At 54.8% G+C, this 71,061-nt stretch overlaps 1 protein-coding gene across 2 annotated transcripts; it reads right to left on the bottom strand.

Moving 5' to 3' along the window:
* Nucleotides 1-1,644: 1,644 nt before the first annotated feature.
* Nucleotides 1,645-42,467, bottom strand: LRFN5 (leucine rich repeat and fibronectin type III domain containing 5). Of its 2 annotated transcripts, XM_059474416.1 has the most exons (4): nucleotides 42,262-42,467; nucleotides 9,817-11,224; nucleotides 8,137-8,840; nucleotides 1,645-1,945 (listed from the first exon to the last, which is right to left on the bottom strand). In XM_059474416.1, exons 2-4 carry the CDS (start codon nucleotides 11,202-11,204, stop codon nucleotides 1,836-1,838), a joined length of 2,202 nt encoding a protein of 733 aa, XP_059330399.1. In that variant the 5' UTR covers nucleotides 11,205-11,224; nucleotides 42,262-42,467; the 3' UTR covers nucleotides 1,645-1,835. The 2 variants fall into 2 exon arrangements, with proteins under 2 accessions (XP_059330399.1, XP_059330398.1); XM_059474415.1 differs by lacking the exon at nucleotides 1,645-1,945 and having other exon boundaries at nucleotides 7,471-8,840.
* Between the last annotated feature and the right edge of the window lie 28,594 nt (nucleotides 42,468-71,061).

Raw genomic sequence — 71,061 nt, forward strand, 5'->3', positions numbered from 1 at the left:
CCAGGAGAGCCCATCTGGGCAGCCCATCCTGGTGACAGGACACACACACCAGAGCTGGGATCTGAAGTCAGGTCAAGGCTGGGTGATTCACTGTTCTGAGAAAGCTCTAATTATATCTGTGAGCCAGATGGAAGGCTGACAAGGGAGAAAAGGGAAAAAAATCCCAAAAACCCCTTTGGTCTTGTCAGAGAAGCAAGGCAAGGCTGTGTGGATGGAGGGACTGGGGCAGTGTGAGAGTGCCAGGCCAGTTCCCAGCTGTCCCCCCAGCCCAGGCTGTCCTGTTAGGGCTGACAGTGCCCCAGAGCCCCTGGCACAGGGCTAGAGCAGCCTGCAGTGCCCCTGGCACCCTGTGCTGTGTGCTCTGCCTGCCCCATAGCACCATGGGATCCCTGTGGGCACAAACCCCGGGCACCATGGGGTGCCTGTGTGGGCACAGACCCCAGGCACCATGGGGTGCCTGTGTGGGCACAGACCCCGGGCACTATGGGGTCCATGTGTGGGCACAGACCCCGGGCACCATGGGGTGCCTGTGTGGGCACAGACCCCGGGCACCATGGGATCCCTGTGGGCACAAACCCCGGGCACCATGGGGTCCATGTGTGGGCACAGACCCCGGGCACCATGGGGTGCCTGTGTGGGCACAGATCCCGGGCACCATGGGGTGCCTGTGTGGGCACAGACCCCGGGCACCATGGGGTCCCTCCATGGGCACAGACCCCGGGCACCATGGGGTCCCTGTGTGGGCACAAACCCCGGGCACCATGGGGTGCCTGTGGGCACAGACCCCGGGCACCATGGTGTCCATGTGTGGGCACAGACCCCGGGCACCATGGGGTCCCTCCATGGGTACAGACCCTGGGCACCATGAGGTGCCTGTGTGGGCACAGACCCCGGGCACCATGGGGTCCATGTGTGGGTACCGACCCCAGGCACCATGGAGTGCCTGTATGGGCACAGACCCTGGGCACCATGGGGTGCCTGTGTGGGCACAGACCCTGGGCACCATGAGGTGCCTGTGTGGGCACAGACCCTGGGCACCATGGGGTTCCTGTGGGTACAGACCCCGGGCACCATGGGGTTCCTGTGGGTACAGACCCCGGGCACCATGGGGTCCATGTGTGCGCACCGACCCCGGGCACCATGGGGTGCCTGTGGGCACAGACCCCGGGCACCATGGGGTCCATGTGTGGGCACAGACCCCGGGCACCATGGGGTTCCTATATAGGCACAGACCCCGGGCACCATGGGGTCCCTCCGTGGGCACAGACCCCAGGCACCATGGGGTCCATGTGTGGGCACAAACCCCGGGCACCATGGGGTCCATGTGTGGGCACAAACCCCGGGCACCATGGGGTGCCTGTGTGGGCACAGACCCCGGGCACCATGGGGTCCATGTGTGGGCACAGACCCCAGGCACCATGGGGTCCCTCCATGGGCACAGACTCCGGGCACCATGGGGTTCCTATATAGGCACAGACCCCAGCACCATGGGGTCCGTCTGGATCACCCATCCTGCCAGGCACAACCCCTGGATCAAGCACCATGCCCATGCCGTCGTAGTAAAACATTTATTTGTTCAGGTGATTGAAGCTACCATGTTTACAGCTCGTGAGCTCACCACTGGTGACATGGAACATGACTGGGACCAGCTGCTGCCACCAGATTCTTCGTCGTCATTTTCAGTTATAAAAAACCTGGACACCAGAAAAAACAGGAATTTCAGACTTGGAGTGGCAGATGGGAATCCTGTGAGGGGAAGACAGTTCCTCGAGGCAGCCGGCCTGGGGGGCCTGGGCTGCAGCTTCAAGTAGAGGTTCCGCAGGGAGAGCCAGAGGTCAGTCCTGGGAGAGGCTGAACCGGAGCGACTTCTGCCGAGGAGCAGCATCTGTGGCAGTGTGTTCAGGGAGGGCACTGGGGCTGGTGTCCTGCAGAGGGGCCCCGGCTTCTGCACAGAGAGAACACACACAGTGAGGGCACGGCGAGCAGCAGCACCCGGCACGGTGCCCTGGCCTCTGCACAGAGAGAACACACACAGTGAGGGCACGGCGAGCAGCAGCACCCGGCACGGTGCCCTGGCCTCTGCACAGAGAGAACACACACAGTGAGGGCACGGCGAGCAGCAGCACCCGGCACGGTGCCCTGGCCTCTGCACAGAGAGAACACACACAGTGAGGGCACGGCGAGCAGCAGCACCCGGCACGGTGCCCTGGCCTCTGCACAGAGACACAACACACAGTGAGGGCACAGCGAGCAGCACCTGCCCTGCCATGGCCCAGGTGACACTGATGTGGGACCTCAGCAGGAGCTGCCCTGGGGCCAGCATGGGCACTGCACCCACCAGGAGCTGCCCTGGGGCCAGCATGGGCAGGAAGCAGCAGCAAACCCTGCCCTCAGCCCTGGCACCCCCTGACTTGGTGCCATGTGCCCCGCAGGGGCTGGGCAGCACAGCATGGCAGGGGACAGGGGACTGGGCTAACAGGGGACTGGGTTGAGACTGGGATAACAGGAGGCTGGGATAAGAGGAGACAGGGCTAACAGGAGACAGGGATAATGTCCCAATGTCCCCACCCACACCTCTGCCACAAGTTGTGTCACCATCAGGGAGTGCAGCACAGCACTGCTGCTGCTTCTGCTTCAGGGAAAATCCCACAAGACAACACCCAGAACGCCCAGCAGAACCAGCAAAGCTCATTGTTCCAGAACCAGAGAGTTCTCCACTTTCTAGATTTGCTGCTGCCCTTGCACAGGCCAAGCCTTTGCCCAGGGCAGGGTCCCCAGCTCTGCACACTGCCAGGGGGTCACACAGAGCTGGGGACACCAGGGCAGAGCAAAGGGGGACACAGACACAGCACCCACCTTCCTGAGGTCACTGCAACCAGGGTGTGCCACGTGCCACTGTGCTGCCCAGAGCACATGGACAGCCCATGGGACAGCTGTGCCACCTCCTGGCACCCAGCACAGTCCCACTTACCTGGGGGATGGCAGGTGTGCCACTGCCATGTGCCAACACCAACCAGGCACCACCCAAACTCCTCTGTGGGTGTTGTGGGTCACAGCCCCTGTAGGGGACACAGTATGGGTAATGCAGAAAGTGATCTTATCTCCTCTGTGGGTGCTGTGGGTCACAGCCCCTGTAGGGGACACAGTATTGGGTAAATGAAGGTAATGTAGAATGCAATCTTATCCCCCAACGAGCTGCAGCTGGACCCTATTACTAAGTATTGGGAGCAGGCTGGATGATAACAAGCAGCACCTGTAGCCAATAAGAACAGTATTATAAAAGACTGGATTGGTGGGATCTGGAGTCAGAGGGTTGCTGCAAGGACCAGGAACAGTCAGTGCTCAGAGTTTGCCTGTAACAAACATTGAGGAGGTATGAGACTCTGAGGATATGGAACCCTTGCACTACAATGATAATAGAACTCTTGATGTATAAGACACCATATAATGATGATAGAACTGTTGTGATGCATAAGACAACAAGCCCCCACAGCACAGACTGGCCCCAGGCCAGGCGGGGTCCCTGTGTGCCCATGAGGGGCTGGGCTCCAGCCTGGCTGGATTTCCTCATTCCCAGGGCAATTTCCCTGCAGAGGAGGTGGCACAGCTTGCACACAGCACCAGAGCAGCAGCCTGGCACTGCAGGAGCAAAACCAGCCTGCACCAAGGCAGGCACAGCAGCCTGGGCTCAGCCCTCACCTTCCTGACCCAGACCCTGCTGAAGTGCAGCTCTGCAGCCACCTGGGGTGACACAGCAATCCAGCACAGCGGGGTCGGGCAGCCCAGGCTGTGCCCCAGGCCCGGCACACAGCCAGGACACATTTGCAAAGTGCAAACAGCAGAACCACGTTATTGGTGAGCAGGATCCTAAGGACTGGCCAGTTTGGTGCTGTTAAACCAGAACTCTGACCAACATTAGCATCACTGCCAGGAGAAGGCACTGTGCAACTGGGGTCGGCTGCTGGTGCAGCTTTTTGGCAGTGATGGTGCCCCTGAGGGGCAGCAGCAGCTTTTTGGCAGTGATGGTGCCCCTGAGGGGCAGCAGCACCAGGAGCAGGGAGGTGAACATTCCTCAGTGACCACAGGGCTGACAGACAGCTGTGCCCACGTGTGAGTGGCACTGCTCAGGCTCCAGTGCCCCAAAGCCCCAGCGTGGCTCAGGCTCTGCCCTTATGGCTGATGGGCAGAGAGGTGACCGTGGTGCCGGTGCAGCCTTTATTCCTGGTTTGAAGCCACTCCCAAGGCAGCAGCGTGCCCCTCTCTGTGCTGGTGCCCACCGTGGCTTCGGGCACGCTCTGCCATGGCACAAGGGCCCTCCTGCCCTTCTTGGAGGGCACACACAGCTGCTCAGGCCTGCCCACGGACCACAGCTCCGTGCCACTCTGCTGGTCTGCGGCACTCCCAGAGCAATGCCAGCAGGGCTGTCATGGTCCCAGCAGGCAGGAGCACCCTGTGCTGGTCTGGGGCACTCCCAGAGCCCAGCCCAGCACAGCCCCAGCAGGGCCATTCTGCAGAGAGGGCCTGGGCACACGCTGTGCTCCAGCCACTGCAGACAGAGCTCAGAACTTCCTGCAGCAGTTCCTCCTCCACCAGGGCCTGTGAACAGAGACCCTGTCATGGCTAAAATCCCGATAATCCATGGCTGAGCAGCAGCACACAGAGCCCAGCCGGGCAGGCCATGGCCCAGGGCAGGGAGGCTCCCTGGGCTCAGCCCCTGCACAGCCCTCCATGGCTGAGGTGATGCTGGGCCACAGCACATCACCCATCCCATCACCTGTGCTGAGCAGTTATTGCAGCCTGGGGGAAATAACCTGGAGTTATTCTGACCCAGGGGCATCTCAGCACTTTCTGTCTCACAGTTGGCAACATATGGTTTTTGCAGAACAGAAAGGACAGAGAATTCCCTCCTCCATGGGGCTTCCCACACTTCGAATTGAGCCTGAATAAACCCAGCGTCCTACTGCACAGTTATTCCAGTGGGAACAGCTGATTCCATGCCCAGGGCACTCCCAAGGGATGAATGTCCTGTCAGCCAGGAGAGAAGCTGGCATGGGAGGAGCCCCTGGCTGCCCAGATCCCCTTTCCTGCATGCCAGCAGAAAGGAACCAAACACAGGGCCATGAGGTCCCTGCACACAGAGGCACCGTGGACAGAACATCAGCTGCAGTGCTTAGAAAACTATTCCTCTGAGTGAAAAATTACAAATATATAAAAATAAACCTCCTTAAACCACAAGACACCATTAGTATTTTAGCACTTTGACAAAACATCACACAGATTTAGGTCCAGTTTTAGACAACATAGAAAAGCATTTTCATTGGGTGTTTTTAAAATGCATGATCAAACCCAGCCACTCCACAGCAAACCTGTGACACCCTCCTGTACCCCAGAATGAGGATAAGGTGCCTCTGCCAGCACAGCCCCTCACTGGGGCTCAGACCTTCATGTTTGACCCACACTGGGCAAAGCCCTTGGCATCAGAGTGCCAGGCCCTGGACAGGCACCCCTGTCACCCACAGCATGTTATTTAATAGCTCCCTTCTGTTCATGCACTGCTGATGGGCTGCCAGCGCAACCCAAAGAGGGATTTATTGCATTTTTTTAAACTTTTCCAGCAGGAAGCAGGGTTTCTCATTTTGAGGCTTTGTTTCCTATTTGGTCTCTACATTTCCTGAGGGAAGCAAAAAGGGTTCCTAAAAAAGAAGCAGCCTCTTCCTTTTAGGTCCTTTACACCACCCTCATTGACTTTGTCCTTCCGTGACAGGCAATAGAATCACCCAGAGCAGCCCACTGCAGAGCCCCAGGGACACAGACGGGTGCCAGGGGCTGTGCCCCACTGTGACACGTGCTCGCAAAGTGCCCTGGGGCTGGCTGCAGCCAGGCTGGCCTCAGGCACCTGCCTGAGTTACTGTGCCCCAAGAACAAGCACAGGGTATTAAATTTAATTGTTCTCTCTCTTTTATGGCCACAAAGCCCATCATGAACCTGTTATTTGGCATCTGAGAATGCACAGTACTCAGATATTCAGAGTTAAGCTGTCTCTAATTTGAATATGATGACCATGTGAGTTTAATTAATATTAACTGCATGCTTCCCTTTACAGTGAGCAGAGCAGCTGCCATCCATACAACGAAATCTGCACCTGCTGTCCCCTGCTGCTGTGGGTTCTGTCCCTGCAGAGTGGCCCAGAAGCACTCCATGCCACAGGCACAGCAATTAGGAACAGCTCAAAGGTGAGACCACCATCTTTGCGGCCTCAATGCACTCAGGGACTGAGGAGAACCGGACCAAACCATAAAGTTCTGAGGAAATATGGCTCAGGAGTCTAGGACAGCAGGAGATGGCCATCATCACCCAACCAGCTGAGGTGCTGAATGGCCACAACCCTGCTGGCTGCAGCCCTGCCTGCCCACTGCCTGCCCACCTGCCTAGACACCTGCCTGCTCATCTGATTGCCTACCTGCCAACATGCCTGCCCACCTGCCGGATACCTGCCCACCTGCCTGCCCACCTGCCTGCCCACCTGCCTGCCCAGCTGCCCACCTGATTGTCCACCTGCCGGCCCACCTGATTGCCCATCTGCCCGCCTGCCTGCCCACCCGCCTGCCCACTTGCCTGCCCACCTGCCTGCCCACCTGATTGTCCACCTGCCTGCCCACCTGATTGCCCATCTGCCTGCCTGCATGCCCACCTGCCTGCCCACCTGCTAGCCCTGCCCACCTGCCTGACCACCTGTTTGCCCATCTGCCCACCTGCCTGCCCACCTGCCTGCCCACCTGCTCACCTGATTGACCACCTACCTGGTGACCTGCCTGCCCACCTGTCTGCCCACTGCTTGCCCACCTGCCTGCCCACCTGATTGCCCACCTGCCCACTGCCTGCTCACCTGCCTGCACACCTGCCTGCCCACCTGCCTGCTCACCTGCCCACCTGTCTGCCCACCTGCTCACCTGCCTTCCCACCTTCCCACCTGCCCACCTCTCTACCCACCTGCTTGCCCACCTGCCTGCCCGCCTGCTGTCCCTGCTCACAGCCCTGCTCAGCTGTGCCAGCACCCCGAGGTGCCCCAGCCCCGCTCCCTGCCCAGGGCTGCAGGACAGGGCACTGCCTGCACCAGGTCTGGGTGCGGGATCCCAGCTCGGGCTGTGGGATCCCAGCTCAGGCACCTCTCGGGGAGAGCCACTGCAGGCTCCCAGTGCTCCCCAGCCCAGCCCCAGCCAGCCAGAGCCAGCACAGGGGAATGGCCCCGTGCCCTGGTGCCTCCTGGTGCTCCTGGTGCCCCGTGGCAGGAGCTCTGCAGCAGCACCGAGGCCCAGCCCGGCAGGGCAGTAACCCGAGGCTGGCTGGCGTACCGAGTGAATATTTTATTTTACACAACATAACAACACAGCGTTGTTGCTCCTGTACAGCATCTGCCTAAAAACAAAGGCAACACCATTGTCACGGAAAAGAAATGTACAGTCTGACCGGTTTAAAAAATATCATTTTACTGATTGATCCAGAAGTGGTTATTTGTTAGCTTGGAGGAAATTGCATTTCCTTTATAAAAGGCTTTTTCTGTGAAAACTCTCTCTTTTGTTTTCTGCTACCGCAGAACCAGGAAGCCAGTCCTAGAGCAGGGAAGGCACTGGTGCTGTTTCGTGCTTTTTTTCGCCCCTTAATCTTTTTTTCCTTTTTTTTTTTTTTTTAATCTCTGAATGTTGCCTTCGGTTTTGATATTAAATAAAACCAAACGAAAACTAAATAAACCCCCGTGTGCACTGGGTGGCTTATACAGAACCCCGCATGAACAAGCCATTAATCAGCGAGACAGCAGTGGACATCCAAATCCAATTCCCTGGGAAAGGGAGTTTCACACAACGTTTGGTGGTTTTAGTTAAAACAAAACTTAAAAAAAAAAAAAAAAAGAAAAAAGAAAAAAAAAAGCAGGTCACACAGTGCTTTCCAATATCCACTCAGAACTGGAGAAAGGTGCCGTTCCGCCCTGGGCGCAGTCTGCCTGCAGCAGCATCCCGTTCATGGACATGCTGCGCTTGGAGCGCAGGCCGGCGGGGCCGCGGGGCTCCAGCAGCTCTCCGCCCAGCGAGCGCCGCCGCTTGGCGCGGCTGGCCTCGGCCGGCAGCGTCAGGAACTTACTTGGCTTGGATTGTGCTCTTTTGTACGTGGGGGCCGCCTCGGGGCCGCGCCCGGCCAGCGCCAGGGCCGTGGAGTTGTTCCTGTTGGAGTTCTGGGGCTCGGCGCCGCCGCCCGCCTCGCCCTGCGCCTCGCTGCCGGCCTTGGGCCCCGACTTGCGCTTCTGCTTCTGCGGCAGGGGAGAGCTGGAAGTCCAGGCGGGAGGCAAAGCCGAGGTAGTGGTGGCCGAGTCCTGGCCGGAGCCGGCGTCCGGCGACTGCGCGGCGCCGTCGGCCGCGGCTTTGCAGCACTGGACGCCCTCCTCGTGCCCGAGAGCCTGCTTGGACATGGACTGCGACAGCGCTCCGCCGCAGCCCTGGATCTGAGCCCCGTTGGTCTGCGAGTACACGTTGCTGACCTTGGTGGCCTTCTGCTGCCCGTTGTTGTTACACACCTTGTAGCGGATCATGAGGATGATGATGAACACGAGCACAGACGCCACAATGATCCCACCGATGATGATGATCATGGTCCCGCCCAGGAACTGGGACTGCATGAAGTGGCAGCGCACGTAATCCTGCTCGGTGGTGAACTGCGTGCAGCCCACCACCCTGGTGGCCGTCAGCGAGGTGATCCCGTCGTCGTAGATGGCCAGCACACACAGGTCGTACATCGTCCCCGCGGCCAGGTTGTTCACCAGAAAGGTTTTGCTCGTGGGAGGTATCATTCTGGGGGATAAGGAAACCAGTGTGAATGAACCTGCGGACAGAGCGGTGTCTTCCCACACTGCGGGGCAGCCCAGGCCGTGCTGGGCACCACCACGGCTTGTCCACTGTCCCCGTGGGGCTCATCTCCATCCCCAGCAGCTCCTGCCCGGCCTTCCATGTAGCAGCAGTCACTGCCAAGGCCCCTGGCACGGCTCAGCATGGCACAGCCCCCCATTAGAACCACCACACCAAAAACATGGAATCCCAGGATCACAGAATGGCCTGGGTTGGAAGCAACATGTAAAGACCATCTAGTTCACCCTCCTGTCATGGGCAGGAACACCTTCCACCAGACAAGGCAGCTCCAAGCCCTGTCCAGCCTGGCCTTGGACACTTCCGTGGATGAGGTACCCATAACTTCTCTGAAGCTGTGCCAGGATCTCACTGTCCTCATAGGGAAGAATTTTTTTCAGTTACCTGATCTACATCTACCCTCTTTCCGTTTAAAGCCAGCACCCCTTGTCCTAGTAATGGATAAAGAAATGCACAGAAGAAATGACCGAGCAAAGCCAGTGCTGAAGGGTGCAACAGCTATACCTGGCAGCACAGAGCCCCCCTGCACTTCCCCAGCACGGGCATCACCAGAAAGTGCTGTGAGGAACATGCTCACACTGTCTTTCCTGTGCTTCCACAAAGCTGAGCACATTAGGCACCATTTAATCCATCTACCTTCACAACCTTTCTCAGATCAGTTCAGAGGATTAGAAGTCCACTTGGATTACCTAAAAATAACACTGTTCTAGGTAATTTTCCCGTTTGTGAGTAGAAATGGCATGAGTCCTCCCTGAGGCTCCCACCACGAGCTGCTGGGGCTGGGCTGTGCTCAGCTGGCACGGCATGGCGCAGGAACTGCGGCACAGGGGTGCCCGGGTCAGGGCCACACGGCAGCACCACACACCCAGCACGGTCCCACCCAGGCAGGCTGGGGCTGCCTTACCTGTAAACAAGGGAGTCATCGTAAGTACCATTGTACTGGATTTGGAACATACGGATCCCAGGTATATTCCTCTGGAAATTGAATTTCAGCAGAGCCGTGGAGGACGTCGCTTCCGCGACAACCACCTTCTTATCCTGGCTGACTTTAGTATCCCCGTTGCTACTGCTGGCGTTGGAGCCCGACTTGGTGGATGTGGAGATATCCGAGGAGCCCGGGTCAGGCTCGTGGATGTGGTTTGTGCTGTTGAGCAGGTGGGGCAGTTTGATGATGTGCAGGTCCACGGTCTGCGTGGCCTCCCCCGCGGGGTTGGAGGCGATGCAGGTGAAGGAGCCCGTGTCCTTCACCGTGGTGATGAGGATGTCGAGCGTGCCGTTGTCGTACACCGTGGACCTGGTGGCGTTGGAGATCAGCTTGCCCTCGGGCGAGATCCAGTGGATGGCCGGCTCGGGGTCGCCGCGGGCCTTGCAGCGCAGGGCCGCGCGCTGCCCCTCCAGCACGCGCAGCTCGTGCGTGTGCCGCGTGATGAGCGGCGGCTCGCACAGGAACTCCTCCTCGGGGATGGACCAGAAGTACCGGCCCGACAGCAGCGTAGGGGAGGCACAGGTCTCCAGGTCGTCCTCCCTGGAAAGGCGCCTCAGCCACAAGAGCTCACAGTTGCAATGCAAGGGGTTCCCACCAAAGCTCAGCGCGAACGTCGAGGGGCTGATAATTCCTGAGGTTGCCAGCACCTGAGCGCGCTGGAAGAGCGGGTCAGGCGGCAGCTTCTGCAGTTTGTTGGACGTGACGTCCAGCCTGGTCATCTTGTGCAGGTGGGAGAAGGTCCCCTTAGGAATATGGTCAATCATGTTGTGGTCAAGACTGAGAGTGTGCAAACTGACCATTTTCTCCACGGCATCCCAAGGGATGGTTTCCAGATTGTTGTAAGACAAATCCAATTCCTCGAGAGCTAAAACATCGTCAAAAGCTGTGGAAGAAATTAAAGTCAGCTGGTTGTTGTTCAGTATCAAGTGGTGGAGATTGGAGAGCCCACTGAACATGTCGTTAGTGATCTTAGTCAATCGGTTGCTGTTCAAATGCAGAGCCCGCAAATTGCGCAGGTCGGCAAACGCGTGAGGTGTGATAAAACTGATTGTATTCCGGGATAGCGTCAGGTCCACCAGGCTGGTCATGTTGGCAAAGTCTTTCCTTTTAATGTTTGTAACAAAGTTGTCTGCCAGCCGCAGCTCCACGGTCCTCCTGTCAATGTTGGGAGGAACAAACAAGAGCCCTTTCTTGGCACACAGGGTGGCGAGGTTGGGAGACAAGATCTGACAGACGCAGCGCTTGGGGCAGATCTGAGCTCGCACCGCTATGCCAATGAACAGCAGAAACAAAAGCAGTTTTTCCATTGTAGAACAGATTCAAGAGCCTGCAAGGGAGAGCACACAGCAGTTAGTCTCTGTGAGTTAAGACAGGCATAACAAAAGAGCCAAGACAGACAGTCTGAGGTTGAACCATGGAACTGAAGTTCAGGTGGCAACGAGCTACCCTCCCTGTGTTACCTGGTCCTTCTCCATCCCCCCATCCCGACACAGGAGTGCCTGCCAGGAGTGCAGCTGAGAGTCAGGGATGTTTGCAGCTCCATGGGTACACACTGACACTCATACAAATGACAAAGCCACTGGGAAGCTGCCCCTCAAGCCCCTCCTGCTCGAGCCCATCCTGCTGCCCAGCACAGCTCCACATCCCAGCAGAGCCCCTGCCCTCCCAGGCTGCTGGCCATAGTGACAAATGTCCAGGTACACAAAATGAGGAGTGGCTCATGTGTGCTTCCCTTGCCAAGCTGAAACTCTCAGCGGCCTTGAAATCGCAGCAGCTCAATGGGTTTACAGCCATCTCCACTGAACATTTAAGCTCTTAATGCTATTTTCAGAATAAACTCAGAAGGAGCTGATTTTATGTCATTCAAACCCCAAAAATGCAAATAAAACAAAATGAAACAAAAAAACCCACCCAAAAAACAAAACAAAACAAAACAAAAAACCAAGAAAAGCCCCCACAACAGAGATCTAAATAAAAACGGATCTTGGGCTAATTTTAGCTGATCACAGCTTTCCGGCTCCCCCTGGAAAGCCCAGCGGTTCAATCAGCTTTATTGCTCACACTGCCAGCCCTGCTCCTCGTGGTGAGTGGGAGCAGGGCTGCCAGCAGCAGTGCCCAGGCAGCCCAGCGAGGTCACCCAGCAGAGACTGTGCCAAGGGCTCCCAGCGTGGGCGGGAGGCTGGGGATGGGAGGCTAGGGCAGGTGAACAGGTGGGAGGCTCAGGGTGCCCCTCCCTGGGGCAGGTGGGAGGCTCAGGGTGCCCCTCCCTGGGGCAGGTGGGAGGCTCAGGGTGCCCCTCCCTGGAGCAGGAACAGGTGGGAGGCTCAGGGTGCCCCTCCCTGGCACAGGTGGGAGGCTCAGGGTGCTCCTCCCTGGCACAGGTGGGAGGCTCAGGGTGCCCCTCCCTGGCACAGGTGGGAGGCTCAGGGTGCCCCTCCCTGGCACAGGTGGGAGGCTCAGGGTGCTCCTCCCTGGGACAGGTGGGAGGCTCAGGGTGCTCCTCCCTGGAACAGCAGGAGCAGGGTCCCTGGAGAAGCACCCAGCACGTGTCTGAGGGAATTGTGCAATGGCTTCAGGCTCAGAGGGGCTCCACGCTGAGACTGAAGCACTCAGCTCCCTTTGGGACTGGCACAGTTATACGTGCTCAGATCAGATTACTCAGACCCATTACCACCCCAGAGATGCATTAATGAAGCTCAGCTGAAATGCAGTTTCACAGCTAGCCAGAACCAGAGCTCCTGCATCGTCATTGATATTTAAAGACATTTAACGTCAGAACAACAACAATTGCTCCTGTTATCCAGCCCATCCTTAAACCACACCAAATCTGTGGTGCCGTGCAAGCAGAGGCAACAAAATGATTAGTGAAAATGCCAGCCCTAAACCTGCTTTGCAGCACAATCAATGTACTTTTTCCTGATACTTCTGGGGACTGCAAGTATTCAGGACTACTCCAGCTTTTGAGTTCCCACTGGAGAAACCAAAGCCTGCTGCTGTGGGCCAAAGCAGGGTGTGCTGCCATGGGCAGTGCTTGGAGCTGCTCCCAAACCACCATAACCAGCACCATTCTCACTGCCATGACCTGCAGCAGAAAGCAAAGTGCCATGCAGCATTCTGTTATGCTCTGTGCACTCATTTCATGACAGCACTGCAAATCAGAGTGGCCCTGCAGGTGACAAGGACCTGGAGGAGAATGGCAATGCCAAGCAGTGAAGGACACTGCCTGCTGCAGCCCCCAGACCCACTGGTGTCACCCACCAGCCACCTCCCAGCCCAGCAGCTGCATTCATGGCCAGGGACTGTCACCTGTCCTTTCCAGGTGGCCTCTGCTCCTTTTATGCACATCTGGTAGGGACTGGATGGGAATGGGAACGGGCTCAGCAGCTCAGGGCACCTGCACACAGCCATGGGGTGCATGGACTGCCTTGCCTGGGGACCCCACACTCATTAAATTGGGTAACCTAAGGCTGCCAGTTTAGGTTCATGGCCATGAATAAACTCATGTGCCTGGATTCAGCCAAGTCCATTGCTACAGCCACCCAGGACTAACACAGGCCTGAACCCAAATCTGCAAGTTCATGAGTTTGGAAATACCATTGCAAGATGAAATGACTTAAACAGCAGCTGGGATGACAAGGTTCCCACAAAGTTACCTAGCAGCAGAGGTGGGTTTTTGGATGTTAAGAGTTTTGGATGTCGTCTGTGCCAATATCCTGAGGCTAAATAGCCAGGGCTGGATGCAAGGCCATCAGTGAACATCAGGCTCAAACGGCTGCAGTAAATGGGGCAAGAGCAGGCCCCTGGCAAGGCCAGTCCCCAGCACTGTGCCCCACGCCCTGGGCTTAGGGACAGTCCTGGCCTGTGACCCTCCCAGTGACCTGGGCAGGGAGGCGAGTGCACCCCACACACACCTGCAATGACACTGAACAGGAGGAGGGACTGAGCCCTCAGAGCCTGGGGTGCTGATGGAGAGGGGCTGGTGATCAGAGCTGAGCACCCCCAGCCCTGACTGACACGAGGACCAGTGAGGATTTGGCACCTGGATGCCCCAAGCGATGGAAACAGCAAAGGCACACCTGGATCTGCATGTGGCAGCTGGTGGCCCAGGCTGTGCAGGGATGGGGACAGCCCATCCTCCCCATGGGCATCATCCCTGGCTGCAGGGAAACATTTCACCTCCTTGCTGAGAAAACACAGAGCAATTCCTCCCAGAGTGCTCAGTGCCCCACCAGAGACATTCACCAAAATCCACAGCTGCTGAAAGTCAGCCTGCACAGGTGTCCCCTCCTCTCCCAGCACACCTTATCCCCCACACAGATAATTTTATAGAGATAGCAGTGCTGACATGGCTGAGAGGTCATTGCAGAAAACACCTTTTGGACTAATGAAAGCAATGTGTGATTCCCATTACTTGCTGGGAAGATAACAAAACAGAAAGGAAACTGCCTTCATACATAAAACAAATGCCAGCTTCCTGGGAAGGTGGGCACTGCTCAGGACAAGGGTAGCAAGCTCTTTATGTGACATTTGTGATTCACAAAAAAAGCCTCTCACACATACTGCTCTTTGCATCCATCCTGTTGCTACATTTGATCACTTTGAGTTATTCATGTCTGCAAAACCTAAGCTGGAGTTGCTGTGGGCTGCGTGGTCACACAGGGTGGGAACTGTGTCTCCAAATAGAGAAACCTGTGAGCCCCAGCACACTGTGGGAGCTGGGAGCCCCCCTGTTCTCCCATCAGCTGCAGGGGACAGACTGGAGTCCCCAGGCTCTGCTCCTGTCTCTGAGCAGAGGAAGATGAGGAAGACTTTTCCTCCCCCATTTCTCAGGTGTGGAGCAGGCCTGACAGTGTTGGGCAGGGCCAGGGCTCATGGAGGCAGGGACCCCTCCAGCCCTGCCACCCCTGCCCTCCTTCCCCTGGCCACTCTGAGGTGAGATGTCCCCTCACAGTGGGTGACACTCCCATGGTCCTTCCCCTGCCAGGTGTGTTCCACAGGTCTTCTGGCCTTCACATCACCCACAGCCCAGCCCTGGAACACAGAGCCCCATTCCAGCCCATCTATGGAACACAGACTTCCATTCCAGCCCAGATCTAGAACACAGACCCCCATTCCAGCCCAGCCCATCCGAGCTCTGGAACACACAGCTCCATTCCATTCCATTCCATTCCATTCCATTCCATTCCATTCCATTCCAGCCCATCCATGGAACACACACCTCCATTCCCGCCCAGCCCAGCTCTGGAGTACAGACCTCCATCCCATCCCATCCCATCCCATCCCATCCCATCCCATCCCATCCCATCCCATCCCATCCCATCCCATCCCATCCCATCCCAGCTCCCTCCCCAGGGATGCCAGGCTCATGCCAGCCCCAGCCCTGGCAGCTGCAGAACAGCCATCCCTGCACAGAGGAGGCTCCCTGAGCTGGCCTGGGACCGAGCCCACGCACGGGCAGGGTGCAGGGACAGCTGGGGCACTCTCCAGCTCCAGCGCCACACAGGGCTCTGTGACACCCACTAGAGGATCTCCAGCACTTCCAGAGGAGCCACCTGCTCCTGGTGACACCCCAACAGCCCCTGGTGCACCCTGGGCACACACAGACCCAGCGGCCAGCATTCCTCAGGGCAGACTGCCACCACAGAGCTGTGGCAGGTGCTGGGAATGGCAGAGTGAGCCCAGCCCGGTGGGCACAGCTGCTCTGAGCCCCCAGCAGCACTGCCAGGGCCAGCAGTGGGCACAGACTGGCACCCAGTCAGCTGCAGGCTGTGGGGACGGCTGCCCACCTGTTCCAGCAGCACACAGAGGCCAGGGAAAGTGCTAATGAACTCAAAATCCCTGCCTGGAATGGATCCAAGGAACCCAGGACTGAAATGCCACATAACGTGATGGCTCCTTGTGCCCAGCATGCTGCATGCTGGGGCTTTGCCTCCTCCTCTTTGGGACACAAAGTGCAGCATCTGCCAGTGCTCCAAAGGGTCGTTTACACACCGTGGATCACACAACACATGGGAGCAGAGGAATCCCTAGAACAGCCATTAATTAACAAACAACATCCAGTTCCTGTTTGCATGGCCAGCATGGCAGGGATGCCCAGCGGGCACACCGGGGGCTGCTGGAGCAGCTGCCAGCTCAGGGCCTGCCTCAGACATCACCTGGCACTGCTGAGGCCATCACAGAGCTCCTGGCTGCCCTTCCAGGAGGATGGGTGGGAAGGAATCCACCCAGGGCTCTCAAAGTCTCTGCAAATTCAGTGTCGTGATGGAGGAAAAAATAGTCTGGGAGCTGATGATGTTCATCTGCTGGGGATGGAGGAAGGGAAATCTCAGCCCAGCCACCACAAGCACCCCACAGCCATGCCAGAATATGTGAAAGGAGATTCTGGGATCTGGGGCACTCCAGCTGCTGGGAACAGTGAAGTGGAGAACAAGGAGCTTCAGTTTCACCAAGGTCAGTGGTTTGCAAACAGGTCGGGGGTTTTGCTGAATTGAAAACAAAGTACCCGAGAAAAAACCATTTGAATCAAAGACACCCACCCGGAGGTTTGGTCTGGGGCTGTGCCAGCACCCCAGTGCTGAGCTGGCCAGGAGCACCAGGCAGGAGCACCAGGCAGGAGCACCAGGCAGCTCCACAATGCCACCACGTCTGACCCTTGCTATAGGACTGGAGAGGTGAATGCCCACGGGGAGCCACGAGACTGGGAAATCCTGAACCCTGGTCCCAGTTAGAGGGCTCCAAACAGCCACAAAGCCCCAGAGCCCAGGGGAGCGCAGAAGCAGGAGCAAGGGGCCCAAAGTGAGGGCCAGGGGCAGCGCTGCCAGCTCACACATCTCCTGACATCACGGATGCTCCTTCCTCAAAGGCTCCATTTCTGGGTTTGTGCTGGCTTTCCCCTGTCCTCTACACAACAAACAGCTCCAGCATTGCCCTTGCAACACAGCTTAAAAACATGCCCATAAAGTTCAGAAATCGAGGAGAAAAATAGAATATCCTTTTTAAAGCACTTTATTTTAGAATTGCTCCATATTGTCTGCAGCAGACAGCAGTAACAATGCCAAGTGCTCAGAAAGGTAAAAATCCCACAGGGCTCCTGCAGCAGGGCACATGTCCCAGCAGAGTGTTTCTGTGGGACATGGGCACATCCTGGGCATTGCCCTCACTGCTGCTGACACAGCAGAGTGTTTCTGTGGGACATGAACACATCCCGGGCATTGCCCCTCACTGCTGCTGACACAGCAGAGTGTTCCCAGCAGGGACATGGGCACATCCTGGGCATTGCCCTCACTGCTGCTGGCACAGCAGAGTGTTTCTGTGGGACATGGACACATCCTGGGCATTGCCCCTCACTGCTGCTGGCACAGCAGAGTGTTTCTGTGGGACATGGGCACATCCTGGGCATTGCCCCATTGCTGCTGGCACAGCAGAGTGTTTCTGTGGGACATGGGCACATCCCGGGCATTGCCCCATTGCTGCTGGCACAGCAGAGTGTTTCTGTGGGACATGAACACATCCCGGGCATTGCCCCTCACTGCTGCTGACACAGCAGAGTGTTCCCAGCAGGGACATGGGCACATCCTGGGCATTGCCCCATTGCTGCTGGCACAGCAGAGTGTTCCCAGCAGGGACATGAACACATCCTGGGCATTGCCCCTCACTGCTGCTGACACAGCAGAGTGCTTCCCTCTGCAGCAGCCCCACAGCCACATTGAGGGCTCCTGCCATGCCATGCCATGCCATGCCGTGCCATGCCCTGGGGCAAAGGCAGAGGGAGCAGAGCCCAGGGGCTCCCTCACTGCAGGGCTGCAGTGCAGGCAGCTCGCCAAGGCTCTGGTACCTCACACAGAGCCCAGAGTGATCCAGGGGATGAGTCAAGCAGCAGAGCAGAGCACGACTGCAGCTCGGTGAGGTATTAATAGATGTGCGTGCGGAAACAGCCGGGCTGGGGCACCTGCTGCTGCTCCAGGGATGGGGAGAGGGGCCTGAGCTCAGCACTGAGACAAGGACTGAGACAAGGACTGAGCCCAGCACTGAGCCCAGCATTGGAACAAGATGGACTTTAAGGGCCCCTTCCCAACCAAACCATTCTGGGATTCTATGAGTCTGTGAATAAAATTGTTCTTAGGGTTTCCTTTGCCTACAGATGCCACCATTTTAAAGCACCAACACTCTCATTCCCCAGTGGGAACTGGAGAGGGATGAGGGTGAAGGGGGAGCCAGACACTGGCCAGGGCACTGTGGGCAAAAGCAGCATGCCCACCAGACACACACAGTTTAACTGGGGGCAATCAGAAGCAGAGGAACCAGCACTGTGGGCAAACCCAGCATGCCCACCAGACACACACAGTTTAACTGGGGGCAATCAGAAACCAAGGAACCACAGGGCACTGTGGGCAAACCCAGCATGCCCACCAGACACACACGGTATAACTGGGGGCAATCAGAAACCAAGGAACCAAAGGGCACTGCGGGCAAACCCAGCATGCCCACCAGACACACACAGTTTAACTGGGGGCAATCAGAAACCAAGGAACCACAGGGCACTGTGGGCAAATCCAGCATGCCCACCAGACACACACAGTTTAACTGGGGGCAATCAGAAACCAAGGAACCACAGGGCACTGCGGGCAAACCCAGCATGCCCACCAGACACACACAGTTTAACTGGGGGCAATCAGAAGCAGAGGAACCAGCACTGTGGGCAAACCCAGCATGCCCACCAGACACACAGTTTAACTGGGGGCAATCAGAAACCAAGGAACCACAGGGCATCGTGGGCAAACCCAGCATGCCCACCAAACCCAGCATGCCAACCAGACACACAGGTTTAACTGGGGGAAATCAGAAGCAGAAGAACCAGCTCTGTGAAGGGTGACACTGCAGCACGACACAGCAGAGAAAACAGGGATTAACCATAAGCAGATTGCCAAGCCTCAACAGTCCGCAGGTTTTATCAAGCACTGTAAACATAACTTACTTCTTCCATGGCCTTGCTTCTGCACAGCCCACCAAATGAAATGAAAAGTAAACTAACAATGATTTACTGCAGATGGACATTTATTATCTGCATAATGATATCCTGCAATCGTCACAGCATTAACTGAGCCAATTCTGTTCTTAGTCACCGTACCCTTACATAAACATATAGTAAATTAAACACTATCTAAAACCAGGCATTTATTAGGGTTGTCTCTACACTTGCCTGAACATCACTTGAGGATGTGAGTCATAAAACAAGCTGGATTTTGAGTTCCAAAGTTTAATTTAATGTCAAGGAGTACTGGGTACAAACTGTAGATCGCTCTCATGGAAGAACACCTATTTAGTATTTAGGTCTGCCTTGTTAACTGGTAAATCAAACAGATGTGGCCAAATTAGCTGCTGAGATGATCTAAGATGTGCCATGTCTGCAGCAGCCCTGCCACTTCAAAGGCAGACCCCGGGAATCTCAAGGAGATAAAAGACTTCCATCACAATAACGGGTGACACGCGCCGGCAGGATACATGTAATAGAGGAAGGACAACAAGAGATGAAATGGAAATTTGTTTTGCAGAAGCCAAGAATAGAACATGATTTATATGCACTTATTTTAATTTATTTCAGGCTGAATGCAATTTATCTAAAGTCATCAAAAATTAATAGGCCATACAGAAAGTAGTAGTAATAAATCCAAACTCGGGGCACACAGCAAGCACATCTCTTTTCAATTGCTATTAGCACTTCACTATCTAATTAATCCACCGAGTTATCTCGTCTGGAAAGCCAGGCAATGCAGCCTGGCAGGACAGGCACTGGCTGCTGTGGGTGGCCCCTGGCGTGCTGTGGAACATTTAAAATACCGAGGCTAAAGCTGAGACCAGCCCAGAGAGGGAGCCCAGCAGAACCCACTGCCCTGCCCTGGGACTGGGCACCCCAAAGCTGAGACCAGCCCAGAGAGGGAGCCCAGCAGAACCCAGGCACCCCAAAGCTGCTGCTGCTGCAGCCCCCAGGGTCCCACAGCACGGTGCCACAGCCAGAGCACCCTGTGCCCCAGCAGGGAGCTCCCCAAGGGTGACCAGAGCACCCCAAGGGTGACCAGAGCACCCCAAGGGTGACCAGAGCACCGTGCCCCAGCAGGGAGCTCCCCAGGGAGTGACATGAGGTGACACTGCCTCACAGGTGAGCCCCTCCAGAGGCTCTTCCCCGACCCAGAGAACATTCCAAGCCCTTCCACCAGCACCCACAGGCTGTGTCCAGCACCCACAGCACCAGGGTCAGGGCCAGGGCAGTGCCAGCCCATCCCCAGCCTGTCCCCACGGGCTGGCCACGCAGCAGGCAGGAGGAGCAGCACTGCCCTACCCAGGGCCCTGCTCTGTGGCACCCGGGGGACACTGGCGGTGAGGCAGGAGCAGGGGCTGCCTCCAGTCCCAACCAAAGAGGGGCAGAGCCCCCTCTCTCCCCCTGAACATTCTGCATGTCCGTGCTGAAGGGGCTCAGAGCCAGCACAGGCAGGGACAGGCTCTGGGCAGGGTGTGAGCCCAGCACAGGCAGGGACAGGCAGGGTGTGAGCCCAGCACAGGCAGGGACAGGCTCTGGGCAGGGTGTGAGCCCAGCACAGGCAGGGACAGGCAGGGTGTGAGCCCAGCACAGGCAGGGACAGGCTCTGGGCAGGGTGTGAGCCCAGCACAGGCAGGGACAGGCTCTGGGCAGGGTGTGAGCCCAGCACAGGCAGGGACAGGCTCTGGGCAGCCCCTCCACCTGCCCCAGCAGCTCAGGGCACAGTCTGAGCACAGAGCCAGCCTGGAACAGCTGCTCAGCACCTGCACAGATCTCTCTGACCACAGAGCTGCAGCAGGAACCCGACAGACCTCAGCCCCTATTTAGATCCAAAGGAAATCAATGGCCATACCAAAAGGAATATTTTCCTTTACCAAGAATGACAGTTTAAGTGAAATACTGGGACTCATATTTTTTAAAACTTCAGATACATCTGTCAGGGTTGGGCAATTTCGCCTAAAAGGGAAACTTTCAATGTGCCATAAGGGAGAAACTATTTTTGCAATCTTCCCTTTGGCTCAAAATCTGCTGCTGGGATTTTTCAGGAGGCAGCACTCCACACGCTCGAAAAAACTGACGGCTCTAAAATACATATTTATGGTTTCCTGATATAGGGAATAAGAACAGAGGAAAGTAATGGCAAGCTGCAGGAAACATTACAGAGCCTGGCAGCAGGACAGACAGCAAGCTGGGATCAGCAGCAGAGTCAGGGGAGGACAGGAGTAAAGGGAGGTGAAGTGGAGACCAGGCACTGCCCAGGGACCCTGGCCAAGGATGGCACAGGCTCAGGCACGGGCTGCTCAACCCCAGTCAGACACAGCTGGAGATGGAACCAGGCCTCCATGTTCAGGGAAACATGTGGGGAAAGCTGGGCTGGGTGGGATGGAGACGGGAGAACCTCAGAATCCTGTGAAAGGATTGCACAGCCCTGGGATGGGGCTGGTGAGTCAGGATCAGGAACACCCACCTGGCTCTGGTGCCTGTGACCGTGTTCACAGGGGTTCTTGGATGGGGGAACAGTGGGCATCTGACTCCATGGTTCAGAAGGCTGATTCATTATTTTATGTGATATGTTACATTAAAACTATGCTAAAAGAATAGAAGAAAAGATTCCATCAGAAGGCCAGCTGAGAATAGAATAGAAAAGAATGATCACAAAGGTTTGTGGCTCAGCTCTCTGTCCGAGCCAGCTGACTGTGATTGGCCATTAATTAGAAACAACCACACGAGACCAATCCCAGATGCACCTGTTGCATCCCACAGCAGCAGATAACCATTGTTTACATTTTGTCCCTGAGGCCTCGCAGCTTCTCAGGAGGACAAACCCTAAGGAAAGGATTTTCCATACAAGATGTCAGTGGCAGGTGTCCCCACGCTCAGGGACAGAACTGCTCAATTGCTGGTCAGCCCCCATCACGCAGTCACACCCCACAGCTGGCCAGCTGGCACTGCCAGGCTGGGCACACCCGGGGCTGTGGCACTGCCATGGAACCAGGCTCCAGCAGCAGCATTGCCGCACAGCCTCTGGTGGCATCAGCACCAAACGTGCCAGGACAGGCTGGAGAGAGGCTGGCACGGCTGTGCTGTGCCAGCAACACCCAACAGCAGCAGGCAGGACAGGAGACGTCGCTGCTTTATTGTCCAGGAATGCAGGAAGAGCCAGTGGCGCAAACAGTGAGGGAGGGGAGTGGCAGAGGGATCCAGCCCAGGAGGAGCAGATGGCACAATTCCCCCTAGACTAAATCATATTTAATTTTTCTATCAATTTTCATTAGCCTTTTCCCATGCCTCTGGTTCATCTTCAGCATTTCAGGATTTGTTAAAAATAAACCATTACTGTCTCAGGGAGCTCCTCGGCCAATTATTTTAATACTCCTGGGTACCAGTTATACAGCTCTGCCACTTTTAAACTGCCTTACTTAAACTTTTTAACCTTTTTCTTAGCTCCTGCAGCAGTAGAAAACAGCTGCCATGAGTCTGCACTTTGCTACTCCTTTGCAAATGGGAAACAGAAATAATCATAGAAAACTTTTGTATCACCCCAAAGTATTTCCTGCTTTGCTTTGTGAGGTGCAGCCCTTAACAGGCTTGTGTTTGTATCGCGGGTGTAGTTCTCCTCCTGCTCCTGGTACCTGACCTGAGGATGCTGAATGTGTTCATAACAAAACTCCCACCAATCTCAGAATACAGATATTTAGGCACAAAAAAGGCCCTCAGTGTGCAGATGCATTTCTGGGCAGTGGGGCAAAGAATTAAACCCTTGGGCATAGGAGGAATTTCTTCATGGAAAGGGTTGTCAGCCACTGACGGGGGGCCCAGGGAGGCAGGGAGTGCCCATCCCTGGAGGAGTCCCAGGCATTCCTGGAGGTGGCACTCAGGGCTCTGGGCTGGGACACGACTCGAGGCTCTTGGGAAGCTCCTGCAGCCCCGCTGGTTCTGTAATTCAGTGTCTGGCAGGATGTGGGCATGAGAGGGTGGTCAAAGGGCAGCTGCAGCAGAAACTCGGCCCCTGAAACCCCCCTGCAGCCCCCCTGCAGCCCCCTTGCAGACCCCTGCAGCCCCCCAGCCCAGTGCTGCTGGCTCCCAGCAGGTGCTCCCCACCCACAGCTTTGAACAAGGTGCCAGCAGGACACTAACAAGCACGTGCCTCATTATTTCACCTGTTAATTGGCCACTTCTCCACCCCTGTCACCTCACATTGCTAAGGCCTGCAGTCAGGGCCTCTGGGGCAATGCTGGCACTGGTGTTTGCAGTTGTTGGGATGGAAGCTCTGGCCAGAGAGCACTGCTCAGAGCTGAGCTACTCCCATCAATGAACCACAGATCCCAGACTTGCATGGATTAGTGGGGCACAGCATCACTGCCACCAGGAGAAGCTGGACCAGGACTGTCTGTGACCTCACCTACATCAGAATGACAGCTGTGAAAAGCCTGTGAACAGCGGGGCAATGATGGTGTGAACTGCTCAGGCCAGGGCTGACACAGTGCCACTGTGTCCTCTCCTCTGCTCCCAACACCTTGTGGAACAGAAAAAGTGACATAAGCAAATAAAACAGGTTTCCCTTCAGCTGGACGAGATCAAACCACTTTACACAGATTTCTGGAAAAAGAAAAGACAGCCACTTCCAAAACTTCTAGCCCTGAGAAATTATTCTGAAAGGTAATTTTCCTCCTCTACATCTCAGTGCATGAAGCAGACACCATCAGATCTGCCACATGCGATCCCATCAGTTTGCAGGATTTATCTCCTTTGTCTGTGCCAGAAAATTTAATGGGTCTCTTGGTCCTAATGTTCTTCACTCAGCAAAGAGTCTGAGCGTTTCAGATAAGAGACATACTTAAGGCTTTGGCAAAGAAATTTAGATTTTAATTGCTGCTTCAAAATGTGATCAATCGTGCTGCTATGGCAAGAATTACACAGAGCTCAAGAAACGGGTGCCAACAGATGGCCACCCACAGCCCAAACAATCCAGCTGCACAGCTGGGGCTGGTCCTGCAGCGATGCCTCACAAGGGCTGCAGGTGTGCTGTTCACACCCAATCCAGCTGTGGCCAGCTGTGCAGGAGCTGCTCAGGACCACGCCAGGCTCTGTCCATTGTGCTACATGCCTGCAGCCCTGCTGGAGGAGCCTTCATCTGGCATTCCAGCCGTGGCCTGGAGAAGGCAAAGATCTTGGGAGGTCCTGGTGACCTTTTCCCATATTGACCCTCCCAAACCCCCTCCCCAGGGCTCTCAGGAGCAGCGTTCTCCTCTGAACCAACCCAAGAGGCAGCTCAGAGTTACACCCACCAGGTGCAGGCAGCACTGGCCAGGACTGCCCAGCAGCCTGCAGTGTGCCCATGTGGGACACCAGAACCCTTCACCCTTCAGCAAAAGGGAACCCAGCACCGCAGCTCCCCCTGGGCACTGCCAGCTCCAGCACCGCCTCCTCCAGCCCTTCTGGCCAGGAATGGAGCTTGGGATGGAGCCTGCAGGGGCAGCACCTTCCCCCTGCCCTTGGGCTGCCCTGCCCAGCACCAGCACAGCAGGGCAGCAGCAGGAGCCCTGCTCTGAGCATCAGGGGCAGCACTGGCACAGGGTCAGCAGCTCTGAGCATCAGGGTCAGCACACAGGGTCAGCACACAGCTCCAGAACACAGGTGTGGCACTCAGAACTGTCACACAGCTCCAGCACACAGCCCACAGCTCCAGCACACACAGCTCTGGCACACAGCACACAGCACACAGCACGCACAGCTCTGGCACACAGCATCTCCTCACTCACCCCCAGCGCTCCCACCACGAGGGGATGGAGCCCATGGGGTGCCCCACTTGGGCATGCACAGACCCACTCCAGCTCATGGTGCCCCAGCACAGCTGTGCCCTGCGTGCCCTCCTGTGTGACCAGACCCACCTCAGACCCACTCCAGCCCTGAGTGCCCCAGCACAGCTGTGCCCTGAGTGCCCCCCTCTGTGAGCCTTCCCCAAACATCACATTTCCAAAGGCAAACCAAGCCCAGGTGGATCCAAGCGGCACCACAGCCAGACCCCTCAGCCCCACAGCTGCTCCCACAGAAGCCCCTGCTGGGCTGCCAGGCCAGGCACTGCCATCTGGAGCTTGGGCATGTTCTACACTTATTTATTTCCCTTTTAATACATTTTGGCATAATTGTCTCTTAATTAATATCAGGAGAATTACACAGTTTCCCTCTCACAAGAGGAGGCAGGGCAGCATCGTGCAGGGAAATGCGTGTAGAAACAAAACAAGGAACCTCAAACTCTTACCCTGAGTAAATCAGCATGACTTTACTGCAGCTAATTGAGTTATCTTCAAATTATGCCCAGAAATCAAAGCAGAGAGGGAGAGACACTTTGCCCTCCACACAATGTCCTCTTTAAAAATATATCACTGCTCCTCATCTGGGATAATTCACTAGTGGGGAGTTCTGAGTAAGTTAGAGACAGGACCTCTGAGTCGTTTTGGATGATGTGGTTTAGTTTTGGTTTATTTTCTTATCTTCTACGCAGGCAGGAAGAGTAAGTTCAGCTCACATCTTCACTGCATGGCTCAGAAGGTCACAAGAGTCTTAGTTACAAGACTTTTTAATGAGTTATTGACCAAAAGAACACTGCCAACAAGGATATTTATGTTTTTAACCCAATACTTAAATATTTTGTCTTATGGACCCGTGCTACAGTGTGAGCTTCCTTAGCACCTATGTTATGGCACACAAACCCACAGTGCTGCATTCTAAACTCCTTGTTTACCTCTGGAACTACTTTTATTTTTATATCTTAAACTCTAAAACTCTAAACTTCCCTTTCCTTAGCTCGGTGTGCCTCTGCTTTAAACTATAAATCCACATTCCCACTTCTAGCAGTGCCACATTTTCTGAAAAATCCTCTTTGCCCAGGATTTTCTCCTGGGAATCTGAGAAGCCTCAGAGAAAAAGGAAAACAATTCTTATCTGATTTGCTGCTCCTGTGTTTTGCTGCTCTGGAATGTGGTTGGACATTGTTTATCCAGCAGGTGATTGCTTCATTGTTTTGACCTAATGACCAATCACAGTCAAGCTGTGTTGGGACTCTGGAAAGAGTCAGGAGTTTTTCCTTAGTATCTTTTTAGCCCTCTGTATCCTTTCTTTAATATATAATATAATATAATATAATATAATATAATATAATATAATATAATATAATATAAGCCTTCCAAGAACATGGAGTCAGATCCATCATTTCCTTTCTTCAGTGGAGGTCCTCAGAAAATACCACATAGCACCTCAGTTTGGGAGCCTTTCCCAAGGGCTCAGATCAAATCCTGGGTTATATTCTCAGTTTTGGCTGACAGGCCCAGAGTTCTGGGAGCTCTCTGCATTTCAGATTCCCACACTCCTCTCCCAGCTCCGTGGCACAGGAATGGGTCAGTGTGACCTGTCCCTGTCCCAGCCCAGCCCCCAACCCCAGCTGGGCTGGCAGGAAGGGACAAACAGGGGGAACGGGGGACACAGGGGACACAGAGAACCCAAACACCATCCAGGCACTCCTGCTGCTCAGACACTCCTTGGATTTGCACAGGGAGATGAGAGAAAGTGAGAGGCAAACACAGAGATGATGGCAGGGAACACCAGTAGGGTTTTTTTAACTTTTGTTTCACTCTGGACAGATCAAGAATCCATCTTCCTCCTCAGAATTATTTCTGAAGAGCCCAAATCCCCAGGCTGATGGGCTTAGTGCCACCAGCAGTGCCTGCAGTTGTGACCGTGTTCACAGGGGTCTTATATTGAGAGAAGAGACGAGGATCTGACTCCACGTTTCAGAAGGCTGATTTATTATTTTATTATATATATTAGATTAAGACTATACGAAAAGAATAGAAGACAAAGTTTAATCAGAAGGCTAGCTAAGCTAAGAATAGAATCAGAAAGAATGATAACAAAGGTTTGTGGCTCAGACAGAGAGTCTGATCCAGCTGGGCTGTAATTGGCCATTAATCAGAAACAACCACATGAGACCAATCCCAGATGCACCTGTTGCATTCCACAGCAGCAGATAATCAATGTTTACATTTTGTTCCTGAGGCCTTTCAGCTTCCCAAGAGGAAAAATCCTAAGGAAAGGATTTTGCATAAAACATGTCTGTGACATGCGGCGACAGGGAACCAGCCAGGCCCAGGGTGCCTGGCTCAGCACCACTCACCCCAGGGACCCACAGAGCCCCACCCGGGCAGGCCACACCAAAACCCGCCCCAGTACAGGGAAACATCATCAGGTGGGAAACCCTCTGAGAAGGGCACTTTGCATTCCAAAACAGGCCATGTGTAGCAGAGAAGCTTTCCTCACAATGTGCTGGTTGTTTGCTGACACAGGAGCAGCTGCCCCTCGGTCACAGCTCAGGAAGCACCCAGAGGTTTGAGCTCAAACATGGATGCAGCGGCCCCAGGGAGGGGGACAGGTGACAGCAGAGGGGACAGGGGCAGGCCCTGCACAGTGTGAGGGGACAGCAGATCCCGGTGCCAGACAAGTACCACAGCTATCTGCCAACATTGAAACAGTTGTGTTCTTGTTGATTGGCTTTTAAACTGTTTCACCATTGTTTTAATTCAAGTTTTCTTATATTAAAGAAAACAACAGAAAAGCAAAGGCATTATGCCCTTCCTGCTGTACTGTAGATTCTTGAGATACACAAATTCTTTTGCAGGCACTTAATTTCTACTGCAAAGATCTGACGCCAATTGCATTTCTTTTAATAAGAAAACCTTTCACTGGAAAAAAAAATCTTTCTTTAAGGAATCCATAACTTTTATTTTTCATTCTCAGCTTTGCTGTCTAAGCTCTCCCTTGCCTATCTCTTTTGCTGTCTAGCCCTCTCATTCACTTATGTAATTAAGAATGAGGTGGGGGAGCTGGAGAAAACTCAATTACTTCAGTGTCCAAGCAAGGGGGCAGAGCAGAGCAGAATGATGCCCTGGGCAGCACTTCCAACCCTGCTCACAGCACTGGCTCATTTCCAAGCCCTTCCATCAGTCAGCAGCTCCAGCACTGCTGGTTCTGTGGGCACAGTAACCCTACACAGCTCCCATGAACAGGACTGTGTGTCGCAGACATCTTCTTATGAAAAATCCTTTCCTTAGGATTTTTCCTCCTGAGAAGCTGACAGGCCTCAAGAACAAAATGTAAACAATGGTTATCTGCTGCTGTGGAATACAACAGGTGCATCTGGGATTGGTCTCATGTGCTTGTTTCTAATTAATGGCCAATCACAGTCAGTTGGCTTGGACTCTCTGTCTGAGCCACAAACCTTTATTATTCATTCCTTTCTATTCTATTCTTAGCTAGCCTTCTGAGGAGAACCTTTTCTTCTATTCTTTTAGTATAGTTTTAATGTAATATATATCATAAAATAATAAATCAGCCTTCTGTAATATGGAGTCAGATCCTCGTCTCTTCCCTCATCCAAGAACCCCCGTGAACACGGTCACAGCCTGGGGCAGTGCCAGGCACAAGAGCAGCTCCTCCTCTGCTGCTCTGGCACTGAGGGGTGACATGGGGACACTGGGTTCCCCTGCAGCAGCTCTGTCCACAGCCTGTCACAGCTCAGGACAGCTGGGAAGGGACAGGGCAATGCCCCAGTGCCTCACCCATGGTAATTAGGGAATGTGCCACCAGTTAAACTCACACAGAAAGAAACAAACCAATCCCCAGATCTCCCAGAGCAGGGTCTCCCAGAGAAGGATCTCCTCACTCCCAGGCAGCCTGTCCCCCACACAACCTGAGTGAGACACAGCTGTGCTCATGTAAGTACTCCCCAGTGTCAGAGCCACCTCTGCACTCTCCTCACCACACCTGGGCACTCCACACACACACACACCACCAGAGCACAGCTGGAGTTATACTGAGACAGAGGTTTTGCAGAGCCAAGTGATGCTGTTTGGAAGGCTGGTGTCCTCATAACCTAGGGTGACAGACAGCAGCCCAGCCCACAGGCAGAGCAGAGGCTCCAGCCACCAGCCCCGTGCCCTGTGCTAACCCTGGGGACACTGATAGAGTGTGACAAACCCGCTGTGTGACACGGGCACTGACATCAGCCATGAGGCCCTGATGCCTCTCCCTGGTTTTACACATTTGAGAGCACATACAGCTAAGGGATAAGGGGTTTTTATCTCAGTATTTTAATGAGGACCCTTACTGGTATACTACTGCACCAAGGTGGAACACAATGCAATGCACGCACACCATGGGTCACACATGCCATTTACAGAGCTCAAAATGAGCATATCTAGCAAGGATGCCCCAGTGGGAGGCCTGGATGAATGGCCTGACATTCCCCCATCTGTGGAATTCTCCCCTGGGTGGGCCAGATCTCCAATTCACAGGATGTGTTCTAGAGAGGACCTGGGTTTCCCAAGATAGTGTAAGGTTTATTAGGAGACCTTTAGGATGTTTGGTCTCCTGGCCTAACAGAATACCAGGACTATGCCAAGTTATCAGATTTAAGGACTTACAAGCATGCATGCTAAGAATACTGAGGGTACGTAAAAGTCACAGAAAAGGTATAGAAAAGAAAAGGCAAACAATCTTCCTGGCATCAGTCCGACAAACACAGCTTCCTGCAGGACTCATTCCATGCCCAGCATGGGCAGGACAGGGACACAGGAGCACATTGTCCCCAGCACCGTGCCCATACAGCATTACAGCCTTCCTTCTCCTGCCCACAGCCCCAGCACCACTGTTCTGCAGGCAGCCCAGCACCACTACTTGTGTGCTGCAGCCCAGCAGCACTGCTCATGTGCTGCAGGCAGCCCAGCACCACTGCACGGGTGCTGCAGGCAGCCCAGCACCACTGCACGGGTGCTGCAGCCCAGCACCACTGCACAGGTGCTGCAAGCAGCCCAGCACCACTGCACGGGTGCTGCAGCCCAGGAATGCCTCCTTCTCCTCCCCCCCGTTGCTGGGAGGCTGCACCCTCCATCAGCACAGGCCCAGCCCATGCTGAGCCTGCCCCTCAGCCCTGCCCAGCCCCAGGAGCACAGGTCACCCCATACCATGCAGAGGAAGCCAACACCTGCACGGGTCTGCACCAGCTCCAAGTCACCAAGACGTGGCAGGTTGTTTCCATCACTGTGTTCATGTGCTGGGACTGGACATCCATGCCTCCAGTGCCTCCTTCCCCTTCCCTGAGCAGTACTCAGCCCCCTCCCATCTCTCCAGCCCCATGAGCTCCATCCTGCCCTGTGATGCTGACCTCAGGAGCAGGGGGCACGGCAGGGACTGCTGCTCCTGCCTGCCCCCAAGTGCCAAACCGCAATGGAACCCATGGGGCACAGCGGCTGTGCACCGACACAAACTGACGCTCTGAAGGACCAAAACTGCCTCCCACAGCCACACGACCCAGCTGTGCCAGAGCACAGAGCCCTGAGGCTGGAATGGCACCACCTGGGAGCAGAACAGGGCACAGGGGAGCAGCCTGGCACTGCGTGGCACCAGGACAGGAACAGGAACCACACGAGGAGAGGATCACTGATCACTGTCAGCCTGAGCGTGGCAGGAGAGCTGCCAGCCTGGCACTGGGCACAGGGAGCTGCCAGCCTGGCACTGGGCACGGAGAACTGCCAGCCTGGGAATGAGCACACAGAGCTGCCAGCCTGGCATTGGGCACAGGGAGCTGCCAGCCTGGCACTGGGCACACATAGCTGCCAGCCTGGCACTGGGCACACAGAGCTGCCAGCCTGCACTGGGCACAGGGAGCTGCCAGTCTGGCACTGGGCACGGAGATCCTGAGCTGCCACTGCTGTCCCCAAGAGCAGCAATTCACATCTCGTCATTTCGGAAGGACTGGAAGGAGCTGCTGGAGCTGCAGTGATGGAAGCAGCACCTGAGAGGTCTCACAGTGTCACAGACAGGCAGGGGCAGCCCCTGGAGCAGCACCATGCTTCAGGCAGCCTGTGCCACCGTCCAGGAGGGTAGGAACCCTCAGTGCCAGTGCCCACGAGGGCAGGAACCCTCTGCCCAGGGCTGGGGCTGCCACTGCCCTGCAGGGGAGAGAGGGCCAGGGCAGCTCCCCCTCTGCACACCCTCAGCCCCTCTGCCAAGCTCACCCTCCTGGCCCCTTCACCTGGCACCTTCTGCCAGGCAAGGCGTTCTCTGCCAGGCTGTGCCCTCTGCCCAGCTCAGAGCTCACTAGCTGCCAGCCCCCAGCAGCCCAGGGCTTCCACCTGACAAACAGGAATTGCCAGACAGGCAAAACCCTGTGAAGTGCAGCTGAGCACATAAATGCTACAAAATAAGAGCAATTTATTCCACAGTTTACAAGTCAGTCTGTGGTCTTCAGAGATAATTCTGCTGTCAGGTGCTTATTTTCCTCCAGCAGTGCCAGGCTACACGAGCTGCTTTTGTGCCTCTATTAGCTCACACATGTGCAGATCCTCCTTTCCCATATTATATTTGCATTCAATTTTGCTTGATATGTGCAGCAAACTAAGTGCAATTCTGTCCTAAGATTGCACAGAAAACCATAGCAGGCTTCTGAGCAGCATTTATTATTCAGGACAATGAAACATACTGATCTTTCTGGAAAGGTCTGGCTGTCTGGAAACACCTCTTGCACCCAGTTGTTCCCAGCCACACTGGTGGTGTGCTGTCCGAGTTCCACTGTCACTCACCTAGGGGCAAACCACCACTCACTGAGATGTGAACTGTAATTTATTCTCCAAATCTGCAGAATCAGTCATGTTCTACCCCAGAGTCACTCCTGCACTGCTGTACAGGGTGTGTTACACTTCTTTTCCTGCCCATCTCTCCCGGCAGACAGGTGCCCAGGCAGTGCCAAGGCACCACGAGCCACCCAGCAGCCCTGACCTCCCCTTTCCAGAGGGAAAAACACCTGGAGCCCTCGGCCTGCCCCGGGCTGTGCCAGAGGAACAGAGCACAGGATCCCCATGGGGACAGGGCTCTCTGCACTGAGGGCCTCACAGGGCCCAGAGCACAGGATCTCCCTGGGCACAGGCCCTGACCAGAGGAGCACAGGGATCTCCCTGGGGACAGGACCCTCAGCACTGAGGGCCTCACCAGAGGAGCAGGGCAGAGGGATCTCCCTGGGGACAGGCCCTCACAAAGCCCAGAGCACAGGGATCTCCGTGGGGACAGGATTCTCTGCACCGAGGGCCTCACAGGGCTCAGAGCACAGGGATCTCTCTGGGGACAGGATTCTCTGCACTGAGGATCTCACAAGGCCCAGAGCAGAGGGATTTCCCTGGGGACAGGACCTGACCAGAAGAGCAGAGGGATCTCCCTGGGGACAGGACTCTGCACTGAGCACCTCACAGGGCCCAGAGCAGAGGGATCTCCCTGGGAACAGGACCTCACCAAAGGCCCAAGGCACAGGGATCTCCCTGGGGACAGGATTCTCTGCACTGAGGATCTCACAAGGCCCAGGGCAGAGGGATCTCCCTGGGGACAGGATTCTCTGTACTGAGGATCTCACAAGGCCCAGGGCAGAGGGATTTCCCTGGGGACAGGACCTCACCAAAGGCCCAGAGCAGAGGGATCTCTCTGGGGACAGGACCCTCAGCACTGTGCACCTCACCAGAAGAGCACACACCTCACCTCTGCAGCCCGAGGCACTCATGCAGCCCAGAGTGCTGCAGGAACAGGGAGCAGCACATGGCAGAGCCTGAGTTGGGGCCAGGGAAGGCACTGCAGCTACCCACAGCCACCCAGAGGGAGGCACAGGGACATGGGCTGTGCCCTGGACACCGTTTGGTGACACAGGGCTTTCTGAGCCACGACAAACAGTACACACTCAGCTCAGCCTGAAACCATTCATAATAATAAACCATTTCATTTCTATGGAAGAACTTCCTCCCTCTGAGGGTGGGCAGGCCCTGGCACAGGTGCTCAGAGCAGCTGTGGCTGCCCCTGGATCCCTGGCAGTGCCCCAGGCCAGGCTGGAGTGGCCTTGGAGCAGCCTGGGACAGTGGAAGGTGTCCTTGCCATGGCAGGGGGTGGAATGAGCCATAAGGTCCCTTCCAACCCAAACAATTCTGGGATTCTGTGACTCTGTAAAGGAAACACGTCAGCAAAAGCCATAACAAACTCCCACGGCTCCTGTTGGGCACAGGGAGCTATAGGAGGGGCAGCTGCTCCCCTCAGCTCCTGCTGCTCCCATCTAGGGGGGCAGAGCTTGAGGCCAACCTGCCTGGCATCCACATCTGACATCAGCAGGTCAGTCTGTCACTAATTGAATTATACCTGCATTACTTAATAAACAAAGAACACTCTCCACATTACAAGGATGTAATCCTTTAATTGGTTTATGAGCACAGAATCCCATGGGAAGTGTCACAAATCCATCAGGATGCCCTGAGCACTGCGTTTCTGAGCTGCAGAGATAACGAGTGTCATATGCCAGCAGTCGGCTCTGGGCTGAGCTGGGCAGGGAGCTGAGCCAGCACTCTGCTCTCTCCACAGGCAGCAGCCCCAGCACTGCTCCTGAGGCTGTGGAGCTGCCACCAGCACCACCAGCACCACCAGCAGCAGCTGGCAGTCAGACCCTGTCCTTCCAGCCCCCAGCCCTGCTGCCCACCCCAGTGTGCAGGGCAGGGTGACCACACCAGTGCCCCTTCCAGGCACAGCATTGTGGGCAGGGGAGCACTGCAGCCCCCGCAGTGCCTCCATCCACACTCAATTCACCGGACCTTGCCCACACGGTCCCACCTGAGTGCCCTGACACACACGGAGGGGAGACAGCTCTTCCTCGTCCATCTTCTCACCCCAGAAATCCCCTTCTGCTGCCTCACACAACTTGCTGCTGCAGATGTAAACCAGAACCATATATCTGTGAAAGTCAGCACACTTCAAAAGCCTTGGCAGAGGGAAACCATGCCCTGCAGCAGGCAGGTATCTGCTCCATGAGGCCCCATGCACACACAGCCCAGCTCAGGACCAGGCCTCTGCTGTACAAAATCCACTTCAGCACCCAAACCACCATCCCTGCTGCTCCAGCTGGCACTGCTGGCCATGCTGAGGGCAAGGATGGAACACAAGGATGGAACAGGACATGGACACATGCTGGCCACACAGCACTGCTGGCCATGCTGAGGGCAAGGATGGCACAGGGCACGGACACATGCTGGATTGCCACAGGGGATGGCACAGAGACACAGCACTGCTGGCCATGCTGAGGGCAAGCTGGAACACAAGGATGGAACAGGGCACGGACACATGCTGGCCACACAGCACTGCTGGCTACACCAGCAGCATGGAGGGCACCGAGCATGATGCATGCAGTGCAGCTGGGACCTGCATGCTCTATCCTGTCCCCACAGGGACACCCAGATTGCCAGATGTGTGTGCTGCTCCCCAGATGCCTGGGTTAGATTTTCTGTGCCTGCCATCACAGGAACAACGTGTGCTACCCCTGGAGAAGGAGTGATCCCTCTGATCTGTAACACTGCTGTCCTTCACTCTCATCCTTTAGCCTTCACGTCTCCTCACATCCCCAGTACAAACCAGGGATGCATTACTGAGCATTGGGGAAACATTTGGATACCTTATCAACACCTAAACCCAAATTCCAGATGGCAAGGAGCAAGTCCAGCCTCTCCCCAGCATTCCAAGTCTCGCATCCTTCTGGCCACACAATTTCATTCCTCGTTACTGTTCTTTATTTATTGTTATAACTTTCCAGATGGAATTTAAGTGCAGTCACAGACTCTGTACATTGATTGGCTTCTTTAATGCTCCTTAGAAGAAATGAAGCTCACTCAGCGAGCCCTTTGTGCCTGTTGGGGACACCACGGGAGGCCCTGGCAGAGCTGGCGGAGCGTGGCAGGGCTGAACAGAGCTGCTGGGGCACACAGTACCACAATCACAGGGCACTCACCTGGGTAGCTCAGCTGGCACCCACCTGGATACCAGCACAATGCTCATTTAAACACACTGTCCTCATCTGTTCCCCTAGAAATTACAGAGTGCTCATCTGGCAGTAACAGCAGCTGCCACCACCCACCCTGACATACCATGCCTTTTCCCACAGCGTTTATCATGTTTCCCTTCTAGGACAGGCAAGGATAGGGCATTGCTTCAATCCACAGAAGCTGCATGTATGCAGAATGCTTCAAATAACACATGCTAGGTGTGGCCAGCTCAGGGCAATAATGAACACAACAGGAATGCCAGCCCTTGGGAGGCAACTCATTTCAGCCATATCAGGACACCAGATGGAGGGATCCTCACAGATCACCAAAGGGGGAATGCAGAGAGGGGGTGCATTGGGACACCTGCAGGACCCAGCTGCAGATGAGTAGGGGGCTCTGTGCAAGAACATGGACTACTAGAAGGGAGGCTGCACCCCCCAGTCATTAAATGCAATCCTTGCCATGTACTTGGGGACAAGGACACATCTGTTTTCAGTGGCCCAATGTGCCAGGGCAGCAAGCGACAACTAGCCCACAAAGGAGTCCCCATGCAGGCGCTCTGCTGGCTGAGCCTCTGAGGCCACATGTCACCAGGGTGGCTGATTGTCCCCATGTTCATCCCCATCCCTGGTCCTCAGCACAGCATATGGGGCCTGAACGTTACCACACCCACACTATGAGGACAGGTGGTCACCTGGAGGCACTTGGAGCACATCTTTAACCCATCACAGCCAGGTCAAGGACCCCTGCACAGGACCTGCTAGGACAGCACTGGAGCCTAGACTGGGGCCTGTGCTGTTATCCTGGTTCTTTACACCACAGCAGCACTGGAGCCTAGACTGGAGCCTGTGCTGTTATCCTGGTTCTTTACACCACAGCAGCACTGGAGCCTAGACTGGAGCCTGTGCTGTTATCCTGGTTCTTTACACCACAGCAGCACTGGAGCCTAGACTGGGGCCTGTGCTGTTATCCTGGTTCTTTACACCACAGCAGCAGTACAGCCTAGACTGGGGCCTGTGCTCTTATCCTGGTTCTTTACACCATAGCTGAAAGATGCTCAGCTGTCTATGTCAGCTTGCCCAGGCTTATGTGTGGCATTCAGGGCGATGGTGCTCTTCTGCCCAGGGTACTGTTGGTGTGCAGAGCCCTCCCTGCCCTCCTGTGACACAGCAGAGTGTCCCCAGAGGCAGCCAAAGCTGAGGCTCAGACACAGGAAGGCAGCAGTCACTTCTAGGGAACTGCAGTTTGGAGCCTGGTCCCCAAGAGCAGCGTCACTGCAGCTGGGCACGGGCAGAGATGAGACACGAGGCTGACGTCAAGAGGAGCCACGAGCACAGCAAAGCTGCCCACGGCACAGTGACACCCAGCCTGCCCACGACACAGTGACACCAAAGCTACCCACGGCACAGTGACACCCAGCCTGCCCACAGCACAGTGACACCAAAGCTGCCCACGGCACAGTGACACCCAGCCTGCCCACGGCACAGTGACACCCAGCGTGCCCAGCCTGCCCACAGCAGCGCCCGGCTCTGGCAGCAGCAGCAGCAGCAGCAGCAGCAGCAGCAGCAGCAGCAGCTCACGCAGCACAGCCGGCAGCACAGGCTCCTGCCAGTGAAACACCCCTACCGGCAGCAGCAGCACTGACTCACGGCTCACAGGGCGACACATCCCGCTCGCCTTACTCACACCCGCTCCCACGGGCCCTCTCAGGGAGCCTTACATCAGGGCTGGCACAGCGCGGTGCAGAACACGGCAACGATGGCACAGCTCCTGCGGGCCCAGCGGCGCTGCCGGCGGCACCTGCCTGTGCCAGTGACTGCTGACTGTGCCAGTGATACCTGACTGCCTGTGCCCACAGCACCTGCCTGGGCCAGTGACTGCTGACTGTGCCAGTGATACCTGACCGCCTGTGCCCACAGCACCTGCCTGTGCCAGTGATTCCTGACTGCTGTGCCAGTGATACCTGCCTGTGCCAGTGATACCTGACTGCCTGTGCCCACAGCACCTGCCTTCCTGTGCACATGGCACCTGCCTGCCTGTGCCAGTGGCACCTGCCTGCACCCATGGCACCTGCCTGCTGGGCCAGTGATACCTCCCTGCCTGTGCCCACAGCACCTGCCTGCCTGTGCCAGTGGCAGTGGCACCTGCCTTCCTGTCCTGACGCCTCCCTGTGCCAGCGGCACCTGCCTGCCTGTGCCAGTGATACCTGCCTGCTACGCCCATGGCACCTGCCTGCCTGTGCCAGTGGCACCTGCCTCCCTGTGTTGGGCATTTCACATGGCAGGCAAACTCTTAAGCCTGGCTTAAGCACAAAGAACTAGCACGTCAGCCATGTGCAGCAGAACGTCTCTGCATGACTGCCCAGAGGTGCTAAGGCAATCCCATCCCAATCCCAGGAGCAGCAGCACCAGGGAACTATGAACACATCCTGGGCATTCCTCTCAGTGTGGCTTTCTCCAGCGTGCCTTTTCCTCTTTGTTTGTGCTTTCCCTGCACACTGCTGTCCCACAGCTGGTGAGTCCTGCTGCAGGACTCAGCTGTCACAGCTCACTGTGGTGGGCTCCTGCTTCTCCATCCCCCATGGCCAACTACAGAGACCAGGAAGCATAAATAATTGGAAATAAATAACACAGGGAATATCAGCTCTCTGGCAATGAAACAATGCTGAGGCAACAAAAACTGAAGAGTTTTATCTGTCTGCAACCCAAAAGAATTCCAACACGATCTTGACAGAGAAGCCTAAATAAAAACTTCAAGGGAAAAAAGATATTCCACTTTAAAGCAAAGCTACCTAATCATATGTTTTCATGGAAATGTTTTGCCATGAGACAGTTCCTCGGGAGAAGCTTCATCTACAAGAGCAAACTCAAAACCACAGCATTGGACACGAGCTCTGCAGCATTGGGAACTGGCTCAAATACTCTGAGATCACGTGCCACACAATTAGAGGCACCCACCAAGGCTGCCATCACTGCCTCAGTTAGCCCTGTGACAAACCACCTTCTGCATCATCCAGCCTGCTCGAAACAAACAGGACTTGTACAGCCATTTATCCCATGGAGACATGCTGCCCAGCTCCCAGCCTGTGCCTCAGTGGCCAGGTGGGATGGGGCACACAGCCCTCAGACACCTCAGGCAGCATTCATGGTGTGCCCAGCCTGTGCCTCAGTGGCCAGCGAGCCACGTGGGATGGGGCACATGGGCAAGGAGCCCTCGGACACCTCAGTCATCCTCACACCAACCTGTGCCCACAGGGCAGGACACAGCTCCTGGCACCACAGCATGCCACCACAGCACAGACCTCTGGCTCGTGGAGCCCAGAGCCCCAGCCAAGGGACCTGGGGTGGCCCAGGGACCAGCACCTGTCTTTGGCTCCAGGGGCTCAGGGCCAGGGCCTTCTTCAAGAGCCCTGCCTTCTCCTCTCCTCAGATCACCCACTCCCCTGTGAATACCAGCCCCCTTCCCTTCCTCTGCAGGCTCTCAGCTCTCAGAGAACCGACAGCAAGAGCTGCCACAGAAAACAAAAGGACGGCCATCACTGTTCCATGCTGGGCTGCAGGCATCAGCCAGCCATGTCTGTCCCCAGCACCCAGCCAGGCAGCCCATGGGCTATGGGGGACACAGCCAAGGTCTGCACCCTCCTCGGGAGCCCACTGAGAGCCACAGCAGCTCCAGAGACCTGCACCCAGCACGCAGACCCAGCCCTGCAGCAGGGAACAGCCTCCCAGCCTGGATCTGGGCACTGCACAGGAATTCCATCACCTACCTTACTTCAAGATTCGTCATTCTGTTTTCAGAACGACATCTCAAACTCCAGACTACCAGAAGGTATATCTGACTAATTTGAAGCAAATGTTTCTATTTTGCTGCAAAGTGCATGATTATTTGATATAAACTTTCTAGAAAGAATGGTTCACTCTTCAGCAACAAAACCTTATACTTTGGATAAGGTTTGGATTTGATTTCCCAGGCTTGAGCATGTCTCCAAGCACTGCTCCTGTTTGACTAAATTTCTCCCTGCTACCCAGCCACACAGACAATAAGCTTTTGTTTCCAAAGCATTTTAGGTAACTACCTCAAGAATAGTTTTTATTTAAAACAAACACACACACATAAGCCTCTCCCAGCACAAACTTCATCAGATAGTGTCAGCAAGCGTGGTTTAATAGCATGATATTGAAAAGTAATTTTACTACTAGCTAGAAAAGTCTGAAGACTGCAGAGGATATATTTAGATGCGTATAAATAGACAACACTCAGTGATGTCTGGTCCAAAGAGTACAAATCTTCTCTAATGCATGGAATACGCCTGGCCCAAAACGCTTGAGCAGCACTTACACAGCCTTTTCAGCCTGGCTCGGGTTCTGAGCCCGCTAATAGCGAGGCCATTAGAGCGGCGCTCGGCCCAGCTGCTTGTGCAGGGAATATGCAAAGATTGCTCCATAAAACCCAGCCTCACCACATCTGAAAGCACAGGCAGATCGATCAGCAGTGCAAAGCCATTAGCTCTCCAGCCTCTGAACTACCCCACGTGCCCCAGCAGAGGGACAGGCCCTCCAGGCACCTGGGCATGCTCCACCTACCCAAGGCAGGCACCCAGTGTGCCAAGGCCATCCTTCCAACGCACCCGCCTTCGCATGCCCTCCAGTCTTTCTCAGAAAATTGAGGAAGTTCTGTTTTTCCTTGCCATGCTGCTCAGCCACATCTCTTCTTGGGTTCCCCACATTCCCAGCCAGCCCCGATCCTGGGCTGGGAGGCACCTCTCAGCCTCCTCCCCCTGGCCCCACTCACACCTTCAGTGGCCAACAGGAGCCTCTCCAGACAACAGACCTGCATGAAACATTCAAACCGAGCCCCTGGGGCACCAGCCCGAGCAGAGCTGCAGTGAGTGCAGCTTCTCTTGGCTGTAAGGATGACACGAGCACTCAGCCCACCAGCTCTCACTGGGACAGGACAATCTGGAGCCCACTTCCATATCTGCATGTCTTTGGTGGAATGGGTCAATCTCAAGTCTCCTCCTGCACCTGGAAGTGTCTGCTGAATAGAACTAGCTCAGCTTTAACTTGCACTGGGTACCTGACATATCCAGGATCTGCTTCCACTGACTGCCCTGCCATGATAAAACCAAGAACTGCTCTTTCTGAAAGCAGAAAGATGAGGTAATATGCCAGGAGATGTATCTTAGAGAGGCTTGTAACTGGAGGCCAAACTGGCAAGCTCTGGTGTGCATTATGATCCAGCCTTACGCATTTAAACACATTTATTATGCATTTAAACAAATGCATAATCCCTTGAGTACAGTATATATTTAGCAGCGTGGATTGGGAAGGTGTTGGGCACTGAGAACACTCAGTCTCTGCTACGGCTGCTTGTGCAAAACCAAACCTGACTCCCAGACCAGCAGTGGAATTGCCAGGCCTGGCACACCTCTACCTGCCAGGATTGACTCTGGAATACCAGAGCCCACGGGCCAGCTCCGAGGGGTGGCTGTACACAGCACCAGGGTGCCCTTGGAGCCCTTGTCAGCACACACAGCCCCGAGCACCCAGCCCCAGGCAGCTGGGATGCAGCCCTGCACAGCTGGACAGACCAGAGCCAGCACACACCGTCCATCTGGGCAGCACTGCCCCATGCTCCTGGACACAGCCACGGCCAGGATCACTGCTGCCAGGCCAGCCCAGGCCCTCCATCTGCAGAGGCACAGCTGGAGCCAAGCAGGCTTCAATTCCAGCACGGATCCACCTCGCCCCGCCAGCCCGGCTGTGCCGGCCCGAGCAGCCCTGAGCACGCAGGCTCGCCCGAGGATGCTCAAAAGGAGCGAGCTGGCACCACGTGTCACACAGGAACATGCGAAATGGAAGCGTGGGTGGGGAGCATCACCACCAGCACGACAGCGCGATGGCCAAGGGCAGGGACACCCAGCCTGTCCAGCTCCACGGCACTCAGCCAAAGGCCACACGGGGCTGGGCTTGACTGGGGGCACCTGCTGTCCCACCCCTGGTCTGCAGGACTGCTGAGGCCGAGTTCATGACCACAGCTGGAACCAACACATGCCTCTGTTCCACACACACAACATAATGAGTGCCCCAGAGATGCAACAGACTGGAAGGGAGGAAGGGAAGAGCTGCGCTCCCAGGATGCAGAGGAGCCGCAGAGCCGTTGTTCCCCGGTCCATGCTGGGAAGGACCAGCCCGGGAAGAGGCTTCCCCGGTGCACCTGGCCCAGACATGCCGGTTCCCGCACGGCAGCCGGGCTCCCCGAGCCGCCGGGGCTGATGCTCCGACACCAACATGGCTGCGAGGCTCCGCCGGCTTCTCCGCCGCTGCTCTGCCATCTCCCCAGCGGGAACCTTCCGGCGGGGAAGGGCCATTCTGTCCTACATTCCTTCTCCCGCACACGGCGGCGTTCGCCACGGAGGGGGCAGAGGGCACGGAGGAGAGGGGGGCGCACCGCATCCCGGGACGCAGGGGACCGCGGCGGCCCTGGGGACAGAGCCGCGGGGAGAGCGGGGTGCGTGAGGCGGCCAGGGGCGGTGGGACGGGGCGGGAGGACCGGGGCGGAGGAGCCGCGGGGTTCCTGCGCCCTCCGACAGAGCCCCGCGCCCCGCGAGAGCGCCCCGGGATGGCTCCGCGAACAGCGGCGCCTCCGCCCGCTCGGGCAGCGCCGCAGCGCCAGCGGTGCCGGTAACCGGGCGGCGGCGGCAGCGCGGCGCGGAGGGGGCGGCGGCCGCGGCACGGGCGGCCCCGCAGCATCGCAGCCTGGCAGCATCTCCGGCCCCGCAGCATCCCCAGCCCAGCCCAGCTCAGCGCGGGCGGCCGCCGGCGCCGTCCCGCGGGCAGCGGCGGCAGCGCGGCCAGGCCCGGCCCGGCCCGTCCGCGGGCACCCGCCCCGCCGCTCCGCGCTCCCCGCGGCCGCCGCCCTCCCGGGAAGGGCGTCGTCCCGGCGCCCCCGCCGCGCCCCGGGGTCGTCCTGACCGGGACGTTCGGCACCGGCCGGGCCGCCCCTCACCTCCCCCCCGCCCCGTCCCCTGGGCCGGTACCGCGGTGCAATGCAGATGTGCCGGGAGCGACTCCCCGCGCGTTACCTGGTGCCTCCGGGGACGGGCGGCGGCCGGAGCGCGTCCCCTGCGGGTGCGGCCGCGGCCGGGCCCCGGCGGGCTGCGGGCGCTGGCGGCAGGCGGGCTGCCCGCCGCTCCGCCCCGAGCCGGCGCTCACCCCCCGCATCCTACCGCGGCTCCGCGGCGGAGCTGCCCGGGCCGGGACGGGCACGGCGGCCGGGGGACGGCCCCGCGCGGCGGCCGGGGCGGGCGGCGGCACATGCACACACGCGCGGCGGGGGCGGGAGGCGCGGGACAACCCGCCCGCATCGGCCCGCCCGCATCGCCCCGCACCGGGCAGCCCGCCCCGCTCTGCTCCCGCCGGCGCTGACCTTGTCGCGTACCTGCGCCAGGTTAATCCTCGCCAAGCGCTGCCGCTCCGCACCCCGCTGCGGGATCCTGCGCGCCGGGCGCTGCGCTGGACGGACGGACGGACGGATGGACAGACGGACGCGGCCGAGGCGCGGGCAGCCCCGCCGCCGGGCCGGCGCCTCCCGGGTGCGGGTGCCGCTAGCGCGGGGCGGCCGGCGGCAGGGCCATGCGGCTCCGCGCCGCTCCGCGCCGGGCGCGCTCAGGCGGAGCAGCCGCGGCGGCGGGCGCTGCGGCGGGGCAGAGCGGGGAGCGCGGCGCCCGCGGCTCGGCCCTCCGCGGCGGCGGCAGCTGCGCCCATCCTCCGCGCCGCCGGCCTCCGCCCGGCCCCGGCCCCGGCCGCGGGCAGCCGCGCCGCTCGCTGCCGCATGGAGCAGCCGCCGCCTCCCCCGCGCCGCGCCGCGCCGGGGCGGGCTGGAGCAGCCGGGCCCTCCCCGCCCCGCCGCACGCACGGCTGAGCCGCAGCCGCCCGCCCGACCGCCGCCGCCGCGCAGACGTGCGGCCGGGCCGCCCCCCGCCGCGCCGGGCTCGGGGCTGCGCGCCGCCGGGCGGGACCAGGCGCGGGCACCGGCGCGGAGACGGACACGCCTCCGCCTGCCCGCCACGCCGGGGCCGGGCTGCGGCGACGGGCGCCGAGAGCGGCCGCGGCCCCCGGGGCACCCCACAGCCCTCCCGGGGCCACAGCCCTGCCCCAGGTGCGGAGCGGGCGGGGGCGGCGCGGCCGCGGGCGGTGCGCGGAGTTTGAGCTGGCGGTCGGTCCGGTGGATGAACCGGCGGAACCGTCCCGCGGGGTGGGAGCGCGGCCGCAGCTCCGCTCCGCTCCACCCTCGGGGCACGCAGCTGCCCGCATCCTGCCCGTGCCCCGCCGGTCCGCGGGCACGGACTGCAACACCGCCCTTCTAGGAGGGATGGTCCTGGCAGCAGAAGGAAACGCTGGGTCATCTGTGGGGGCAGTAAACTGGAGCGCTTTTGGGGATTGCGGCATCGTTACCTGTCTCCTGGATCTCTAACAGGGAGGAGGAGAGTGCATTTCGTGCTATGGAACACCGGCACCCTTTTCTAGTGCTCTTTTGTGGGAAAACGCCGGGGATGTTGCAGGACCCGAAGAAGAGGAGCGCTGCCGGCAGAGCCTGGAAGAGGAGCTAATTAACGAACCTCGTCAGCGGGCAGTGACCCCGCACCTGGAGGGATGTGCAGGCGCTGCCCTGCCGCTGCCGGGCAATGGCCCCGTCTGCCCCGACACCCTTCCCCTGGCACGGGAGGCATTGCCGGCTCCTCCGGGGCTGCCCCGGGACTCTGCAGCCGCCACCGCCGCCGAGGGTGCGGGAGAAAACCCTCGGACTGCTCGGCAGCTCGGAGGCAGCGGGAGCAATGCTGCCGGGACACATCTGGCTGGAGATGCACGTGGTGGGAGCCCCGTTCCAGGAACGGGAAGGAGCTGTAGCAGTCCTCATGCTTCTCTGCTGATACCATGCCAAAGTTTTTTGGGATATAGTGTCTGGCTGGGTAAGGGTGAGAAGAGGGAGCGCAACGGTATTCCTGGGCTCAGGGCTGTCCGTGTGACCTGAGAACTTGGAAGTGGTCTCCACAGCAGCCCGTGACCCTGGTCTCACAAGGAACACAGAGCTGCATCATCCTCTGTCCTCCTGGCAGCCTCTGAAGCTGTCCAGGGCTGGGCTGCCAGGCTGAGCCTCTGTTAGTGTTTATCTCCAAGTGTCAGCTGCTGTTCACAGAGCTCGTTTGAGCTGTTACGGGAGAGAGGGGCTGGCAGGAGGAAATGAGTCTAAATCTTCTCTCCCTCAATGAACTCATGTCAGCTGGCTTTGCTGGGGCGGTCCTGCCCCGCACTCACTCCGAGCACCGGTCTCCTTTGGAGCTGGAGGCACTGTCGTGCACAGCCCTGATTTGGCGTTCACAGTGTGCTCCCCTGTGGAGAGAGAAGAGAGACAATAAGATGCTCCCTGGTAAAGCATCCGTGCTCTTGGCTGGCATCCACCAGCGTCTTGGGCTTCAGGTTCAAGCATTTGCTGCTCTGTCAGTTCTCTGGTGCCCCAGAAGCAGGGGGGCTGGCATGCCAGCGATGCCAGCAGTGTGGCTGCTGTTGGCAGGGGAGGCAGACATCGGGGTACAGCTTCCCTGGGCATAGGAACATGGAGAAGCTCGGTGGAAACTCAGTGGAAGCATGTGCCCAGAGCCTAGTGTGCACTGGGGGTGCACTGGTTTGCACCATCCGGCACAAACACGCTGTGAGGGCTGGTTCAGACCACTCTGAACTGGTACCAGTCCAGGAGCTGCACATCCTTGCAGCCAAAGCAATGTCCTGTGCTCTCTGGCCTCAGGTGTTCGAGCAAGGGCTGCTGCAACTTCTGTCAGCCTGAAATCCCTCCTGGACATGAGACTGACACCAGCAGCTAGTTACTGTACCCAGTGGGAGAACTGCCCCTCCCTGGGACACGCAGGAGGGTGGGAGCTGTGGGTGTGTGGGGAGGCTCGCTCGCTCCTGGCTGGGATGGAGAGCCCCTTGTCTGATCCTGGAACCACACTGAGGGACAGTGTGTGGCTGCTGTGCCAGGGTCTCACCCAAAACTGTTCTCCTCCCTCTTGTTCCCCCCTCCCTGGGGCCTCCCCTGGGCTCTCTCCTGGGGTGTTCCTGGCTGCCCCAGTGACTCTGTGGGGTGTCTGTGCCTGAATGCTCCCTGCCATGCCCAGGGACAAGGGGACAGGCTGTGCTGGACGAACCTCAGTGCCCTGGGGAGGGCCAGCTCTGTGTCCTGGCATTGTTATTCCCAGTGCCTGGCAGTGTACCTCATGGGCAGCACTGCCCTTCATGGCACTGGCACTGGGGATGCTCAGGATTACTCAGTTGAACTCCCACCCAGCTCTGGCCAGGATTCACTGTGCTTTGGGCACCCTCACCCTGCTGGGGCTCAGTCACCTCCCCTATTACCCTTCTGAACAAGCTGGGGGTTTTGTCTTGCTCTCTCCAACTAGTGTTAAAATGCTTTTTTACTGGCAGAGCTGGTAACTCCTTAACCTGAAATCTTTTTCCCTCACAGGTATCATTTTAAAATGATTTCATCATTTCTTTTTTTTTTTGGCTGAAATAATGAGACCTGGAGGAAAGTGCTTTGTTTAAATAACACAGAGAGCTCTTTTGTGCACTTTCTAACCTTCAGTCACCTCCGGAAGGAGGGATCTGGGGCCTTGGCACAGTGCCACCGTGCTGCAGCTGCTGGTGACAGGGTGTCTGAGCACCCCGGTGCCACGGGGTCTGCTGTCCCTTATCCCTTCAGAGCTGCTCCCCAGCCCCAGGCCACAGCCCCGAGCAGTGCTCTGAGCTGTGCCGGGGCCAGCAGTGTCCCTGGGAGCTGCTGCTGGACCTGGGGCACCGGAGGGGCAGGGTGCCCGTGGCGGCGGTGGTGGCAGCTGTGCCAGGAGCTGTGCCAGGAGCTGTGCCAGGAGCTGTGCCAGGAGCTGCTCAGAGATAATGTCACTGTGCACTGAGCACGGCTCTGAGCTGTGCTCCATCCCTGTGCACTGAGCCTGGCTCTGATCTCAGCTCCATCACTGTGCTCTGATCTCAGCTCCATCACTGTGCTCTGAGCACAGCTCTGATCTCAGTTCTCCATCCCTGTGCACTGAGCACGGCTCTGATCTCAGCTCCATCACTGTGCACTGAGCCTGGCTCTGATCACGGCTCTCCATCCCTGTGCACTGAGCACGGCTCTGATCTCAGCTCTCCATCCCTGTGCACTGAGCACGGCTCTGATCTCAGCTCTCCACCACTGTGCACTGAGCCTGGCCCTGAGCCCGGCTCCATCACTGTGCTCTGATCTCGGCTCTGATCTCAGCTCTCCATCACTGTGCACTGAGCACGGCTCTGAGCCTGGCTCCATCACTGTGCTCTGATCTCGGCTCTGATCTCGGCTCTGATCTCAGCTCTCCATCCCTGTGCACTGAGCCTGGCTCTGAGCCCGGCTCCATCACTCCGCTCTGATCTCGGCTCTCCGGGCCCTTCCCCAGCTCGCAGCCGGTACCGTGTGCCGCGTGTACACCCTAAAGGAGAGCAGCAGCACTGCAGGGCAGCGGCGCCGGGATCCGCCGCTCCCGACAGCGCGGCGAGAAGCACGGCAAGAGGCAGTGCGTGGTGCTGCTTGAGAGAGACCGTGGTACCTCATCAAAAGTGTCTGCGGCCGGCAGTGCCTGTTCATCCTCACGAGGAGGAAATTCGCTGCCCTAATCACCGAAATGTCAAATGTCACATTGTGTGAAGCGCATTTCTCTTCCCTGCAGCGCCTTGGAGACGAGCACGCCTCAGGTACCGTGCGCTGCCAGCATCTCCTCCAGAGAGCGGGGGAAGCTGCAGAGTGAGCCCAGCCCTCCTTTCCTGGGGAGGCTTTTCCACTTTGAGTTCTTGAGTCTGTAAGATGGGGGAGCTGTTGCATTGTACAAAAACGGCAGGGAACGATCCTGCTCCTCGGGAGCCCTCTGTCTCCTTGCTGCCAGGCCAGAGGAGAGAACGCTGTCCTGGTGCCAGGCCAGAGGAGAGAACGCTGTCCCGGTGCCAGGCCAGAGGAGAGAACGCTGTCCTGGTGCCAGGCCAGAGGAGAGAACGCTGTCCTGGTGCCAGGCCAGAGGTGGGAACGCTGTCCTGGTGCCCGGCCAGAGGAGAGAACGCTGTCCCGGTGCCAGGCCAGAGGAGAGAACGCTGTCCTGGTGCCAGGCCAGAGGTGGGAACGCTGTCCTGGTGCCCGGCCAGAGGAGAGAACGCTGTCCCGGTGCCAGGCCAGAGGAGAGAACGCTGTCCTGGTGCCCGGCCAGAGGTGGGAACGCTGTCCTGGTGCCAGGCCAGAGGTGGGAACACTGTCCTGGTGCCAGGCCAGAGGAGAGACCGCTGTCCTGGTGCCAGGCCAGAGGAGAGAACGCTGTCCTGGTGCCCGGCCAGAGGTGGGAACGCTGTCCCGGTGCCAGGCCAGAGGAGAGAACGCTGTCCTGGTGCCCGGCCAGAGGTGGGAACGCTGTCCTGGTGCCCGGCCAGAGGTGGGAACCCTGTCCTGGTGCCCGGCCAGAGGTGGGAACGCTGTCCTGGTGCCCGGCCAGAGGTGGGAACGCTGTCCCAGTGCCAGGCCAGAGGAGAGAACGCTGTCCTGGTGCCCGGCCAGAGGAGAGAACGCTGTCCTGGTGCCCGGCCAGAGGAGAGAACGCTGTCCCGGTGCCAGGCCAGAGGAGAGAACGCTGTCCTGGTGCCCGGCCAGAGGTGGGAACGCTGTCCTGGTGCCAGGCCAGAGGTGGGAACCCTGTCCTGGTGCCCGGCCAGAGGTGGGAACGCTGTCCTGGTGCCCCAGCTCTCACCCTCACGGCCAGGCAGGCTCAGGGAAGCAGTTCTGAACCTGGCCAGGGCACACAGACCCTCAGCACTGCTTCTGGTTTTATTTAAGGTGTGGCATTGTCCCTGGGGTGCCTTGGTGGGTGGTGAAGCCCCAGCATGTGGTGGTGCCCTGGCCTTGGTGTGCCAGCCCCACACTGCCACTGAATGAGACCTCACACCCAAAACCACCACGGGCTGGTGACAGGCTTGTCCTCAAACGGACTCGATTTGTCTGGTGGAACCAAACCAAGATAATAGAGTGCACTCTTTTTTGCATTTTTAATCAAAAAACAGATTTAAAGTCATGAGCAAAGTAATTGCAGTGTCTGATTACTTAATCCTTTAACAGACTTGTTCTTTGAGAAATAAAATAATGTGCTAATTTTTTTTTAATTTCTTGCATTTGAAGGCTTCTAGCTGTTGGTATCTGGCTTATTTAAAAAGTGCTTTAGCTGTGGTGGATGAGCACAGATGAGCACCGAGTGTCCTGCAGGGATGGCACCCCTGCCACAATTCTGCATTGCACGGGCACAGCTTTGCCTGGGAAGGTCCAGAGGCACAACTGGGAAAAGCCAGCTGTGCTGGCAAGGAGCCTGCCTGCCTCAGCCCACACCCCATGGGCAGGCTCTGCCCACCAGCTTAGGGCTCTCTTCAGCCAGCTCTGTGCCCCACACCTTGGGTTTTCTCACCCCCATGGTGGCCTGGCAGGGACACGGGCTCGCCCAGAGCATGGATTGCTTAATTTGGAAACGGGGGTGGAGGAAATATTATGGGAAGAAACAGATATATTGCAGGGCTGTGAATAAAAATAGAGACTAAGGCCAGTGATAATTTAGAAAAATAGCCTGACCCAAAAAACCCTGTTACCTGCAAAAGGCCATTTCCTTCTGAGAGGTGTGGCTGTCACCTGCAGGCACTGGGGCTTGGTGTTCCCAAGGCAGGCAGGGTCAGAGCACTGGGGGCTGCCAGGGGCCCACCGTGGCTGGCAGGCGGTGCTGAGGAGTGGGATGGAGCTGGGGCAGAGCTGACATGAGGAGAGGGCTGCTGACACCCTGGACAGCCCCTCATTCCTCCTCTATGAACAGACACACTGGTGGGTTTGAGTTCTTGTGGATTTGAGGGGCCCAGCACAGCTGGACATGGAAGGCAAAGCCAGGGAAAGAGCCAGGGCTGTGAGCAGGGCTGGGCTCTGATGAGCTGGGTCAGGGCAAAACAGCTCCACGTTGGCTTCTGAAGGTGACATTGAGCCTGCTGGATGGAAGGACAATGATTGCCAATCCCTGAGGGCAGCTTCCAGTCGCTGGACAGCTGGAAAGCACTGGGAGGGTGGCTGGACCCGATGCTCTCAGAGGGGTTTTCCAATCTAGATGATGCTGTGGTTGCATGGTTTCAGCAGCCAGAAATGCTGGTGCCATGCAGATGGATGGGCACCACCTGACAGGCAGCACAGGTACCCAGTCCTGTGCCAGCAGGGCCCAGTGCCCCTCCCCTGGTCTGTTTAAACACTAAGATGTGCTGCATTGCCTGTCTCCTCCTTCATTCTGGAGATTTAATAACATGTTCCCTTTACACCTGCACTCTCTTCACGTTGGAGTTTTGGGTCTCGATCTCTTAAAGTTCTTCCTTGTTCACATTTATTTCTTACACAATTTATTCCTTTTTTTGTTCAGATGACTTCTCAGTCTCCATCAGCAGCCTGCCCCAATTCCCCCAGCACTGCCCGAGCCATGTGCAGAGCTCCTTTGCAGAATAGACAGGAATTTGTTTTTCTACCAGCTGCTGATTTAAGTATTTTTCTTAAGCCAAATTTTGCACAGAAAAGTGTCTCCAGTAATTCAAAATATTACTCTTCTGGATATTCCATCTCCTCTCTTCTATCCAAGCAGCATTAGCTGAGGGATAATGCTCAACTCACCACGGTGGGACAATGAAGAGCTACTCTACACCTCATTTGTACACAGAAGAAAGAATAAACTTTTATTTACAGCCTTTTTAGTTTTCAATTTATAATGTTTACAGTCTCTACAGTTGCAGTTTAGAGTACACAGGAGCTCACCACTGCCATAACCACAATGAAAAGCTTGCACCAAAAATGAGTTCATCTTCACTTCAAAAATGGCTCTGGAATGCAGGCTGGAGTGTTGCTCCAGCAGAGACAAGGAATGCAATATTCCACTGCAACGGGAGGAGAAAGTGAATTCAGTGATTATTATGCGTAAGCATCCCAAACAAGCAGAACCACGGAAATAATAAGATAACTAATATTTTTTAGAAGCTGCTAATTGGAAAAAAAATAGAGACACAGAAGCAAAAGAATTCTGGTAATAACTCTTCAAAAAAGAGAGAACTGGCGTCTGGCATGGATCCCCACTGCTTCTGAGCTTGTTCAATTAAAATCAACACTGAATGGGTTTTCTTTCACTACCAATGCTCAAGCTGCATCCTTCAAAAGGATGGCAAATGATTGATATGCATATGAAAGAACTACAGAGTATGAAATTACAGAATGATACAGGGTTTGGATATTTGCACTTTGAAATATTAAATCTTCTGAAGGAAAATATTTGAGCAAATTCTGAATAAAGAACCCTACAGAGGAGGAAGAAAGAGCAGCAAGATAATCTAATAAGGCAGAGACAGAGCAATTTCCAAGTGCTGAATTCCTCAGCTGAACCACAACACGGAGTTTCCAGCCCAGGATCTGCTCTTCTCTCTGGCCTGGCCATTCACTACCAGGGTCTTGGGCATGTTCAGAACACAAACCAGGCTCAAGGTCCTGAGCCAGGCTTGGATTTAACCCCTTCTAGAGACACAGAGATGCTAACAATCACTTCATTGCTCCTGCTGCCCACCGCTCTTTTGTTTTTGCAGGCTCAGTGATGCTGGCACACCTCTCTGAGCAGGTGGAAACCCTGAGTGTCCCAATGGGCTCGGTGGCACAGACAGCCCCTGCTCCTGAGGGCACCCCTGCTCTGGGTGCCTGGCACAGCCACCCCTCCTCACGGCCGGCAGAGGAGCCAAGGGAGGGTCTGCTGCCACCTGTCACAGACATCTTGTATGGAAAATCCTTTCCTCAGGATTTGTCCTCCTGAGAAGATGGGAGGCCTCAGGAACAAAATGCAAACAATGGTTATCTGCTGCTGTGGAATGCAACAGGTGCATCTGGGATTGGTCTCATGTGGGTGTTTCTAATTAATGGCCAATCACAGTCAGTTGGCTCGGACAGAGAGCCAAGCCACAAACCTTTGTGATCATTCTTTGCTATTCTATTCTTACCCAGCCTTCTGATGGAATCCTTTCTTCTATTCTTTTAGTATAGTTTTAATGTAATATAAACCATAAAACAATAAATCAGCCTTCTGAAACATGGAGTCAGATCCTCGTCTCTTCCCCAATCCAAAAAGACCCCTGTGAACACGGTCACAGCCACCCTCCCTTGCGTCTCTCACAGGAAAAAGTGCTCTGTAATTAGGCTTTTTAATGAACTCATCAGGAGATACAACAACCAAGCACAACAGCAAGGGCTCGATCCCCTCTGCCCAAGGGATTGACACGAATTCACCCATTCACCCCTCAAGCCAATGAGATTCCATCATGCATGAGCCAGGACTGAATCCCACAGCTCTGAGCAGAGGAGACCCCAGCCCAGGGGTGAGTGTTCATTCCTCCCCTCCATCAGCATGATGTGGGCATCCCCTGCAGCACTAAAGGAGGATGAGGAGGGAAAGCTCAGCATCCTGCTGCTGTGGGACCCACTGCACGGGCTGTGGGGTGAGCTGGCTTTTCAGCATCCCACTGCTGTGGGACCCACTGCACGGGCTGTGGGGTGAGCTGGCTTTTCAGCATCCCATTGCTGTGGGACCCACTGCACGGGCTGTGGGGTGAGCTGGCTTTTCAGCATCCTACTGCATGGGCTGTGGGGTGAGCTGGCTTTTCAGCAGCCCCATTGCTGTCAGACCCACTGCATGGGCTGTGGGGTGAGCTGGCCTTTGTACCCCCAGCTCGGTGTGCTCTGCTGCCAAGAGCCAGCAGACCCAGCTGAGCTCCTGACAGGGATATGTGGGGATGCTGCTACAGGGATGGGGAGCAGTGGCTGCACTGCAGACCCTCAGCATTCCTGGCCACTTCCTGCCACTGTCCCCTCTCGCTCTGCCCCGGTGATGCTCTCCCAGCACACACCAGGCTGCTGGCTATGGGCTGTGTTTGCCAAACATTTGACCAGGAGACACAGGAACACTCACAAGGTTCCAGGGATCCCTTTGATTCTGATTTTTGAGAGGTGCAAGAGCAGGACTTGGGCTATCTGCTGTGTCTCAGTCTGCCAGCCTGCTTTATTTTGATAATATTATGTGCAGATTAAACATCACTGAAAGTCACCTGTTTTGCACGAAGCATCTTGTCAGGAAATGCTGCATGGACACCCCTCAGACAGCTGCCTGATGGTCCCCAATCACACAGCACTTCCTCCCTGTGCTTAAAATCTCGGGATGCCATGGCTCCACGGTAATTAGCAGTAATTGAAGGCACAGGACTTGACTAACAACTTCCTTTAGAGGAGTCGGAGATCAGAACGCCGGGGTCAGGAGCTGGCACTGCTAATTACCCTCTCACTGCTAATTACCCGCTCACTGCTGATTACCCTCTCACTGCCGTGGCCACAAGGAGCTCTCTGCAGCTCCCGTGCCATTGTCCCCTCCCAAGGACAGGATCCTGGCTCCTGTACCACTATCGCCCCTCATGGACAGTATCCTGGCTCCATCCCTTCAGGAGCAGTGGCAGGTGCCTCCTGCCAGTCTGGCCTGCCACAGGGCACAGACCTGGAGCCCCTGGGTCTGGGGTTTGCTGCTGTTTGAAATTCTCTTGGAAATGAACCCAGGCTGGGCTGAAGGAAATCAACTTCAGCAGGCAAAACTCGCCTGGCCCCTTGGGTGAGCTGCTCCAGTCTCTGCTGTCCTCCACAAAAATGCTTGTTTCACTTCTGGTCTTCAGCTTCCCACTGCAGCTTCCACACACAGGTGTTCTTTTCCTTTTTATTTTAAAGTCCAGCCCCAAAGAGGAATGTTTTCCTGCTTCTCCTGTGTTTCTCAGCTCCTGGTAACTCCCCCTGCCAGTGCTCTATGGATGGGGAAGCTGAGCCCTCACTGCTGCAGCCCTGGACTGATTTCCAGCCTGCTTTCTGTCAAGCCCATAATTAGATGCATTCTCTAAGGCCTTTACAGTGTTTGTAGAGTGAGCAATTACCAAATGCTACATTACAATTGTACAATTAGCAGTGCTGCATTGTTAATAATGAATTTAAGACTTGTGTAACAAGACTGGAGGGCTTCCATGTGGAGGGCTCGGGAGAATCTCGTTTGCATTACAAAAACCAGTCTGTGCCCTGGCCTGTGGTTGCCGACTTTGCATCTGAACAGGGGCAGCGTTTCAATCTCAGTCAAACTCAGTGACTGGCGCCTTCTCATGAGTGGGGAAATCTCAGTCCACTCCCATGGCTGAGATGATGAGGATGGAAGCATGTCCAAGGGAATCTTGTGGAAGCAAATAAGGCAGCGTTTCTGAAGAAAATGGCACTCCAAATGCCATTACAGCCTGGCTTTTTATTTTCCTCAAGCAGTGTCTCAGAACCCCAGATTCCCTATTAGCTCCTCGGAGCAGGTTTGTGGGCAGTTTGTGGTTTGTTTAAACAACCCACCATGATTGTTACTGTTCTTTGATGCTGAGGAGGTTGACATTGAATGAAGTTTAAATTAAGGGATTTTCTTCCAATTCCACTCTCCCCAAACCTAGCACTAACAAAGAGAAGAAACCCAGCCTGAGGTTGTACTTCTCTCTTCTCTCCTGTTTGCTTTCTCCCCCCATTGTTTCACACAGCAGATGGCAATTTCTTCCCTAAGAGTTGCTTGTTGCCCTGTTCAGTGATGAGTTTGGGAATACGTCCATTAGCACTGTGAAATACAAAGCTGTGTTTCGTGTCAGGTACAAACAGGCAATGTGTGTATTTGTGATTGTGAGATGTGTGGGGACCGACCATGGGACAGTTGTGAATTCCAATAATAACTGAGGAAAGTGAAGCATGGAGGAAGGCCTTTGGACCTATCTTTTGTTTGCAATTAACCCTGGTTGATTTAGGAGCATTGGAATTAAAGCCTTAAAGATGTTGCTCTTTGTAGTTAATCCTTGAAGAGTTCTGCAATAATAACCTTTTGAAGTATAATTTTAGACTATTGTATCCTTGAAACTATAGCTTTGGAATAAATATAAAGGAAATATGCTTATCTCATGCCTTAATAAATCAGAAAAAACCGACTTGAGAAAGGAAGATGAACATCACCTTAAGGATTTATGGTCTCGACCAAAGGGAAGCTGGACATCACTGTAATGAGATTTATAGTCTCTGCAATTAAAAGGTGGACACACATCTGGGGAGCTGGACCCCACCAGATGGGATTCGTCTTTCTTCTTTTGGAAACTGGACCATCACCATCTGGGGATACTCCTTTGAGATACATCCTGAGAAATTAAAATCACAATAGTGTATGGAATTGCGACGTGAAAATTTGGAACAGAAACTGCTGATGAGTAAAAATTGGAATAGAAACTGCTGAGAAAGCTGATGAGTACCCCTATAAATACCTGTGAGCCTCAGCTGTTGGTGTGCAGTTGGAGGGAAAACTTCCCCCGCTGTACGCAGCACTGTTTAGCTCATACTTTACCAGATTAATTAACAAATTGATTGCTGCTTGAATATTGGCCTAGTCAAGCTTCTCATTCACACCAGCACCCAGGGAGGGGAGCAGCAGGGCGGATGAGGAGCCTGGGTGGATTCAGCTGCAGGAGCCACCACTGAATCCCTCTCAGAGCCTCTGGCACTGCCTCCATCAGAAAAGGGGGAGCTTCTGGCAGCTCCTCACAGAGCCACCCTTGTGATTCCCCCACAGCCAACCCCTGGCCATGAAAACCCCATACAATTTACACTTTGTTTGTGCGTTTGGTTTGCAGGGTCATTTTTCTTTCAGAAAAATGGTGCATTTCCAAGCAGCCCTGGTGGCTCATGACTTATGTTCAAGGCAAACACAAGACAAATGAGGCACCTCCAGAGAGCCAAACTCCAGGCAGAGCTCACTGCCAGGCAATCCAGTGCTAAATAATGACCAGTGCTTAGTGCAGACTGAATAAATGCATGAAACCCAGGAAAAAGACACATTGAAGGGAATACCTGAACAAGCCAAACCCCACAGAACTGGGGCTTGTAAACTGGGCTGTGAGGCTCGAAAAATGCAGAGGGCAGGTTTGCAATGAGGAATGGTTTCTCTGACAACGTGTCACGTGTGTGTGATGTATCAGTGACACACGGCTCCTCAGTGTGCCATTAATTATGGCACTCCCTCGTCAGACACTTAGCATTTGCATGTGGCAAATGGTGGTTTCTGCAAGGTGAGGGGCCCTGCAAGGCTCCCCTTCTGCAGGACCTGGGGCCTGGGCAGTCCCAGCAGAATGGTTCTGCCACCCCTTGGGGCTGGCACAGGTCCCACCAGTGTTCATCCATTCTGGGCCCTCTCCTGCGTGAGCTCCTGGCCAGCATTCCTTGCCTCTGGTACATTATACATATATATATATATATTATAATTCCTGCCAATGCCTCAAATAGCTCTGCAGAGCCACAGCAGCCCTGTCCCGCTGCCAGGAGGAGGGCAAGGGCTGTCTGTGCTGGGCTGGTGCAATATGGCACAGGGATGTGCCATGGGGATGTGCCATGGGGACGTGCCACAGGGATGTGCCCCAGGGATGTGCCCAGGCACTGCTCCAGCTGTTATCCACAGGGATGTGCCCCAGGGATGTGCCCAGGCACGAATCCAGCTGTTATCCAGAGGGATGTGCCCCAGGGATGTGCCCAGGCACTGCTCCAGCTGTTATCCACAGGGATGTGCCACAGGGATGTGCACAGACACGAATCCAGCTGTTATCCACAGGGATGTGCCACAGGGATGTGCCCAGGCACTGCTCCAGCTGTTATCCATGCCAGCTTTCCCTGCCAGTAATGCTCATGGCCCCGTTGGTGTGCCCTGGGCCAGGAGCACCTGTGCAGGCACCCACCCAAGCCCCCCAGGCTTTCCCCTCTCCCTGCAGACCCCAGAGGCTCCAGCTGCTGCTGCTCCCAGTGCCAGCCCAGCTGTGGCTGTGCTGCCTGCAGGCCAGGCTGCAGGAACTGCACTGGAGCCCCACCCTGCTCTCCCAGCAGGTTTTCAGGCCAGGCTGCATCCAGAGCTCCCCATTCCTGTGGCTTCTGACATCCCCTGGCAGGAGGGGAGTCTTCCTCTGAGAGGTGGATGAAGGAGAAAATGTTGTAAAAAATACCTGAAATATTTTATATTTCTATTTTTTATTTATGTTATTTTATTGTTTCATCCTTGTTGGCAGTTGAAAGCAGCCTGGTGCACGTGGGTAGCCAGAGTAATCCTCCCTATGTGTCCAGCTTGCCTGCATTTCCCACAGCTCAGTGCAGCACCAGGCGTGCTCCTTCCTGACGCTTTGCTATGGAAATCCAAGGCAAGTCTCCATTTTATAGGGGATTTTTTTATCAAATTACCTTTTACATAAGCAGCTTAGTGAGCCTATTTTTAAAACTGCTGCTTGGGGGGACTCCAAGCCTGCCATTTTTCCCTCAAAGACAGGAATTATGTTGCTCATCTCTCACAGCTGGGGTGGTGCTGCAGCCACGAGGCACTGAGGGTCTGAGCAAGGGAAGTTTATGGAGATTCATGGCAGAGAAGATGATCCTCCACCTCAACACCCAATGGAGGAAAACACAGTCATTCAAAAACCGGAGCTCTTCACATCTGAGACTTCATCTATCATATTTCTATTAAAAATATAACCTCTATCTACAAGTTTTACCTTAGCTATACAGATTATCAGGGCTATAAGTCTATTCTTTCAGCAAGATGAAAGATAATCCTGTTTCCCACTGTGAGAGATACAGCAGAAGACACAAGCAGCCATTAGGTCCAACCAAAAGTCCATATAACCATTTATCCAGTGTGCCAGGAAGGAGTGTGCTGCCAAATCCCAGATCCTAAAGCTCTGTGCAAATCAGTTACTCTATCATGAACTGAAGCCTCATGCTAGGAATAACAGACCAGGTCTGAAAACACAGGCTGACTTTGCAGATAAAATCCTGTGGCCAGAAAATTTGGCAGTCTGGCAGAAAATGTGCCAAAATTGAAGTAAAATTCATTGTGCAGGAACGAGACAGACCTAAAAGCAAAGATGACAGACTGGCACGCTGGCTGACAGCATTTAACTGGGAAGGAGATCAAAGCCTGCCATCCTCCAACGCTCTCCAGTTTCTGGTGACTAGTGGCTGAAGGGGTTCTGCTTAAAATAAAAAGGCAGGATTGTTCTTTCTGTGATGAATGTATTCGGTCAGTTTTGGGTTCAGGTGACCCTTCAGTACCGCAGCAGCAGCACTGGCTCTGCAGCTCATGGTGCTCTCGCCAGGGCTGTGCCATCCCAAACCTCCGCAGCCACACGGAGCCCAGCTCGGTGCCTCGGAGCTTTGCTGCCTCCAGATTTTCTGTTCTCAATTCAGGTTTGCAGGAAGCCTCTGGCCCAAGGGCCCCTGGTTTGCTCTGGGTGAAAGCAAAGGAAAACCATCCAGAAAACCTTCAGGGGCTGTGTCACTGTCACATTTCCTGGAAACATCCCTTCGCCAGGATTTCCCTTCTGGGAAGCTGAGAAGCCTCAGTGAAAAATGAAAACAATAATTATCTGATTGCTTCTCCTGTGTTTTGCTGCTTTGAAATGTGGTTGGAGATTGTTTATCCAACAGGTGAATGGTTTTTACTTGATGACCAATCACGGTCAGGCTGTGTTGGGACTGTGGAGAGTCCCGGGTTTTTCATTAGTATCTTGTTAAACCTTCTGTCTGTATCCTTGCTCTATTCTTTAGTATAATGTAGTATAGCATTCTATAACATAATATAATATGATTGATAAATATGATATGGTATGCTAGGATATGATATATAACATGTAACATGTAACATATAACATATAACATAATAGATAACATATAATATATCATATATCATATATCAAATTACGTACTGTACCGTAACGTAACATATAATATATTATACTATAATATTGTATAATATTGTATAATATTGTATAATATAATATAATATAATATAATATAATATAATATAATATAATATAATATAATATAATATAATATAATATAATACAATATAATATAATATAATATAATATAATATAATATAATATAATATAATATAATATAATATAATATAATATAATATAATATAATATAATATAATATAATATAATATAATATAATATAATATAATATAATATAATATAATATAATATAATATAATATAATATAATATAATATAATATAATATAATATAATATAAATGCAGCCAATGCCTTTTATATTTCTACATATAAATCACACAGTTATAGAGCTCTGGTGTCCTGACTGGATTTCTTTGCATTCAGGAGAATCCATAGAATTATTTCAGCTGGAGTTAACGGCTATAATTCAAACATGTTTTTTCTTAAGTGATAAACTTAATTTATCACAGCTTGCCATCAGCAGGGACTCCATGATCTCATGAGCACATGGAACATTGAGGAGGGAAAAATGAGGGCAGGTTTGATGTTATAAAATTAAGTAGGAAGCTTACAGTGATGTTTGGAAAAGCCTGATATTGTACGAAATATCTGAGATTCCCCCTGGTGAGCGGACTAAGCTGTTCTGTCGGGCAAGTCTCTCATTTGCTGCCAGCTCCACATGTTCCCCAAAGCTCAGAGAAACCTTGTATTTGCACAATGAGTTCAGATTCCAGCCCAAGTTTTATCATCTCAGGTTTTATATGAGATCAGGTTTGCAGTTCTCCACATCACCACTGGAATTATTTAAGAACGAAGATGAGGTGGACTCATTATGGAAATTTAGCAAACCAGATCTGTTGGAAAAGGACGTGGAAAGAAATTTCTTTCTCCTATTCCAAGCCAAAATGAGTTTGAAATACTGAACTCTTTTACTAAACAATTTACCTTTCTCCTCATTCATCCAAATTTTTATCCTAATTCTTTAAAAATATCATTAAAACTGAGAGTATGTTGGATTCCATCATTATCCAAGCAATTAGGGGCATTTCCCTCACAGGGAGACACCAGCAAACTTCCTATTACTGCCTCCCATTTGTCACTACATCCAGTTATTTCTGGCTTCCAACTTTGGTGGTCACACTCAAACTCTCACAATATGGAACAAAGAAACCAGAGCCAGCTGTTCTCTTTCCCAGACCTGTCCATACTGGTGTTTGCACATTCCCATTGCCGTTCTGGGGTGTCAGGGCTGCCCAGCCCTGTCCCCGTGTGCGCTCCATCCCCAGCAGTGTCACAGGGACAGCGCTGGGCACCATCTCCTCCCGTCCCGGCGTGGTCCCTGGGAGCAGAGCCAGGCTGAGCCTGGCTGCAGCCTCCTGCCGGGGGCCTGCAGAGAGCAGCAGGGCCCCGGTGGTCGTGTAATATTGGCACCAGTCATTACCCTGCATTGTGCTCAGCCCCAGAATCTGACCTTGCCCTGGAACGGGGCTGCGCAGGGAGCATTAACAAGTGATCAGGGGAGAATGGCTTGTTTTTGGATGGGATCTGGCCCTGCAGGTTTACTGGGTGCTCAGTGATCACGAATAAATACTCAGGAGATAACAATTTGTTTCTGGGTTGGATCTGTCCCTGCAGGTTGGCTGGTGCTGCCAGAAGGGTCCCCAGTGAGAGCAGTGGTGCCACTGGCACTGCTGTGACTGGACATGGCCAAGCCCTGTCACAGCACTGCTGAGGGAGCCCAGCACATTCTGCGAGGACATTTTGGGTTCTAAGAGCATCCAGAAGCCAGGAAGGCTCCCCACAATGAGCAGCTTCCCAAAGCTCTGCAGCCGCAGCCCTGCCCTGCATCCCTGCACATCGGCACGCCTGGAGTCACAGGGTCACCTACACAGAGAGCAGCTGGTGTTCATAAACCCTGCTCATTATGCAAATTCATTGTTTACAGACACTGCTAGGCTGAAGTGGATGTGAGAAACAGTAATAGGAGCCCTGCTTTTGGCAGGAGGGAAAAACATTTGACAGAAGATGAATTAAGGCTTGGCCAAATGAGCAAAAACCAATTTGGAGAATGGGAATGCAGAGTGCTTGGTCGAAGCAGAGCTGGGAGAGGGGAGAAGGTGGGAGCTGCTGCCGTGCCAGTGGTGCCTGCTGGCCCTGCAGAGCCCCTCATGGGCTGGGGCAGCCCTGGCTCCCCCCACGGCTCACCTGGCCCTGCAGAGCCAGCTCTGGCTCTCACCCATGGCCCTGCAGAGCCCCTCATGGGCTGGGGCAGCCCTGGATCCCCCCATGGCTCACCTGGGGCAGCCCTGCCTCCCCCCATGGCCCACCTGGCCCTGCAGAGCCAGCTCTGGCTCTCACCCATGGCCCTGCAGAGCCCCTCATGGGCTGGGGCAGCCCTGGATCCCACGCATGGCTCACCTGGGGCAGCCCTGGCTCCCCCCATGGCCCACCTGGCCCTGCCAGCCAGGGTGGTGCTGGCACAGGGCACTGCCTGCAGCACCCACCCTGTCCCTGATGCACCCTTGGCATCTGCACCGTGCCAGGGGGTGACATGGGTGCCTGCCAGAGCTCCCCACCTCCCCTGCAGATGCACATTCCGGTGCCCACATCTCTACAGATGAAATGCATAAGCCAGTAAATTAATTTCATTTGAGGCAGCCTGTAGCTTCATGGTCCAGGAACTCAGTCGTGGCTTCGCCTCCTCAAAGCAAATATGTTTGCTGTTCTGCTGTGCTTCTTATTTGTTCTTTGGCTTCTAATCTGCCTTCTGTAGGAGAGCAGAGTAGAACTTATTTATTCATTCAGCATAAATCCATCGGCTGGAGCCTTGCACAAAGGCTGGCAGACACTCAGGGGCTGTTCTTTGGCTGTGGTGCCATCAGATACAGCTGTGGGTCCCACTCCCAGGGAAGCCGTAGGGTGACACACATTGCACACTGCAGGACACTGCAGGGACACGCTTTCGGGGTTTCCTCCAGCAGCAGTTAATGCAGGCTGGCACATATTTATAATATATTGCATTATTTCAGTGGCGGTTTGTCATGTTAGCTCCTTGATGGGCCAGGGGAATGGAATTCCTGATTTAGTGCTCTGTCAGTGGTGTGAGAGACAATGCTCCAGCTGAGCAGGGGCTGGGCACAGCCAGCATCACTGCTCAGGGGGTGCTTCTGCATCCTGGGCCTGTCTCTGCCACCTTTACTGGAAGGGACCCAAACCTCACTGTCAGGTGTCACAGATCTCTTTTATAAAAATCCTTTCCTTAGGATTTCTCCTCCCGAGAAGCTGGGAGGCCTCAGGAACAAAATGTAAACAATGGTTATCTGCTGCTGTGGAATGCAACAGGTGCATCTGGGATTGGTCTCATGTGGTTGTTTCTAATTAATGGCCAATCACAGCCCAGCTGGCTCAGACAGAGCGCTGAGCCACAAACCTTTGTGATCATTCTTTGCTATTCTATTCTTAGCCAGCCTTCTGATGAAATCCTTTCTTCTATTCTTTTAGTATAGTTTTAATGTAATATAAATCATAAAATAATAAATCAGCCTTCTGAAACATGGAGTCAGATCCTCGTCTCTTCCCTCATCCTCAGACCCCTGCAAACACCGTCACAAATGGTGACCCTGAGTGACTGGAGAGAAATTCATCATTGGTGAGACCCCAGAGGAGCAACACTGCCACCTCTGCCCCCAGTGCTGCCAGGTGTATTCAGGTGCCTAGGGTGTGCCTGCCAAGTGCCAGACACAGGCAGTGAGTGCTTGTCCCTGCTGGGTCAGTGCCAGCCAAAGTCCTCTGGGCACACTCAGGAGTTGGACTGTCACCCTGTTCTTCTAAGTCCTTCTGATGTCTACATTCTTGTAATGGAGTTTCTCAGGCACTTTTATGTAAATAATGATTGTTTTTGCATTTTTTTCTGGAGGAGGAGGAACTTGATAGACTGTTGGTTTGTCCAGTGTCATTGGAGAAGCAGCAATTTCATCCTCCAACCTACTGTCACTTTTGAAAGTCTATAAATATTGGAGTTAAGAAATAAACTTCCCTTCTTCTTACCTTAGAGTTCCAGTGTCCATGTTGGTTTATTTTGTGTCCTATTGCAACATCAGACCAGGCTCCCAGGCTCTCCCTGCCCAGCACTGTGAGCCAGCAGCACAGACACCAGGAACCTGAGCAATGGAATTATTGATAATGGCTTGGTATTACATCTATTATTAACTCCATCATGTTTTTGCCTTGCTGGTGCTGACACCTGGACTAGAAGCAGCTCCTCTGCCTGTGCTAGCAGTGCCCACAGGATAACTCACTGTGGGAGGCAGCAGGCTGTTAACCTCCAGGGGAACATAAAACATCCTTTTTGTATAAATGTCAGTGATATTTTTGAAAGCTTAGCAAACAAAGAAAGAAATCCCTTCCCCAGAAAATCTCCTGCACCTGTTACAGAATCATTTTGCATCTTATCTCCTTTTGCTTTCCTGTGTGCCTTGGAATTGTCAACATGCAGAACAACAGGCTATGCACAAAATCTTATTATAATCTCCTACTTAGGATCCACTGGAGAAAAATGAAATTTTCCTGTCTGGGTGTGCAGGGGTGTGTGCACTCAGCTGAAGTGCCAGGTAATGTCTCACTTGTTCACAATTTCCTTTTCACCCCCAAAGCTGAGCAGCTCCTGCCCGGCTGTACCTCAGGGATGTGCCTGCAGGGTGTGTCAGTGCCACAGGTAACCCCAGTGCCACAGGTAACCCCAGTCCTGTGCCTGCAGGGTGTGTCAGTGCCACAGGTAACCCCAGTGCCACAGGTAACCCCAGTCCTGTGCCTGCAGGGTGTGTCAGTGCCACAGGTAACCCCAGTGTCACAGGTAACCCCTGTCCTGCCTGCAGGGTGTGTCAGTGTCACAGGTAACCCCAGTGCCACAGGTAACCCCAGTGTCACAGGTAACCCCTGTCCTGCCTGCAGGGTGTGTCAGTGCCACAGGTAACCCCAGTCCTGTGCCTGCAGGGTGTGTCAGTGTCACAGGTAACCCCAGTGCCACAGGTAACCCCAGTGTCACAGGTAACCCCTGTCCTGCCTGCAGGGTGTGTCAGTGCCACAGGTAACCCCAGTCCTGTGCCTGCAGGGTGTGTCAGTGTCACAGGTAACCCCAGTGCCACAGGTAACCCCAGTGTCACAGGTAACCCCTGTCCTGCCTGCAGGGTGTGTCAGTGTCACAGGTAACCCCTGGAGGACAAACAGCACCTGGGCTCACAGCAAGCCAGGAGTTCATGATGTTCAGGGGATCCAGCGCTCCGCATTTCATTACCCACCACAAACCCTGGGGGGAGGCTCTGAATGCCCCTTGGCTCCAGCAGGGTGGAGCACAGCACCGTGGGCAGGATCCCCTCCACCTGTCTCAGGTTTTGGTTGTTAATTGCTGCCCCAGGATGTGCAGGGTGTCTCTGTTTCATCCCATGCATCTGAAGAATGAGTCAGAGCTCTTCACTTTTCAGTCTTGAAGTTGTTTATTAATTCTTATCTATAAAATTTTCTTTCTGCCCAGCTGAGATCTGCTCAGCAGGGCAGCCATGAGCACTCTTTGTTGTCCTTTTATACTACAAACTATGTATAACACATTTACACTTAATTCCCAATACCTGTCACCCATGTTAGACAGTGCACTTCCACTCTAAATCAATCCCAAAGTGCCAACATCACTGCAGAAAATGGAGAACAAGAAGAAGAAGAAGAAAGACTGGACATGCCCAAGTTCCTCCATCTTATCCCCATAACCCCCATACCAAAAATCCTAAAATCTATATTTTCACCCTGTGAACTTTGGCACTATTCAAACCTGTGTGACTTTCACATCCTCATACAAAGCTGGCAACTTGCTCCAAGGGTCACAATCAATCCCCAGGTGCTCTGGGCTGTGTGCCAGGGTCTCTGAGCCCCCCGGCAGGGTCCTTGGCAGCTCTGGACACCCGGAGGGATGCACTGAGTTCTGACACACCTGCAGCATCCCCACAGCAGCAGAGCCTTTCCCTTGCCCATCTCCTGGGACACTCCTCCCGGCTGCAGCCACTGCCAGAGCTGGGGCAGGCTCCAGCCCCTTGGCTGTGTGACACAGCTTTGGTCCCCAGCACTCCCCCAGCTCCTGCCTCGCTGCTGAGCATTTCATTCTCTGGCTCCCAGTCAGTCTCTTTGTTTCTTCAACCAGATTTAAAAGCTTCCTAGAACCAGACAAGCTTTCCCTTGAAAACACACACCACAGTCAGGATTTTGCTGTGTTTCAGGGAAGATAATCAGGTGGAGCCCTTCAACCCTTGCCAGACAAGAACTCTTTTCCTATCCCCAAAAGGTTTTGGTGATTTATTTGAAGCACTTTTCTGTAGGGCACAGACCCAGAACACTACAGAAGCCAGTCCAGTGTGAGCCTTACAAGAGGCAAAGTGGCCCCACTCCCTCCCAGTGCCCCCCAGAAGCCCAGGGCAGTGGTGTCCCCAGGGCAGTGACATCCCCAGGGCAGTGGTGTCCCCAGGGCAGGCTGCCAGCCCTGCTCCCTGCACAGTGCCCCGTGCTGGGGGCAGTGCCTTGGGGCTGGATTTTGGGGTCAGGTCACCGTGGGCTCCAGGGCACTGCAGGGCTGGGTCACAGCTGTGCTCACAGGGGCTGGGTCTGTGTCACACCCGAGGCACTGAGCACAGCACTGAGTGGCCAGACCCTTTCCCTGTGGGGCATGGAGCACAGCCAGCCCCTTTCCCTGCGGGGTTTGGCCATTGGAATGGAGCAGAGCCCCAGACCCTTTCCCTGCGGGGTTTGGCCATTGGGGCACAGCCAGACTCGTTCCCTGCGGGGTTTGGCCATTGGAGCAGAGCCCCAGACCCTTTCCCTGTGGGGTTTGGCCATCCTTGGCCATCGGAGCAGAGCCAGACTCGTTCCCTGTGGGGTTTGGCCATCGGAGCACAGCCAGCCCCTTTCCCTGCAGGGTTTGGCCATTGGGGCACAGCCAGCCCCTTTCCCTGCGGGGTTTGGCCATCCTTGGCCATCGGAGCAGAGCCAGACTCGTTCCCTGCGGAGTTTGGCCATTGGGGCACAGCCAGCCCCTTTCCCTGTGGGGTTTGGCCATTGGAATGGAGCAGAGCCAGCCCCTTTCCCTGTGGGGTTTGGCCATTGGAATGGAGCAGAGCCAGCCCCTTTCCCTGCGGGGTTTGGCCATTGGGGCACAGCCAGACCCTTTCCCTGTGGGGTTTGGCCATTGGAATGGAGCCGAGCCAGCCCCTTTCCCTGCGGGGTTTGGCCATTGGGGCACAGCCAGACCCTTTCCCTGCGGGGTTTGGCCATTGGAATGGAGCAGAGCCAGCCCCTTTCCCTGTGGGGTTTGGCCATTGGAATGGAGCAGAGCCAGCCCCTTTCCCTGCGGGGTTTGGCCATTGGAATGGAGCAGAGCCAGCCCCTTTCCCTGCGGGGTTTGGCCATCCCTGGCCATTGCCAGGTCCCAGGGCATCCCTCCCTGCCCTGCCTGCCCCCTGGCTTTGCCTGCCCCCTGGGTGTGCTGCCCCTCATTCACGGAGCTCCAGGGAGCCCCAGGCAGGGGCTGAGCCCACAGGAGGGTCCTCAGCCCCGCACCAGGGTTTGGGGGCTGCTGTGGCTGCTCCAGCAGCTCGTGGGGCTCTCACTGCTCTGCAGATCCCACCTGGAACGCCCCTTGGGAAAACAGCAGCTGCCCAAAGATCTCACTGGGGGCTGGAGCTGTGCTGTGGGGTGGCCCCAGGGCCTCTGTGACCTGAAAGGACCAGCACTGGCGTTTGATGCTACAGGGAAATGCGCTTTCCACTTTCACACAGCTTTCACCTGTAATTATAACCTCAGCCATGACAGGTAAATTGCTCTTTGTCACTGGAGCAGAAAACATCTCCACTTCATTTTGGGGCATGGTAAGTGCAGGCAAGTTAAGTGTGATTTTCAAAATGCAATTTTGACCATGAGCTTTAAAGCCATCGTGGCACCTCTGGGTTCATCCAGAAGCACTGCAGTCAGTCCAGAGTGGAGGCAGGAGCTGCCTTTTACCTCCTCAGACAACACACAGATGGGTGTACAGCTTCCTTTAACGCTGCTGTGTGTTCTTTTCTCCCTTGGAATTCCAGGTGTACGATCCTGGCAGTGAAACAGGCACAGAGCTCTCTCTGCAACATCCACTAAAAATAGAACAGGAATGGCGCTGCTGCCTCCTGCAGACTCGTTAAAAAAAGAGCTTTCAAGTCTATCATCCCCTAATACAATCAAACACAATCAGAAGCAAAATTATGCATGCTGACTTGATTAGTACAAAGAGAATAATATGCTAATGAGGCAGCATCTCTCCCTGCATTTGAACGTGGCACTGCAGCTCTCTGGGCACTGTGGGGAAACAGCACCTCCTGCCCTTGCTCTCAAAACCGGCTGCTGCCTGGAACACAGGTGTGTATATTTATAAATACAGGTGTATATCTGTATACACAGGAGTATATCTGTATAGACAGGTGTATATTTGTATGCACAGGTGTATATTTGTATATACAGGTGTATATTTGTATACACAGGTGTATATTTGTATGTACAGGTGTATATTTGTATACACAGGTGTAAATTTGTAAATACAGGAGTATATTTGTATGCACAGGTGTATATTTGTAAATACAGATGTATATTTGTATATACAGGTGTATATTTGTAAATACAGGTGCATATTTGTATATACAAGTGTATATTTGCGTATACAAGTGTATATTTGAGCTGTTCCTTGCCAGGGCTGAGGCTGGTCTGAACTCCCAGACCAAAGGAAGGAGAAAACACAAGGCTGTGCCTGGGGACAGGTGAGCAATGGCACTGACCCAGGTGAGGCTGTACCTGGGGACAGGTGAGCAATGGCACTGACCCAGGTGAGGCTGTACCTGGGGATGGGTGAGCAATGGCACTGACCCAGGTGAGGCTGGGCTCAGAGACAGGTGAGCAATGGCACTGACCCAGGTGAGGCTGTACCTGGGGACAGGTGAGCAATGGCACTGACCCAGGTGAGGCTGTACCTGGGGATGGGTGAGCAATGGCACTGACCCAGGTGAGGCTGGGCTCAGAGACAGGTGAGCAATGGCACTGACCCAGGTGAGGCTGTACCTGGGGACAGGTGAGCAATGGCACTGACCCAGGTGAGGCTGTACCTGGGGACAGGTGAGCAATGGCACTGACCCAGGTGAGGCTGTACCTGGGGACAGGTGAGCAATGGCACTGACCCAGGTGAGGCTGGGCTCAGAGACAGGGGAGCAATGGCACTGACCCAGGTGAGGCTGTACCTGGGGATGGGTGAGCAATGGCACTGACCCAGGTGAGGCTGGGCTCAGAGACAGGGGAGCAATGGCAGTGCTCTGGGTGAGCCTGTGCCTGGAAATGAGGTGAGGGATGATGGGGTCTTTTCCTTGGCACCAAGGGAGAAAACAAATGTTTCCCATCTGCTGCACAATGAAGGGGTTTCTCCAAGACTCGCAGCTGGTTTCCTGCTGCACCAGGCCCTGCCCCAGCTCAGAGCCCAGTGTGTGCTCTGCCCTCGGGAGCCCACGCTCTGTGCAGTGAGTCCCACACCCGAGCAGCTGCTCTGGCTCGGGCACTGAGGCACGAAGGGACACCTCCATGGCTGGGACAGCAACTTCTGCCTGTTCTCCAGGTAAAGCACACCTGCCTGTGCAAGACAGGGGAGCTCCGCTTGAGCTGGACAGCAGCCCCTGGCAGGGCTCGCAGGGCTGCTCTGGTCACCAGCAGCCCCTTGGAGCACTCCCAGAGCTCTCTCTGGCCACCAGCAGCCACTGGCAGGGCCCCGAGGTCCCCCTCTGGTCCCCAGGGCCTGGCAGCCCTCCCAGCTGTGTCCCTGCCAGCCCAGCTCCAGCCCGAGGCTCCCATCTGCCTCCCAGGGGCAGTTTGTCTGTGCCCAGGAGGTGACTCTGTCCTGTCCCTCCCAAGGGGACATTTCTGCTGCCCTGTCCCTCTCCAGGGATGTTGCTGCTGTCCTGTCCCCAGGCTCAGCGGGGCCCTGGCTGCACCCCAGGTGTGCTGCTGCCCTGTCTGCAGTGAGGGCCAGGCTCCGCTGGGGCTGCTGCCATTTCTTCCTTTCCAGCAGGATTCATCAGCTCTCTCTGCCCAGAGCCTGGATATCCCCTGCAGATCAAAGGCATCATTTTCCTCTCTGTCAGCAGGGATTCTGCCTGGCTATGTAGGTCAGAATCAGCCTTTTCATCCCATTGTCTGCCATATCTTTCATTCTTCACAGAAGCTAACATTTCTCCTCACTTTTTTGAAATATTCCGTGTGCACCTTTTTTTCCCCTCAACTTGGCTGCATCCTCCTGACATCGTGGCCTCTCTCCATTCTCTGTCTGACACCAGAGACAATGTACTGGGCAATATTTTATACATCATCTAGAATTTCCTTAAGCCTTTGAGCCTTCTGCTCCAATATCCTTCTGGGTTTGTCAGACAGATACTGCCATTACACAGCTCAAACGCTCAATAATAATAGGTTGGATCTTTTCAAATATCAAAACTTACTCCCACTGGAAATCAATCATCAGACAAGAGACAAGTCAGGTAGTTGAGAATTGCCTGCCAACTTTGCTTCGCTGTAAAAGCTGATGAAAGCAGGCAAACTCTAAATTACTTGTCAAAGACAGCTTGAAGGGAGAAACTGAGAGCGTTATTATGGCCACACAGAAACAGTGTTTGCACAGACACACAGTGCTGGGGACACGGGGAGGGCAAGGTGTGTCAGAGGGGCAGGTGCAGAGCCAGCAGACTCCGAGGGATGCTCTGAGGTCACAGCAAGGGCAGACGAGGGGGTGGCAGCCTTGGCAGTCCTGGCAGCGCTGTGTGAAGGCCATTGTGGGTTCCAGGATGCCCAGCAGTGTCCCTGCCTGGCCCCAGCCCTGCTGGCCATGCCCAGTTCTGGGCCACACAATCCAAAAACAAAGCAGACTGGAGAGTGTGGGAATCCACAAAATCAGAGGGTTTTGGGGAAGCTGCAAAAGGCCTCAGAGACAGCAGAACTGTGAGCAGAGCCAAGCAGCAGCCATGAGACTGGTCAGCAGAAAATTATTTAAACTGTAGAAAAGCAAGGACAAATAGAACAATGGCCTGTGTATTAACGCTTGTCTAGAATAACTCCCTTAGCTGCAGAAAAGTTTATCCAGTGAGATATTAGGGAGTTCTAAGCTCAATAATGGAGCTGTGTGCATTGTGTTTGAAGGCTCACAAGCAGGTGTTGTATTTGAAATAAGCAAGCATTGTTTAACCAAAGGTACCTGTGCTTACAGTGGTTGGATAGAACTACTGTCAATGTGCTTTTGCTTTGTGTGATTGGGCACAAAACTCATAAAGTGAGCTGTGACATTGAGTTCTGTGTCTGCTGCCTGGGATGTGAGCTGGTGGCATCTTCCCATTGCCATAGCCATGGAATGGGGCTGATGCTGGAAAATCAAACAGCCCAAGGCACATTCCCAGCAGCCCCGTCTCATTCGTGGTTTGTAAATAGCCCCCAGCCAGCGTCAAAGAGGACCCAAAGTAGGGCAGTGCAGGTGACCCAGGAGAACCTGCCCTGTGAGCAAAGACTGAAGAAGTTCAGTCCCTTCTCCTGGAGAGGACTCGGGGGACCCCAGCCCAGCAGCCCCGGACGTACAGGGCAGATCTGAGGAGGATGGAGGGTCTCTCTGCAGGAGGAGCCCCATGGGGAAGGCAGTGGGTGGTGGGTAAACTGTGCCAGAAGAGGTTTCATCTCACTATAGAATAAATTTTAACAAGGAGAGCAGTCATTGACTGGAACAGCCTTCCCAGGGACGGGCCCCCATCACTGGAGGGCTCTCCTGTGCTCTCTCTATCCCAAAGTCATGTCCAGTGCAGTAAGGCTCAGTGTGTATCTGTCATTAAATGTCTTTTTATTTATGCATGAACAGTTGAAACCTTGCATTATTAATGTTTTAATTAACCTTTACACAAGGTTTGCTGGTTTTAATGCCTCCTTTCATCTCCCTGAGCAGTCTCTATAATGTGTTTAACTGTTGACTTTATGTCCTGTCAATTGTGTGAGGTTTTTAGCTGCAGCGTGTGCACAGATCATCTTCAGACAGAAGTCACTGCTGAAAGGCATGGAATTGACTCCTCATGAAAATCCTTCCCCATTTGTGATTGCTGCCATTGCTAAGCTATCTCTTGGAAAGGCTGATGCATTTTGCCCTGTGCTGCTGCAGCTTTTCCTGTCTCTCCCTGCACAAGGAATGAATCTGGGTCATTGTCCTGACTCGGAGCTGGCAGCAGAGAGGAATGAGCACATGCTTTCCTTTGGGAAGCCAGGCTGGGAGCTGGCAGATGCCCTGGCTGCAGGGGGCTGCATTATTTACTATTTTGTTTAATGTTGCTGCCTCAGGTGTACAAAGGCGCTGATGAATCCACGGTGAGCCTGTCTCTGTCCTGTGGGTAGCACAGCTCTCCCAGCACAGTGATAACCCGTGGGACATGGAGCTGGAGGACCTGATCAATACAGAACTCAGTGAAATAAGTAAATAAATAAAGCAATGCCATTAGGAAGGCATAAAGGGGCTCCAGTGCTTCCTCCCCTGACCTGGGACAGCTGTGTTTACTCCTACCTTCACCACCATCTTCAAGAAAACTCTGACCTTGCGCTCAAGAAATCACCTGACCCCACCAGAATGAAGCTCTGGCTGATCCCACCAGTGTGAAGCTCTGGCTGAGGTGGAGCCAGGTCCCCCCTGCAGGTTCAGGAGGAATCATGAACTCAGGTGATGCAGGAAAAGGTGCAAACAGATCTTCCAAAGGGAGCCCAATCTTCTGCTCACTGTTCCTGTGATGCTGCTGCCTCACAGCCCAGGGCAGCTGTGGGAATCTACAAATCCACACAAAAATGCTTTAAGCAGGTAATAAGCAAAAATATTATAGTAAGGGTATGAAACACAAGTAATAAACGACATGATTATTACTGTTTCTTTTTAGGTAAACAGACTGGGGGGATTGTGGGAATCCACAAAATCAGAGAGTTTTGGAAAGCTGCAAAAGTCAGGCCTCAGAGACAGCAGAACTGGGATTGGAGCTGAGCAGCAGCCGTGAGATTGGTCAGTAGAAAAATTATTTAAACTGTAGAAAAAGCAAGGACAAATAGAACAATGGTCTGTGTATTAATGCTTGTCTAGAATAACTCCCTAAGCTACAGAAAAGTTTATCTAGCAAGATATTTGGGAGTTCTAAGCTCAATAATGGAGCTCTGTGCA

This window comes from Ammospiza nelsoni, chromosome 6, assembly GCF_027579445.1.
Source record: "Ammospiza nelsoni isolate bAmmNel1 chromosome 6, bAmmNel1.pri, whole genome shotgun sequence".
Lineage (NCBI taxonomy): Eukaryota > Metazoa > Chordata > Aves > Passeriformes > Passerellidae > Ammospiza > Ammospiza nelsoni.

What these genes read in the sequence shown, in the direction of transcription:
- LRFN5 (XM_059474415.1), bottom strand. Translation starts at nt 11,204, where the DNA reads ATGGAAAAACTGCTTTTGTTTCTGCTGTTCATTGGCATAGCGGTGCGA. An exon ending in GATGACTCCCTTGTTTACAG is followed by an intron (nt 8,841 to 9,816) that starts GTAAGGCAGCCC and finishes CTTATCCCCCAG; the next exon opens with AATGATACCTCCCACGAGCA.